At 37.0% G+C, this 72,089-nt stretch overlaps 1 protein-coding gene and 1 long non-coding RNA gene across 4 annotated transcripts; both read left to right on the plus strand.

Moving 5' to 3' along the window:
- The first annotated feature begins 19,316 nt into the window (after positions 1-19,316).
- Positions 19,317-22,737, plus strand: LOC113326652. Of its 3 annotated transcripts, none has more exons than XR_003348451.1 (4): positions 19,317-19,958; positions 20,040-20,127; positions 20,293-20,465; positions 21,860-22,737. It is a non-coding gene; the product is annotated as an uncharacterized LOC113326652 (long non-coding RNA). The 3 variants fall into 3 exon arrangements; XR_003348458.1 differs by having other exon boundaries at positions 20,340-20,465; XR_003348454.1 differs by having other exon boundaries at positions 19,317-20,127; positions 20,275-20,465.
- A 22,921-nt stretch (positions 22,738-45,658) lies between these two features.
- Positions 45,659-48,271, plus strand: LOC113359264. The gene is made up of 4 exons (XM_026602951.1): positions 45,659-45,992; positions 46,165-46,449; positions 46,627-47,310; positions 47,406-48,271. Exons 1-4 carry the CDS (start codon positions 45,659-45,661, stop codon positions 48,269-48,271), a joined length of 2,169 nt encoding a protein of 722 aa, XP_026458736.1.
- Positions 48,272-72,089: the final 23,818 nt, after the last annotated feature.

A 72,089-nucleotide genomic window follows, 5' to 3' on the forward strand; every position in this document is an offset into this window, starting at 1 on the left:
TTATTTCTAGTTTCTCTTTTTTTAGCTAACACTGCCAAGTTCTAAGGGTACTCTCTTTGTATGCTACATTGAGGAGTACTATCAGTAGTTGTATCCTGGAGGTGACTCGCCAACTGCTATAGCATCTCAGCGGAGTAGCAGGCGATATTGCCTTTAGGACAGCGTATCGTATACGTGCCTCTACATTTTCTGTGCATCTCTAGCAACATCGGTTTGAGCTAAGTATCTTCTTCTCAGTTACATTATTAGTTCTATGTCCAATAATCTAAAGGCAATATCCTCTTTGCTATATTTTTTGTAACAACGTGGGAAAGAGTACTGTAGACAAACCCCCAAAGTTTAGTGGCTAAGACTTTAAACGATAGCAGTCCAAAATGTTATTCTTCTTAAAAGACCAAAGGCTAGATGAAGTTGCCTTAGAAAGACCCTCAAGAAGGCTTCATGACCGTGGCTATGAAGATAGACTGGATAGGTGGACTAGGAAGAATTACATGTGCAAAAACCACATTCTTAACTGTCTGGATGACTCCTTGTACGACTTTTATAATGCAAAAGAGAATTTTACTGCTTTTGATTTATGGGAAGCCCTAGAAGAAAAATATCTTGCAGAGGCTGCTGGAAGCAAGAAGTTCCTGGTAGCTAGGTTCCTGGAATATAAGATGACTGATGAAAAGCCTGTTGTAGAACAATTCGTCGAACTCCAGCTACTCATCAACGAAATTCTTGCTGAAGGAATGCACATTGATGAATCTCTACAAGTATCTGCAGTAATTGAAAAGCTACCACCCTCATGGAACGAGTACAAGAGGAGGCTGCGACACAAAAATCGCGAAATCACCATGGTGGAGCTGGGAAAAAAGATCCAGGTGGAGGAACTTCTGTGCTGCAAGGACAAAAGCCTGATGCTGAGCAAAGACATGTCTAACAAAGCTCATGTCCTGGACGACAATGCTGCGTCAAAGAAAAGGCACGGAGAATCCAGCAAAAATGGTAAACGTAACAAACAACGTAACTCCAAAGGTAACCATCTTAAGCCAAAGGGTGGTGTCTCCAAAAACACCATCAAAGGCGACTGCTATAACTGTGGGAAAACTGGTCATATGGCGAAAGACTGTAGGGCACCTAAAAAGACCAAAAATGATCCTAAACAGAAAAATAAAGCAAACGTAGTAGATGATTCTGGATATTTTACTGGCATGGTGTCTGAAGTCAACCTTGTCTCTAATGTGACCAATGTGAGAGACTGGTGGCTTGATTCTGGAGCCACCAGGCATGTCTGTAAGTTCAGAAATGCTTTCTACTCCTATAACAAAGTAGGAGACGATGAGAAATTGTTTATGGGAAACTCTTCTACCTCTAAAGTGGTAGAAAAGGCAAGGTTGAATTGAAGCTCACTTCAGGAAAAACTCTCGCATTGAATGACGTGTATCACGTCCCGGACATATGCAAGAATCTTATCCCAGAAACCATCTTACTTGGGAAAGGTTTTAAATTTGTAGCTGAGTCTAACAAAGTTGTAATCTCTAAGGGTGGTGACTTCGTAAGAAAAGGAACCAAAATAGGACCTAAAACTGTAGACTGTGTTTTCCTAGGATATCCTGAGCACACTAGTGCTTATAGGTTCATGGTAATTGGTGAGAACACCATAATGGAATCCAGAGATGCAGTGTTTTTCGAACACATTTTCCCTTTAGGGTCTGGACCTCATAAAAGGGTCCGCGATGATCTCTCAGATGTTCCTTCGACTAGTCAACCCCCGTCTCTAGATGCTGAAACCGAACCTAGAAGAAGTAAGAGGGTCAGAACCGAGAAAAGTTTCGGTCCAGATTTTGTGACTCTTACGGTAGAGTCTGAACCCCAAACCTATAAGGAAGCTATGACTTCTCCGGAAGCTCCCTTCTGGGAAGAAGCTTCAAATAATGAGTGGGATTCCATTCAACAAAATGAAACTTGGGAGCTTGTAGACTTACCTCCTGGTAGTAAAACCATAGGTTGCAAGTGGGTCTTCAAAAGGAAACTTAGAACAGATGGAACTATAGAAAAACACAAAGCTAGGTTGGTAGCTAAGGGGTACAGACAACATGAAGGTTTAGATTTCTTTGATACCTATTCACCGGTCACTAGAATCACTTCTATCCGGATGCTGATTGTTATTGCTTCTATTTATGATTTGCATATACATCAGATGGATGTTAAAACTGCTTTTTTATATGGTGAATTGAATGAAGAAATTTATATGGACCAACCTGAAGGTTTTGTTGTGAAAGGTTTTGAAGATAAAGTATGCAAACTGAAAAAATCTTTGTATGGTTTAAAACAAGCACCTAAACAGTGGCATGAAAAATTTAATCATGTAATGATATCTAATGGCTTCAAGGTTAATGAATCTGATAAATGTGTTTACATTAAATCTGTGGATGATTCTCATGTTATTGTGTGCCTATATGTTGATGATATGCTCATATTAGGTAGTAACCTTGATAGTATTAATACCACTAAAAGCATGCTTAACGAAAACTTTGACATGAAAGACTTAGACCCTGCTGATGTAATCTTAGGGATGAAAATCAGAAAGATGTCTGATGGATATAGTCTTAGTCAATCTCATTATGTTGAAACTAATCTTAAGAGATTTAATCATGAAAATGCTAAACCTGCAACTACTCCTTATGATCCCAATTGTAAATTGAAAAAGAACAAGGGTGAGGGTATTTATCAACTTGAGTATTCTCGTGTTATTGGCAGTCTTATGTATTTAATGAACTGTACAAGACCTGATATTGCCTACACTGTGAGTAGATTAAGCAGGTACACTTGCAACCCTGGGCAGGATCACTGGAATGCTCTCTACAGAGTTCTAAGGTACCTGAGAGGAACTTCAAACTATTGCTTAAGTTTTGGGAAGTATCCTGCTGTGCTAGAAGGGTACTGTGATGCTAACTGGATATCAGACTCAGATGAGTGCAAATCCACTAGTGGGTACATCTTCACACTTGGTGGTGCGTCTGTGTCATGGAAGTCTTCCAAACAGACATGTATTGCTCGATCCACCATGGAGTCTGAGTTTATAGCCTTGGAGAAAGCTGGGGAGGAAGCTGAATGGATACGAGGTTTCCTGGGAGGAATTCCACTCTGGCCCAAGCCTGTGTCTTCGATCGCAATCCACTGTGACAGTCAAGCTTCTATTGGATGCGCAAAGAATAGTGTATACAACGGAAAATCTATACATCTTCAAAGAAGACACAAGACAGTGAAACAACTACTCTCTACTGGTATCATCTCTATAGACTTTGTGAGGTCTAAAGAGAATATTGCAGATCCTTTGACGAAAGGGTTATCTAGAGAGGTAGTTAGATCCACATCGAAGGGGATGGGACTCAAGCTCATAGAATAAATCGCCATGAAGGACACTCAACCTTGTGAATGGAGATCCAAGAATAAGGTTCAATGAGATAACTAATTTTTGGTGATGTCAAGAGAGCACTATCTTTGTCCCTCCCTATGGTGTAACCGTATGATAGTGCTGCATGCATGTTTTAGGATGATCTGTCAAGATCTTAATGAGTTCCATGACTTTGCTTAAAGCGGAGTGTGGCAGGACACTCTTAATGGACTCACCTATGTGGATGTTGGAAGTGGGGCCGCTTCCTATGAGAATTTGAGCTTTTTCTCTAGAGACATTCATTAAGTCCGGGATTTAGCCCACGACCAAAACGGGCACAACGGCAAGAGCTTGGCAGCTTTCTTTTTCTTTGAGACATCAAAGTGTGGTTGTTATTTCTGAATTGCACTCACTGTTGGCGGTTCAAGACATTGTGTTCACCGTAACAACAAGCAGTTCCGGTAACCTCTCACTAAGTTAAGGTTCAATCTCTGGGACACCTTAGCCTAATATTGATGTATTATGTTTTCTCGTATTTCGTCGATATGTTTTATCATTCATGTGGGGGATTGTTAGAAAAAACGGTTTTGTTATACCAAATTTGCATGGACTATGTTTTGATCTCTAGACCTATTGCCCACTACTTGTTTTTTCATTTGAATAGATAAAACAATAGTCCCACATAGACTAAAATCTAAAGAGTTTTAGACTTAAATACCATAGAATTGGCTAAAAGGGCATGTCCCTTGGGTCATTAGACTTTTGTGTGAGGGGGGAAGGCCTAGACTAGGGCAAGATTTCCTTTCCCGTACGCGCGGTGCTTCGCACAGAAGCATGCACGTCGCCGCCGTCCGGTCGGGTCGGGTGTGGGTGTGGGTTCATTAGATCCTATCTTTTTGCTAAAACTTTTGGTACGTGTTTTACACACATGTAGAAGAATCTTCTTCTTTGTCTGCACATGTTTGTCTTGGCTTTCTTGTCTGTACGTGTTTGTCTTGCCTTCCTTGTCTGCACATGTTTGTCCTGGATTTCTTGCCTGTACGTATTTGTTTTGGCAACACTGTTTTTAACCAACACACTACTCTAAGCCTGACAAAAGCAACACTGTTTTTAACCAAACATTACCAGTATTTCTGTCTTACGCATGGTTTTGTTGCATGCATTTTTCCTCTCGTTTGTAACGTCTTAAACACTATATAAGGGAGGAGTCTTGAGCTCTTTTGACACACAACAGAGAAACATCTCTTCTTCTGCTCTCCCTCTGCTTTCAGAAAATAAGTTTTTATTTCTAGTTTCTCTGTTTTTAGCTTTTGCTAACACTAACAAGTTCTAAGGGTACTCTCTTTGTATGCTACATTGAGGGGTACTATCAGTAATTGTATCCTGGAGGTGACTCGCCAACTGCTATAGCATCTCAGCGGAGTAGCAGGCGATATTGCCTTTAGGACAACGTATCGTATACGTGCCTCTACATTTTCTGTGCATCTCTAGCAACATCGGTTTGAGCTAAGTATCTTCTTCTCAGTTACATTATTAGTTCTATGTCCAATAATCTAAAGGCAATATCCTCTTTGCTATATTTTTTGTAACAACGTGGGAAAGAGTACTGTAGACAAACCCCCAAAGTTTAGTGGCTAAGACTTTAAACGATAGCAGTCCAAAATGTTATTCTTCTTAAAAGACCAAAGGCTAGATGAAGTTGCCTTAGAAAGACCCTCAAGAAGGCTTCATGACCGTGGCTATGAAGATAGACTGGATAGGTGGACTAGGAAGAATTACATGTGCAAAAACCACATTCTTAACTGTCTGGATGACTCCTTGTACGACTTTTATAATGCAAAAGAGAATTTTACTGCTTTTGATTTATGGGAAGCCCTAGAAGAAAAATATCTTGCAGAGGCTGCTGGAAGCAAGAAGTTCCTGGTAGCTAGGTTCCTGGAATATAAGATGACTGATGAAAAGCCTGTTGTAGAACAATTCGTCGAACTCCAGCTACTCATCAACGAAATTCTTGCTGAAGGAATGCACATTGATGAATCTCTACAAGTATCTGCAGTAATTGAAAAGCTACCACCCTCATGGAACGAGTACAAGAGGAGGCTGCGACACAAAAATCGCGAAATCACCATGGTGGAGCTGGGAAAAAAGATCCAGGTGGAGGAACTTCTGTGCTGCAAGGACAAAAGCCTGATGCTGAGCAAAGACATGTCTAACAAAGCTCATGTCCTGGACGACAATGCTGCGTCAAAGAAAAGGCACGAAGAATCCAGCAAAAATGGTAAACGTAACAAACAACGTAACTCCAAAGGTAACCATCTTAAGCCAAAGGGTGGTGTCTCCAAAAACACCATCAAAGGCGACTGCTATAACTGTGGGAAAACTGGTCATATGGCGAAAGACTGTAGGGCACCTAAAAAGACCAAAAATGATCCTAAACAGAAAAATAAAGCAAACATAGTAGATGATTCTTGATATTTTACTGGCATGGTGTCTGAAGTCAACCTTGTCTCTAATGTGACCAATGTGACCAATGTGAGAGACTGGTGGCTTGATTCTGGAGCCACCAGGCATGTCTGTAAGTTCAGAAATGCTTTCTACTCCTATAACAAAGTAGGAGACGATGAGAAATTGTTTATGGGAAACTCTTCTACCTCTAAAGTGGTAGGAAAAGGCAAGGTTGAATTGAAGCTCACTTCAGGAAAAACTCTCGCATTGAATGACGTGTATCACGTCCCGGACATATGCAAGAATCTTATCTCAGAAACCATCTTACTTGGGAAAGGTTTTAAATTTGTAGCTGAGTCTAACAAAGTTGTAATCTCTAAGGGTGGTGACTTCGTAGGAAAAGGATATGTCACTGAAAACATGATTAAGCTTAGTGTACTTTCTTTGAACTTGAATGACAATGCATCTTCTTCTGCTTATGTTTGTGACTCCTCACATGTTTGGCATGATAGACTAGGACATGTTAATTTCAAATCCATTGAAAGACTTGCTAAATTAGGATGCATTCCTAAAATAAACATTGATAGAGGCTATAAATGTGAAATTTGTGTTGAATCTAAATATGCAAGAAAACCCTTCAATAAAAGGGTTGAACGTAGTACAACTCCCCTAGAATTAATCCACTCGGATTTGGGAGATTTGAAATCAACGCCAACTAGAGGAGGTAAAAAATGGTACATCACTTTTATAGATGATCACTCAAGATACTGTCAGGTTTATCTTCTTAGAAGTAAAGATGAAGCCTTAGACGCCTTAAAATTATATAAACTTGAAGTAGAAAACCAAAGAGGTGTTACTATTAAAACTCTTACGTCAGACCGAGGCGGTGAGTATGTGATACCTATAGGAGAATTCTGCAAACTTAATGGCATCATTCATGAAACTACTGCACCTTCTTCACCTGAGTCGAATGGAGTAGCTGAAAGGAAAAACCGAACACTCATAGATATGGTGAACGCTATGTTAGCTAGTTCAGGGCTACCTTCGAACCTGTGGGGGAAGCAATTCTCTCTGCATGCTATATCTTGAACCGAGTTCCATTTAAGAAATCCGACAAAACTCCATATGAGTTATGGAAAGGAAGACAACCGTCCTATGCATACTTTAAAGTGTGGGGGTGTTTGGCCAAGGTGGCCACTCCTCGTTCCAAGAAAACCAAAATAGGACCTAAAACTATAGATTGTTTTTCTAGGATATCCTGAGCACTCTAGTGCTTATAGGTTCATGGTAATTGGTGAGAACACCATAATGGAATCCAGAGATGCAGTGTTTTTCGAACACATTTTCCCTTTAGGGTCTGGACCTCATAAAAGGGTCCGCGATGATCTCTCACATGTTCCTTCGACTAGTCGACCCCCGTCTCTAGATGCTGAAACCGAACCTAGAAGAAGTAAGAGGGTCAGAACCGAGAAAAGTTATGGTCCAGATTTTGTGACTCATACGGTAGAGACTTAAACCCAAACTTATAAGGAAGCTTTGACCTCTCCGGAAGCTCCCTTCTGGGAAGAAGCTTCAATTAATGAGTGGGATTCCATTCAACAAAATGAAACTTGGGACCTTGTGGACTTACCTCCTGGTAGTAAAACCATAGGTTGCAAGTGGGTCTTCAAAAGGAAACTTAGAACAGATGGAACTATAGAAAAACACAAAGCTAGGTTGGTAGCTAAGGGGTACAGAAAACAGGAAGGATTAGATTTCTTTGATACCTATTCACCGGTCACAAGAATCACTTCTATCTGGATGCTGATTGCTATTGCTTCTATTTATGATTTGCATATACATCAGATGGATGTTAAAACTGCTTTTTTATATGGTGAATTGAATGAAGAAATTTATATGGACCAACCTGAAGGTTTTATTGTGAAAGGTTATGAAGACAAAGTATGCAAACTGAAAAAATCTTTGTATGGTTTAAAACAAGCACCTAAACAGTGGCATGAAAAATTTAATCATGTAACGATATCTAATGGCTTCAAGGTTAATGAATCTGATAAATGTGTTTACATTAAATCTGTGGATGATTCTCATGTTATTGTGTGCCTATATGTTGATGATATGCTCATATTAGGTAGTAACCTTGATAGTATTAATACCACTAAAAGCATGCTTAACGAAAACTTTGACATGAAAGACTTAGACCCTGCTGATGTAATCTTAGGGATGAAAATCAGAAAGATGTCTGATGGATATAGTCTTAGTCAATCTCATTATGTTGAAACTAATCTTAAGAGATTTAATCATGAAAATGCTAAACCTGCAACTACTCCTTATGATCCCAATTGTAAATTGAAAAAGAACAAGGGTGAGGGTATTTATCAACTTGAGTATTCTCGTGTTATTGGCAGTCTTATGTATTTAATGAACTGTACAAGACCTGATATTGCCTACACTGTGAGTAGATTAAGCAGGTACACTTGCAACCCTGGGCAGGATCACTGGAATGCTCTCTACAGAGTTCTAAGGTACCTGAGAGGAACTTCAAACTATTGCTTAAGTTTTGGGAAGTATCCTGCTGTGCTAGAAGGGTACTGTGATGCTAACTGGATATCAGACTCAGATGAGTGCAAATCCACTAGTGGGTACATCTTCACACTTGGTGGTGCGTCTGTGTCATGGAAGTCTTCCAAACGGACATGTATTGCTCGATCCACCATGGAGTCTGAGTTTATAGCCTTGGAGAAAGCTGGGGAGGAAGATGAATGGATACGAGGTTTCCTGGGAGGAATTCCACTCTGGCCCAAGCCTGTGTCTTCGATCGCAATCCACTGTGATAGTCAAGCTGCTATTGGATGCGCAAAGAATAGTGTATACAACGGAAAATCTATACATCTTCAAAGAAGACACAAGACAGTGAAACAACTACTCTCTACTGGTATCATCTCTATAGACTTTGTGAGGTCTAAAGAGAATATTGCAGATCCTTTGACGAAAGGGTTATCTAGAGAGGTAGTTAGATCCACATCGAAGGGGATGGGACTCAAGCTCATAGAATAAATCTCCATGAAGGACACTCAACCTTGTGAATGGAGCTCCAAGAATAAGGTTCAATGAGATAACTAATTTTTGGTGATGTCAAGAGAGCACTATCTTTGTCCCTCCCTATGATGTAACCGTATGATAGTGCTGCCTGCATGTTTTAGGATGATTTGTCAAGATCTTAATGAGTTCCATGACTTTGCTTAAAGCGGAGTGTGGAAGGACACTCTTAATGGACTCACCTATGTGGATGTTGGAAGTGGGGACGCTTCCTATGAGAATTTGAGCTTTTTCTCTAGAGACATTCATTAAGTCCGGGATTTAGCCCAGGCCAAAACGGGCACAACGGCAAGAGCTTGGCAGCTTTCTTTTTCTTTGAGACATCAAAGTGTGGTTGTTATTTATGAATTGCACTCACTGTTGGCGGTTCAAGACATTGTGTTCACCGTAACAACAAGCATTTCCGGTAACCTCTCACTAAGTTAAGGTTCAATCTATGGGACACCTTAGCCTAATATTGATGTATTATGTTTTCTCGGATTTCGTCGATATGTTTTATCATTCATGTGGGGGATTGTTAGAAAAAACGGCTTTGTTATACCAAATTCGCATGGACTATGTTTTGATCTCTAGACCTATTGCCCACTACTTTTTTTTTCATTTGAATAGATAAAACAATAGTCCCACATAGACTAAAATATAAAGAGTTTTAGACTTAAATACCATAGAATTGGCTAAAAGGGAATGGCCCTTGGGTCATTAGACTTTTGTGTGAGGGGGGAAGGCCTAGACTAGGGCAAGGTTGCCTTTCCCGTACGCGCGGTGCTTCACACAGAAGCACACACGCCGCCGCCGTCCGTCCGGTCGGTCGGTCGGGTCGGGCTCGGGTTCGGGTGTGGGTTCATTAGATCCTATCTTTTTGCTAAAACTTTTGGTACGTGTTTTACACACATGTAAAAGAATCTTCTTCTTTTTCTGCACATGTTTTGTCCTGGCTTTCTTGTCTGTATATATTTGTTTTGGCTTTCTTGTCCGTACGTGTTTGGCTTGGATTCTTAACAACACACTGCTCTAAGCCTGACAAAGGCAACACTGTATTTCTGTCATATGCATGAAGCCAACACACTGCTCTAAGCCTGACAAAGGAAACACTGTTTTCAACCAAACATTACCAGTATTTCTGTCATACGCATGGTTTTGTTGCATGCATTTTTCCTCTCGTTTGTAACGTCTTAAACACTATATAAGGGAGGAGTCTTGAGCTCATTGAACATACAACAGAGAAACATCTCTTCTTCTGCTCTCCCTTTGCTTTCAGAAAATAAGTTTTTATTTCTAGTTTCTCTTTTTTTAGCTAACACTGCCAAGTTCTAAGGGTACTCTCTTTGTATGCTACATTGAGGAGTACTATCAGTAGTTGTATCCTGGAGGTGACTCGCCAACTGCTATAGCATCTCAGCGGAGTAGCAGGCGATATTGCCTTTAGGACAGCGTATCGTATACGTGCCTCTACATTTTCTGTGCATCTCTAGCAACATCGGTTTGAGCTAAGTATCTTCTTCTCAGTTACATTATTAGTTCTATGTCCAACAATCTAAAGGAAATATCCTCTTTGCTATATTTTTTGTAACAACATGGGAAAGAGTACTGTAGACAAACCCCCAAAGTTTAGTGGCAAAGACTTTAAACGATGGCAGTCCAAAATGTTATTCTTCTTAAAAGGCCAAAGGCTAGATGAAGTTGCCTTAGAAAGACCCTCAAGAAGGCTTCACGACCGTGGCTATGAAGATAGACTGGATAGGTGGACTAGGAAGAATTACATGCGCAAAAACCACATTCTTAACTGTCTGGATGACTCCTTGTACGACTTTTATAATGCAAAAGAGAATTTTACTGCTTTTGATTTATGGGAAGCCCTAGAAGAAAAATATCTTGCAGAGGCTGCTGGAAGCAAGAAGTTCCTGGTAGCTAGGTTCCTGGAATATAAGATGACTGATGAAAAGCCTGTTGTAGAACAATTCGTCGAACTCCAGCTACTCATCAACGAAATTCTTGCTGAAGGAATGCACATTGATGAATCTCTACAAGTATCTGCAGTAATTGAAAAGATACCACCCTCATGGAAGGAGTACAAGAGGAGGCTGCGACATAAAAATCGCGAAATCACCATGGTGGAGCTGGGAAAAAAGATCCAGGTGGAGGAACTTCTGTGCTGCAAGGACAAAAGCCTGATGCTGAGCAAAGACATGTCTAACAAAGCTCATGTCCTGGACGACAATGCTGCGTCAAAGAAAAGGCACGGAGAATCCAGCAAAAATGGTAAACGTAACAAACAACGTAACTCCAAAGGTAACCATCTTAAGCCAAAGGGTGGTGTCTCCAAAAACACCATCAAAGGCGACTGCTATAACTGTGGGAAAACTGGTCATATGGCGAAAGACTGTAGGGCACCTAAAAAGACCAAAAATGATCCTAAACAGAAAAATAAAGCAAACGTAGTAGATGATTCTGGATATTTTACTGGCATGGTGTCTGAAGTCAACCTTGTCTCTAATGTGACCAATGTGAGAGACTGGTGGCTTGATTCTGGAGCCACCAGGCATGTCTGTAAGTTCAGAAATGCTTTCTACTCCTATAACAAAGTAGGAGACGATGAGAAATTGTTTATGGGAAACTCTTCTACCTCTAAAGTGGTAGGAAAAGGCAAGGTTGAATTGAAGCTCACTTCAGGAAAAACTCTCGCATTGAATGACGTGTATCACGTCCCGGACATATGCAAGAATCTTATCTCAGAAACCATCTTACTTGGGAAAGGTTTTAAATTTGTAGCTGAGTCTAACAAAGTTGTAATCTCTAAGGGTGGTGACTTCGTAGGAAAAGGATATGTCACTGAAAACATGATTAAGCTTAGTGTACTTTCTTTGAATTTGAATGACAATGCATCTTCTTCTGCTTATGTTTGTGACTCCTCACATGTTTGGCATGATAGACTAGACATGTTAATATCAAATCCATTGAAAGACTTGCTAAATTAGGATGCATTCCTAAAATAAACATTGATAGAGGCTATAAATGTGAAATTTGTGTTGAATCTAAATATGCAATAAAACCCTTCAATAAAAGGGTTGAACGTAGTACAACTCCCCTAGAATTAATCCACTCGGATTTGGGAGATTTGAAATCAACGCCAACTAGAGGAGGTAAAAAATGGTACATCACTTTTATAGATGATCACTCAAGATACTGTCAGGTTTACCTTCTTAGAAGTAAAGATGAAGCCTTAGACGCTTTCAAATTATATAAACTTGAAGTAGAAAACCAAAGAGGTGTTACTATTAAAACTCTTAGGTCAGTCCGAGGCGGTGAGTATGTGATACCTATAGGAGAATTCTGCAAACTTAATGGCATCATTCATGAAACTACTGCACCTTCTTCACCTGAGTCGAATGGAGTAGCTGAAAGGAAAAACCGAACACTCATAGATATGGTGAACGCTATGTTAGCTAGTTCAGGGCTACCTTCGAACCTGTGGGGGAAGCAATTCTCTCTGCATGCTATATCTTGAACCGAGTTCCATTTAAGAAATCCGACAAAACTCCATATGAGTTATGGAAAGGAAGACAACCGTCCTATGCATACTTTAAAGTATGGGGGTGTTTGGCCAAGGTGGCCACTCCTCGTTCCAAGAAAACCAAAATAGGACCTAAAACTATAGATTGTTTTTCTAGGATATCCTGAGCACTCTAGTGCTTATAGGTTCATGGTAATTGGTGAGAACACCATAATGGAATCCAGAGATGCAGTGTTTTTCGAACACATTTTCCCTTTAGGGTCTGGACCTCATAAAAGGGTCCGCGATGATCTCTCAGATGTTCCTTCGACTAGTCGACCCCCGTCTCTAGATGCTGAAACCGAACCTAGAAGAAGTAAGAGGGTCAGAACCGAGAAAAGTTATGGTCCCTATTTTGTGACTCTTACGGTAGAGACTGAACCCCAAACTTATAAGGAAGCTTTGACCTCTCCGGAAGCTCCCTTCTGGGAAGAAGCTTCAATTAATGAGTGGGATTCCATTCAATAAAATGAAACTTGGGACCTTGTAGACTTACCTCCTGGTAGTAAAACCATAGGTTGAAAGTGGGTCTTCAAAAGGAAACTTAGAACAGATGGAACCATAGAAAAACACAAAGCTAGGTTGGTAGCTAAGGGGTACAGAAAACAGGAAGGATTAGATTTCTTTGATACCTATTCACCGGTCACAAGAATCACTTCTATCTGGATGCTGATTGCTATTGCTTCTATTTATGATTTGCATATACATCAGATAGATGTTAAAACTGCTTTTTTATATGGTGAATTGAATGAAGAAATTTATATGGACCAACCTGAAGGTTTTGTTGTGAAAGGTTATGAAGACAAAGTATGCAAACTGAAAAAATCTTTGTATGGTTTAAAACAAGCACCTAAACAGTGGCATGAAAAATTTAATCATGTAATGATATCTAATGGCTTCAAGGTTAATGAATCTGATAAATGTGTTTACATTAAATCTGTGGATGATTCTCATGTTATTGTGTGTCTATATGTTGATGATAGGCTCATATTAGGTAGTAACCTTGATAGTATTAATACCACTAAAAGCATGTTTAACGAAAACTTTGACATGAAAGACTTAGGCCCTGCTGATGTAATCTTAGGGATGAAAATCAGAAAGATGTCTGATGGATATAGTCTTAGTCAATCTCATTATGTTTAAACTGTTCTTAAGAGATTTAATCATGAAAATGCTAAACCTGCAACTACTCCTTATGATCCCAATTGTAAATTGAAAAAGAACAAGGGTGAGGGTATTTATAAACTTGAGTATTCTCGTGTTATTGGCAGTCTTATGTATTTAATGAACTGTACAAGACCTGATATTGCCTACACTGTGAGTAGATTAAGCAGGTACACTTGCAACCCTGGGCAGGATCACTGGAATGCTCTCTACAGAGTTCTAAGGTACCTGAGAGGAACTTCAAACTATTGCTTAAGTTTTGGGAAGTATCCTGCTGTGCTAGAAGGGTACTGTGATGCTAACTGGATATCAGACTCAGATGAGTGCAAATCCACTAGTGGGTACATCTTCACACTTGGTGGTGCGTCTGTGTCATGGAAGTCTTCCAAACAGACATGTATTGCTCGATCCACCATGGAGTCTGAGTTTATAGCCTTGGAGAAAGCTAGGGAGGAAGCTGAATGGATACGAGGTTTCCTGGGAGGAATTCCACTCTGGCCCAAGCCTGTGTCTTCGATCGCAATCCACTGTGACAGTCAAGCTGCTATTGGATGCGCAAAGAATAGTGTATACAACGGAAAATCTATACATCTTCAAAGAAGACACAAGACAGTGAAACAACTACTCTCTACTGGTATCATCTCTATAGACTTTGTGAGGTCTAAAGAGAATATTGTAGATCCTTTGACGAAAGGGTTATCTAGAGAGGTAGTTAGATCCACATCGAAGGGGATGGGACTCAAGCTCATAGAATAAATCTCCATGAAGGACACTCAACCTTGTGAATGAAGCTCCAAGAATAAGGTTCAATGAGATAACTAATTTTTGGTGATGTCAAGAGAGCACTATCTTTGTCCCTCCCTATGATGTAACCGTATGATAGTGCTGCCTGCATGTTTTAGGATGATTTGTCAAGATCTTAATGAGTTCCATGACTTTGCTTAAAGCGGAGTGTGGAAGGACACTCTTAATGGACTCACCTATGTGGATGTTGGAAGTGGGGCCGCTTCCTATGAGAATATGAGCTTTTTCTCTAGAGACATTCATTAAGTCCGGGATTTAGCCCAGGCCAAAACGGGCACAACGGCAAGAGCTTGGCAGCTTTCTTTTTCTTTGAGACATCAAAGTGTGGTTGTTATTTCTGAATTGCACTCACTGTTGGCGGTTCAAGACATTGTGTTCACCGTAACAACAAGCAGTTCCGGTAACCTCTCACTAAGTTAAGGTTCAATCTATGGGACACCTTAGCCTAATATTGATGTATTATGTTTTCTCGGATTTCGTCGATATGTTTTATCATTCATGTGGGGGATTGTTAGAAAAAACGGCTTTGTTATACCAAATTTGCATGGACTATGTTTTGATCTCTAGACCTATTGCCCACTACTTTTTTTTTCATTTGAATAGATAAAACAATAGTCCCACATAGACTAAAATATAAAGAGTTTTAGACTTAAATACCATAGAATTGGCTAAAAGGGAATGGCCCTTGGGTCATTAGACTTTTGTGTGAGGGGGGAAGGCCTAGACTAGGGCAAGGTTGCCTTTCCCGTACGCGCGGTGCTTCACACAGAAGCACGCACGCCGCTGCCGTCCGTCCGGTCGGTCGGTCGGGTCGGGTTCGGGTGTGGGTTCATTAGATCCTATCTTTTTGCTAAAACTTTTGGTACGTGTTTTACACACATGTAAAAGAATCTTCTTCTTTGTCTGCACATGTTTTGTCCTGGATTTCTTGTCTGTACATATTTGTTTTGGCTTTCTTGTCCGTACGTGTTTGGCTTGGCTTCTTAACAACACACTGCTCTAAGCCTGACAAAGGCAACACTGTATTTCTGTCATACGCATGAAGCCAACACACTGCTCTAAGCCTGACAAAGGCAACACTGTTTTCAACCAAACATTACCAGTATTTCTGTCATACGCATGGTTTTGTTGCATGCATTTTTCCTCTCATTTGTAACGTCTTAAACACTATATAAGGAAGGAGTCTTGAGCTCATTGAACATACAACAGAGAAACATCTCTTCTTCTGCTCTCCCTCTGCTTTCAGAAAATAAGTTTTTATTTCTAGTTTCTCTGTTTTTAGCTAACACTGCCAAGTTCTAAGGGTACTCTCTTTGTATGCTACATTGAGGAGTACTATCAGTAGTTGTATCCTGGAGGTGACTCGCCAACTGCTATAGCATCTCAGCGGAGTTGCAGGCGATATTTCCTTTAGGACAGCGTATCGTATACGTGCCTCTACATTTTCTGTGCATCTCCAGCAACATCGGTTTGAGCTAAGTATCTTCTTCCCAGTTACATTATTAGTTCTATGTCCAACATACATGTCATACCAGTTTTTGCAGATGAAGAAATTAGTGTCGAGGAGGAAAATAGCCATGTTGGTCCGGTGTCTATTTTTTGTGAAATCAATTGCTTTGCCGGCTGCTCTTTGTTGCTACCTTATAAAGATAAAAGTGAAGTAGAACACACAAAGAACAACACCAATCCTTTCAATGCCGAAGGAAACACTGCCTTCTACATTTATCTGGAAACACCAGTTCATTCGGTATGACCTTCTTGCATTGCGCCTGAAGACTCTACAATGGGTTCTCGATATATTTTTCATCTAAATACTTTTGTGTATCGCCGTTCCACACACTTTAATATCAAAAACCTTTTTCTTTTATCATACTATAATTTTTCAATTTTTTTTTTTTAGATCAAAGCCTTTGATTGTGATGCTTCGTGAATATTATATATAGTTTTTGTATTGTTGTTACAATATTACGTCAGGTAATGCTGCTTGCAAGAATGGTATAGCTGTCAAGGAGTAAAGGTATACAGACACATGTACATACATATATTATGCATCCTATCTTCTTCAATTTTGTGAGTTTCTTGGAAAATTTGTAAGCTGGATCGTGGGGGTCAAGGTTTCTATGTTTTTCCACGTATTAAATCTAATTAACTAGATTGCTTTGTATTGCTGTTGCATATCTGTTCTGAGCTCTAATGACGATGTTATTCATTGCCATCTTTTGTCTAATTGAGACTTTAATAACAATTGTGTATTTTCCACTATAGAGGCCTGATGAAGTTATCTGATTCTTGGGCGATCATTTCCAAATATGAATGTAAATATCTCTCATGTAAAGCTAATAACAAACTCTTCTTCGCTAATACTGGTGCAAGTAGTTATACCGAATCTTTCTGATATTAAAATCTAATTCATAAATTTCAGTTTTAGGGGGCAAAGCATGAAAATATATAATGCACTCAATATATTTTCATAGATTTTGCATGTTTATACGAAAGCTCTTTAGCTTTATCTGTATTAGTAGAGTTGACTGAACTGCTTTATACTTTCCATCTAAATATGGACCGATCCTAAGTGAGAGCATGGGACTACGGTTTTAGTCACTATTGCGAAAAATCCCACAAAACTAAGTATGATACAAATTATTTGTCTTAGCTAATATAGTATAGCTAGTGGCCTACAGATTCTTGTGTAAGAACCAACTACATAACTAATCACTTATAACAGTGATTATACTTTCACAGTGCAAAACTTAGAATAACATAACTGGAGGAATAAATGTAATCGGGAAGGGAAATATTATTAGGAGTTCTCTCTGTATCCTTTACAATTGCCCGAGCATTGCTTTATATAGGACTCAATGCATGACTATTAAAACATGAGACTGACACGTTTCAGAAGTATGTGTCATTAGTGTATAAATTATACGTATAAGATAAGGCTAATTATGCTTATCTAGATTTAGTTAGTCGGTGGGTCAGACATTCAATTGAGATGGTGGGACACACGCGTTCACGTAACAATGTATAATTTGTTTGATTGTATACCCTAGTTAGTAATTCGGGATTCGGTAAACGTACGGAACGGTAAACGTACGAGTATTATACGGTTTTGTAAAATTCAGATTCAGACCAAAATTCGGTCAATGGGACGTGATTCGTCAGTAATTCGGAACGGCATACGTACGTGTATGATTCGATTTATAAATGTGAGTTCGGCTCTGAAAATTCGGTATCTATATATAACAAATAATTTGTATTTATAAGGTCATAGACCAATTTTTATGCATATGTGTGAGTTATTTAAAGAAAAAATAAACTTAATATGATGATATTAATAATATATACAACATTAGTTATCCAAGAGGACGTCGTATGGTGGTTTAGATGCTTGGTTAGTGAGTTTGAGATCTCTCTCACCTTCACCTTCAAATCTCTTCAGTCGTTTTTGTTTCATAAAAATCACAACACGTCTAATATTCGGTCGTGTATGCTCGGGAGGCAGTAAAGCCCAAAAAATGGAGTCTTTGAAAAGTAAAAGCTAAAGAATTTATGGCGAATTAAACGGACGTATCATTCGGGATACGTAAAATTCGTGAACGGTTCGCGAATAATTCGGAAATGCCACATAATACGCGACTTGGGTTCGGAGTTGCAAACGTACGCGAATAAGACGGTAAAATTCGTGATACGGAAAAATTCGCGAATGATTCGCGAATCATTCGCGAACTTACTAACTAGGTTGTATACACGAAGGAGGTTCCAAGTGGAATTATTTGAATTTATTAGGTAAGTATGAGCTAATCATAAGACAGAGCCATTTCCGGGAGATGAGAATTAATTAATTCGGTTGATCTGATGAGGCATTTATAGGTGTTCATTCTCTGATTTATTATTAATTATTTGTTCTTATGGGGAAAATTAAGTTCATATTTGTCAGAGCACTTTGGTTAATTCTACGTCAGGTATTGTCGACATGGATACAAAATCAAACTATTAATTTGAGCAATTTGGTTTCAATGTAAGCAATTACAGATGTATGTGAATAGGTACAAGTGGGCTGCCAAAGAGTGCTTAGTTCTGATTAAGCAACTTAAATATGGCCCCAATGGAAATGGTGGTTGTTAGCTGTTGTTGTGTCTGCCGGATGCAATTGCAAGATAAAAAAATACATGTACCAAGGTAACAATATTGCTGCACACATTATATCTGAAAACCAAATTGCATCATTGTTATCGAAAGGTACGAGGTTTGTGTCCATGATGGCCAGGACTATCAGACGGACGACGTTTAATGGGGGCCATCATCCGAAGGTCGGAAATTTCCGGATGAAATTTTTGCATGGACGGCTACGAAAGACTTACCGTATGATACACGAGAATGAATTTGAAAGCTCCAGATTGAGATTGTCATTGGACGGCTCGGAAAGTCCCAGTAATATGAAGTTGGTTGATCAGAAGTTTCGGCGAATTGATTATATTTTTTTAATGAATTTGATACTTTGCTAAGCGAGAGGTAGAGGCAGACGAAGCGAGGAGTCCAAATCTGTTCACACTCCTCTAACGAGTGTATCTTTCACATATTCTTCTGATTGGTTGATTATTTAACTGATGATCCAATTATTTTTCATGTTTAGAATCACGACCCTCGTTACATAACTCCCTAAATTAAATCAAGGACAGAGATTGAAATGTGAAATATACACTTGTCAAGCAATATGCATGAATTCGCACTCCAAAGCGAGAGATGGTTTCTTTTTCGTTTCCTTGACTGAGTTACACGGCGGCAATCCATACTGAGAAGACTATTGTAAGAGATGTGAAGAATAAAGATGAGAAGAAACATGGAGACTTGGTTAGTAATAAATAATTTTTAAAGTTTGCTCTCTTGATCTTTAGCTTATCTCCCATTTTTATTTTGATGTTTTCACCTAATTAATCAAACCCATCTATGGTTCCAGGAGAAAGAAACCCCGATTATTATTCCTCCACTCAAAATCCCAATTTTAGATTTGGTCCCAATTTTCATATTTGTAATGATGCTCAAGGCAATGCACATCTCAATGTAATGCTAATTTTTTTTAGCTGGTATGATTCGAATTCCACAGCAATGTCCTATCTTCTTCCCTCAAACTGAATCAGTTCTGATAATTCAATTTTTCCTAAGCTGTTCTTTGTTTTTAGATCATTCTCCAAAATACCCGAAGTTGATATTTAGGTTTCTTATTTAAAAACGAATAAGAACAAAGACTCGGAAAATGTACTATATTTCCAAATTTATACAAAGGAAAGTACATACACTTCTGATTACACGTACACACTATACAAAGCTAAAAGTATGTAATACATAAGTCATGGTGGATGGTTGTATCTGCACTTCAAAGCCTCTCATATTCTTTGTATTGATGGAGTTCAGTTTCTCATAGGTTCATATTTGGTTTCATCTCCTACAATTCTTCATACCTACATTCAGATGTTCTTAAAGGTCACGAATTGGGGAAGGTTTTTCCAACTGTTGTAGGTAAACAATCTCGTGGGAATAATTTATAATGTTTGTTGGTGTTTTAACAACTAAAAACATCTTTGTCTAAAAAACCCACAGATGTTTCTGAACCTTTGCAAGCTTCAATGGTTTTTCTTTCTGAAGATCAGCTGTTTTAAGTCTACAGATAGTGCAATTTAAATAAAAGGTAAACCATAACTTTTAGGTCCTCTCTTACTTGAAGTACCATAACTTTCAGATTCTCTTGGTATTTGGCATGATTCGATAATTGAAATTGAGAACACTTTACTTCATCATTTTTCTGCAATCTCAAAATCTACTAATCCAGCTTCAGATGTGTCTATTTTGTCAGAATTTCAAAGATGTATTTCGGATTAAGAAAATAGTATCTTGCTACAGCTGCAGCTTCCATCAGAACAAGAATTTAAGGGCGCGGTCTTTCAAATCAAGCCATTGTCTTCACTTAGAAATGGTGGTTTTCAGACAGCTTTTTATCAAGAATGTTGGTCTACAGTTGGTAAAGAGGTAACTTCTTCTTTTTTTCAATAGGATTTTACTCGATTGGTTTCTCGAATTATAGAGTACCAACCATTTTTTTTTCTTTCCAATTGGCGCCTGCTGTTCTTAGCATCCTGTCATGGTTTAAGCAATCATACCCGTAAAACGATACAAGCAGCAGAAACGACGACCTCATTCAGAATAAACGTGTATGGTATAGCTAACTCATGGAGTTTGTCAACTGGATAGATTCTAGGATCCATTGCCCTCCTTGCAGCAGGTTTGACTCCTACTGTAATTGTGTATATCTCATGTTTATAAAACTGGTAAACTGAAGAAGGTATTGAATGAATTTGGATGAGATGATATAAGGTATTCAAAGATGGAAAGTGATACAAGATGCTTGATGCCCAGTAGTAGGAAAGTGGAAGCAACCACTGTTAACTAAATTGTGGTAGTATTTATATCTCTAATCTGTACTTCTCTTGGAAGCAACTGTGATTAGAAATATAAATAATAACCCAGCTTAATTTAAAGACGCCGATGTTACCATGAGCTAAAGCTAATGACAGGTAAAATCATGTGGAATCATGACATAGATTACTCAACTATCTCAGCTACAACCATCTCTTCATGTACTGCGTACCCATTTAAAAACTTAGTAAATGTCATACTCAATATTTATTTTTTATCTAATTTGTGTATATTTAGGAAATTTAGTAATTGCTTAGCAAACATACTTTAAAATTTTAGTTTTCGGATTTTCTTAGCATAAGGTGCGGTTGACATATCTCTATGCATATAGATAGATTTTGGTTGATAACACAGATTGATGATTAGTAAATCTTATTGTCCAAGTGATGATTAGTAAATGTTATTGTTAAGAATCCTTGCAAGCATGAAGCATGTATTGATTTTTCACGTTTTTCTTAAATTACATTCTTGAAAAGTAGTAATTGAACCCTTTTTTTTTAATGTTCATGGGTGGAATCCCTGCAGTGTTTATCAAACAATAGTATTGGATAAAACTCATGGCATCAGCAGGGAAACTTTATGCTCCCAAAGAAACATTGGTTGTCACTCAGGTGTTCCTATTTGCTAGCCACGACTTGCCTTTGGCTCTTCTGATCTTAGTCGTTTTGCTCAACAATAGATATCTTCCCACCTTAAGTTTTCCAATTTTTATTAGCAAGAATATCTAGATGCCGAATATCATATAAGAGTTATTTTGAAATCCAAAGAACAACATGCGTGTGGCTTTAAAGCATTCTCAGTATCTATAATATATAAAACTTATTCTTTAAAGAAAAAAAGTTGAAATTTTTTGTTTATACCGACATTGCGAATTTTGACAGTAAAGCCTATAATACTCAGAAAACGCTTTTTTGTTGTTGATGAACTTTTTAGATGTCTGCTTGCAGGTTAGTATTATTAGGTCATGCCCTATAGTATAAAACTGAAGGTTCCACAGCAGCAGCATGAACTTCATGAGGTTTTATGGAGGTGAGGAAGCTGGAGCTTTGTAAAACTCATAGAATTTTCAACATTAAAAGAAGAAGTTCATGATGGCAACCGGTTCTCAAAATTAAGGTGATCAATGCATTTATATATCTCACATTTTGTTGATCATTTGTTATTCATCTTCTTATTGGTAGGCAGTGTAAAACATGTTGCAGTATTCAATTTGCACTATGCTTCACTTCATGCACTACGTTGGCGAGCTCTCTTTGTGATGCTATTAAATGTTATTAGATATATATATATATATATATATGGGCCCACATATATTAAGAAGATTTGCATAAATAAAGATCATATTATATTGAAGATATTGAAGATATTAAATTGAAGACTGGAAGATATTGAAGATCATGCAATATATTTTGTACATAGCAAGTCTCATATAAATTAGGAGTAGAATTTATAATATTTTATTTTCTCTTAATTTTTCTTTTATTTCTTTATATTTTATATCTTTGTAAATCAAGTAATGTAATTACATATATATATATATATATATATATATATATATATACGTGAATATAATTCTAAGTCTAACAAAGTTGGAAAGACAAGTAAACAAGAGGTGTGTCCATTTCTATGATGGTATACAAGAGCTAGTGAGTAAAAGATCCATAATCCAAGTAAGTTTCTCCACTTTTTTGTTTAGTCAATTGAAATGGTAACTCCTCCTTCTTCTCCAACCAAAAAACCGGATGATTCTCTTTCGGAAACTCCAATTGAACCCACACCAAAAGTGGCGATTAATGATCCGTATGCGATTCACCATTCGGATAATACTAGTCTTGTTTTGTTCACTCCTCTCTTGAATGGCGAAAATTATGGAATTTGGGCACGTGGAATCACCATGGCTCTTTCCGCCAAAGACAAGATGAATTTTATTAATGGGTCAATTTTGGAACCCGAGGATTCAAACTTGTATGCTAGATGGAAAAGATCTACTAATCTTGTTAAGATGTGGATCACCAACTCAATAGAACCAGATATAAAATCTAGTTTTATGTATGTCGATTCAGCATATCAACTATGGAATGAACTCCATGATCATTTTTACCAATCCAATGCTCCCAAAATTTTTAAGTTGAAACATGCAATTTCCACTCTAAAAATTGAAGGGATGTCTGTATCAATGTTTTTCACAAAGATGAAAGCATTATGGGAGGAGCTGGACGCAACTTCCATGGGCACTACCCCATGTATTTGTGCTGCAGGAAAAGAAATTGCCGAACACCGCAACAGAGATAAGGTGATGGAATTTTTGCAAGGTCTTGATGACAGATTTGCGAATGTAAAAAGTTCTGCTTTGTTGATGGATCCTATTCCATCAATCAATAAGGTTTACAACCTTGTTCGTCAGGAAGAAAAACAGTTACATATTTCTACATCCTCCAATGTTCAAGTTGAGAGTGCAACCCTTTTTAATCAAAGAAGTGAATCAAAGTATTCAAAAGGTCCGGAGAATAAGAAACCTAGACCTTTTTGTTACCATTGTAATATGATTGGTCATTCTCGAGAAAAATGTTGGAAGCTGAATGGTTATCCACCAAATTATGTTCCAAAGTCCAAAGAAAGACAAGGGACAATGCTTGCCACATCAAGGAACGAGAAAGAATCTTCGACACCAAAAGAATCGTTCACAGCTGATGATTATCAAGAGTACATGAAGTTCAAATCTTTTATGGCTTCCAAAGGTGGTGATTCTTCTGTTGTTTCATCAGCAAATCTTGCAGGTAAAATTCTAACTACATCTAATTTTTCTTTTTCATTAGTAGATCTAAATCTAGCAGGTAGAGTTTTGAGCGTATCTAACTCAAGTTGGATAGTTGACAGTGGTGCATCAAATCATTTTTGTTATTTACTATCAATGTTTTCATCTTATAAATCTGCACCTGCAAATCTATCTGTTCAATTGCCTGACGGATCTAGTACCTGTGTGAAACACATAGGGACAATTATATTCTCATCTCTTCTCAAAATAGAAGATGTTTATCACATACCTGATTTTAAATTTAATTTATTATCTATTAGTCAACCCACCAGATCACTTGGTTGTTCTGCGAATTTTTCTTCTAACTTGTGTACATTTCAGGACCATACAAAGAAGATGCAGATTGGTCTGGCTAATCAAGTAGGAGGTCTTTATTATCTCCAACAAAGTTCGATAAATTCAGTTAGAAATAATAAGTCATTTGATTTATGGCATTGGCGTCTAGGGCATCCATCCTTGGAACGTCTAAAATTTTTAAGTAGTAATTTTAATTATATTAATTCCAGCTGCACTCACAAGTGTGAGATTTGTCCTTTAGCAAAACAATCAAGGTTACCTTTTAATAAAAGTAGTATTTCTAGTAAATCTCCTTTTGAGTTAATTCATTGTGATTTATGGGGACCGTTTTCGGTTCCATCTTTAAATGGTGCACGATATTTTATTACCATTGTTGATGATTATACACGTTGCACTTGGGTATTCTTAATGAATTCAAAATCTGAAACAAAAAAATATTTAGATTATTTTTTTAATTTTGTGATAAATCAATATAAGTCAAAAATTGGTACTATCTCGTGCGGATCTGGAAAAATCTATATTCCCCAGATTCAAAAATTTCGTTCCGATAATGGAACCGAATTCCTGACAAAGGGCTTACAACAATGGTTTCTCCAAAATGGAATTTTACATCAAAGGAGTTGTGTATACACTCCACAACAAAATGGTGTTGTAGAACGCAAACACCGTCATCTACTTAATGTAGCAAGATCACTCCGTTTTCAAGCAGGTTTACCATTAGAATTTTGGGGAGAATGTATTATGGTAGCAGGGTATTTGATCAATAAGATGCCCACACCAGTACTCAATTATATATCTCCGCATGAAGTCCTTTTCGGATCACCGCCAAATTATTCACATCTTAGAGTATTTGGTTGTTTATGTTTTGCTCGCAACACAAGCCCTTCTCATAAATTTGATGCTCGAGCAAAACCAGGAATTTTTATTGGGTATCCATACAATCAAAAAGGTTATAAGATCTTTGATTTAGAAACAAAGAAAATCTATACTTCAAGAGATGTCATATTTCATGAACGAACATTTCCATATGGCAATGAGATTTTACCATCGCCAGAATTAAACCAATTCAATGATTCTGACCAGTATTCAGAAGAGTTAGAAAACGGTAATGAATATGAATCAGATAAAAACGCCGCAATTCCTACTTCTCCACGAAATACGACTATTACTCCTTTTAATTCGTCTGGAAATTTACCTTCCTCGTCACAAGGATGCACATATAGCCATGATTCGTCGAACGAAGACACTCAATGTGAAACTCCTCCATCCATGAGTGAGTCACATTCATCTTCAATGACATCTCCTGGACCGTCATTATCACCATTAAATGAATCCCAAATGAATGAGTGAATCTCATCACGTCCCATTAGGGATCGTAATCCTCCAGCATATCTAAAAGATTATATATGCAAAGTGATGGAAACTCCTATTTTAGAGGGTCCAAAGTATCCTCTTAATCATTTCCTTTCTTATACTAAAATGTCTGAACAGCATAAGACATTTCTCACAAAAGTTCTCGTCACTGATGTACCCACTAATTATCTCCAAGCCATCAAAATTCCAGTATGGAAAGATGCGATGTTCAAGGAGGTACAGGCTCATAAACAAAATAATACCTGGACAAAACAATCCTTACCTAAAGAAAAAAAAACGATTGGTTGTAAATGGGTATACAAAATTAAATATAATCCAGATGGCTCGATCGAAAGATATAAAGCCCGATTATTCGCCAAAGGTTATACACAAGTGGAAGGTATCGATTTTCATGAAACCTTTGCACCTGTCGCAAAATTAGTAACTGTAAGAGTTTTACTTTCTTTGGCTGCAATTCGTGGATGGCACTTACATCAACTTGATGTGAATAATGCTTTTCTTCAAGGAGATTTGGAAGAAGAAGTATACATGAAACTTCCACCAGGATTTGAAAGTTCAGATGGCACGCAAGTATGTCGCTTAAATAAATCTATATATGGTTTAAAACAAGCATCCCGACAATGGTTTGCTACATTTTCATGTGCACTTATTAGTGAAGGTTTTCAACAATCTAAATCAGATTATTCACTCTTTACCTATAATCGCAGATCTACGTATATATATGTTTTAGTATATGTAGATGATATTATCATTACAGGTAATGATGAAAACTCTATATCAAAATTCAAAGTGTCTCTAGAAAAGCGGTTTTCGCTTAAAAATTTGGGACGCTTACAGTACTTTCTAGGGATTGAAGTTTCCCGTTCAGATCTAGGTATATTTCTTTGTCAAAGAAAATACATTATTGATCTTTTAAAATACATGGGGCTAACCGCATCCAAAGTAGTTTCTTTTCCCATGGAGCAAAATCTTCGCCTCAAACCTACAGATGGTGAACCATTATCTGACCCTACACCATATCGTAGAATTATTGGTCGACTTTTGTATCTAACTCTTACTCGGCCAGACATCACCTATGTAGTGAATATTTTAAGTCAATTTATGCAAAATCCTAGAACTGCTCATCATGATGCAGCTTTACGTGTTTTGCATTATCTCAAAGGGACTATTGGACATGTAATTCTTTTGTCCGCTAAAAGTTCTCTTCATTTACGGGGTTATACCGATTCAGACTGGGCTGGTTGTCCAACCACTCTTCGCTCAACAACGGGATATTTCACCATGTTGGGAGATAGTCCTATTTCATGGAAATCTAAGAAACAACCAACTGTTTCTCGATCTTCCGCCGAAGCCGAATATAGGGCAATGGCCAATTTAACTGCTGAATTACAGTGGTTAAAGTATCTTTTCCGAGACCTTCATATTCCTACTTCAGAACCTTTCACACTTTACTGTGATAGTCAAGCAGCAATTCATATAGCTGAAAATCCTGTCTTCCATGAACGAACCAAACATATCGAAATCGATTGTCATTTCGTTCGTGAGAAGATTCAAAGTAACCTCATTACTCCACGTTATATAAAATCAGCCGATCAAATCGCTGATATTTTTACCAAACCTCTAGGTGCCGAATTATATACTCGATTAACTAGCAAGTTGGGAGTTCTCGATATTTCTCCTCCACCTCCAACTTGAGGGGGGGTATTAAATGTTATTAGATATATATATATATATGGGCCCACATATATTAAGAAGATTTGCATAAATAAAGATCATATTATATTGAAGATATTGAAGATATTAAATTGAAGACTGGAAGATATTGAAGATCATGCAATATATTTTGTACATAGCAAGTCTCATATAAATTAGGAGTAGAATTTATAATATTTTATTTTCTCTTAATTTTTCTTTTATTTCTTTATATTTTATATCTTTGTAAATCAAGTAATGTAATTACATATATATATATATATATATATATATATATATATATATATATATATATATGTGAATATAATTCTAAGTCTAACCAAGTTGGAAAGACAAGTAAACAAGAGGTGTGTCCATTTCTATGAGATGCAGTCGATAAAAGAATAAGCACTTTAATTTTTGCACTAAAAACACTTGATGTATGATGTTGATAAATGATGCTTAGATTCTTCCCATCCCTTCTGCATTTAAGTTGCACATACACACAAACATCCAGTGCTAATTAACATACTTTTAAATTTTGGACTGATTTGTTGAATTAACTTCTCTTACGGAAACGAGGATTAACCTGTTGAGGATGTTATGGTAAGTGGATGAATTAAAAATCTCATTGACACCCACCATGTGTAATCAGCAAAAATAAATAAATTGAATAACCCCAAGGAACATAATGTTGATGAAGTTAGGGATGGGAATGACAAGGGGATGGAATTGAAAAGATTTGAGGGTATCAAAGTTTGATTCTGTCTTGGATTCAATCCCTGTGATTGTGTTGTTGTTGATTCGGTAAAATTAGAATTTAATTTCTTTATTTAATTGTTTTTGCTCTTCGCTAAATATGATTCGTGTAGTGAATGGTGTGTGTACTCAACATGAATTGTAGGTTTCCAAAACTACCTATTCAATAAATGTTGATGAATTCATTTTTGTGACTTACAATTCTTCTCATCTTGTCTATTTTCTAGGTTTTGAATTATGGAGGGTTCTAACAAGATTCATGATATTGTTGCAGGTTTAGGCATAAACAAGGGATCATTCCACATATAATGACGGGATCCTAAGCTTTTTCAAAGTTTCTCTAATGACGGGATATTGGAATCTTTAGATGCAAAACAAGGAATGTATTGATTTTGAGAACAGTTCCTCCCTGATTTTATATTAAGATCCAATTCTCCAGGAAAATGGGTATCCATACAATCAAACGTGGTTTTGATGATCAAGGTTTCAATTACACGCGGCTTTGATAATTAGATTTTACTTACATGTGGTTTTGAGTCTTTTGACAATTACAATTTTCTCAATTATGGATAGGGAAAATTGGGAATTTGTCCCGTTTTCACTAATTGAGTTGGGAATCCGTCCCCAAACGGAAAAAATTAAGAAATCTATCCCATCCATCCAAAAACTCATTTAACGAGTCAATTAGACACACATACGACAACACACGTGCAAATAAAAGACCCAGATGCCCTTATAACATTGTAAACTGATTTCTTCATCACTTTTGAAGATAACACACTTACGTTCTTCAACTGATACAGACGTGGGAGACATATTGGGAAATTGAATCGACGCAGTTATGTACAAATTACCAAAAATGAAATTTTTTGAGTGGGGAAGCATAGTATTATGGTCTGCTGCTTGGTTGTTCCATTAGAATTTCCATTACAAGTTCCTTAAATAATCATCTTTGGTTTCCTAACTGGGTTTGATATAATCAATCAAGCATATACTTCATGTTACAATTAAACGAAATTAAACATTACATCTGCGAAATACAATCAATCACACAGGTGAGTTTGATATACTAACCGATATTTACAATTCATCATCCATATCTCAATTTTGCAAGTAAAGATCCATTTGAAGATTGAAAGAGGAGAAGCAGGAAATCTTGTATTGTTTACGCAGTGATATTCGATCCATATAGGATCAAACTTAGTGCTTCGATCAGTTTATCATCGGAAAACTACTTTGACTGTATACGATTTTTATATACCTTCACTGCATGAATTTCTCCTTTTCTTTTCTTTGTTCAGTCAGTTTCTAATCTTCTCCGTAAACATTTGTTATAAAAATGAGGGTATGTAGGTAAAAATTTTAGAGAGTATGACCAGTCAAAATGAAGTATTGACTATTTAACTGAGTTTTTGGATGGATGGGATAGATTCCTTAATTTTTTCCGTTTGGGGACGGATCTCCAACTCAATTAATGAAAACGGGACATATTTCCAATTTTTCCTTATGGATATTTTACTTATTGTTATGCTTATGTTCCACACGCATACATAATTTAATGGATGTTTCTGATTTCATGTGTGAGCAAGTTCCGAAAGAAAAGATAAGGAACAAGCTCACAAGTAATGCTAAGTTTCTCAGATTGCAACACAAAGGAAGAAAACCACATGTACAACTTATCTGCAACACCGGATAACATTCAATTAAAAAAAAAGGAATCTCTTGGTATGGCATATTCTTTGTGGCTTAGATTTGACAAATTGTAATGACATACCTTAAAGTCATGTTACATTCTTGGTCTTTTACTACAGGTAAGTAACAACTTCCCTTTGGATGACAGTGGGTCCAGAAGAAGATGGAATACACACGGGTGATACTCTACACAGTACATAGAGGTAGACATGGTTGTTAACCAGATCGATTTAGTGTTTGTACGTCTAATTTATCTACACTGCTTTTGGAAGCAATAATATTAGATTTATAATAACTAACCCGATATCAGTTAAAAACATGAACCATTTATCTTTTTGTTGGGGAATGAGTAGGTTGTCGTTAATACTGTGGTACGATTATAAGTAGTGTTTCAAGAAAAGGAAATGATTTGAATCTTCAGTTCTTCAGATGACGCTTGGAATAAAAAAGCTTGCTCAGTTCTCGAAAAAGATACACAACCAGCAGAAGGTCTCTCACGAACGCAAAAATCTCCTTGGAAGAAAATGATTGGTGAGACTTCTAACATGGCATTCAATACCACACATATATGAACCGAGTCTAACTAATTATTTTTGTTTTCATTCTTATATACCAAAGTATTCACTAAGAAAAACACATATCTTTTCCGGGTTTGATAATCTTGCACCTATCATCCAAATGGTGTGAAATGTAAGGGAAAGGGAAAGATACGGTGTATAAATCATAACTTTGAGTTTGTTGAACATGGAGAATCAACCAACCCAAATCTTAGTAGTTACTTGGATCCACTACCAACTAGCCCCACCATCTGATTACAAGACTCTGAACCTTTTACCTCATTCTAGGCTAGAAATAACAAGTTTTTGGTTTGATTATTTCAGGTACAGACCAACAGGGCGATGGAATGAGTAACACCATTCCATAATCAAGGATGGAGACAAATTTTTGTTGGGTTTAGCTCTTAACTCTATGAAGGTAATGCTTCACTTAGCTGCACAACCTTAGCTAGATAATTCACGGATGTGTAAATTGGATTATTTAGACATATGTATTAGAAAATTTGATGGTTTATTCAATCTCCTCAGACAAAAGGCTAAGAGATAAGGAATTGAACACATAGAACGAGATGGTATTGTTAAATGGGGAGGCGTGGGTGAACAGAATAGGGGTTATTAGTAATACCAATTTGTTTTGTACACGGAACCTTATGATTTTTACCATAAAACGAATAACAAATCTCTTTTATTCAGTCTCCCGCAACTTTTAATCTTCTTCGATACGCCCTGCTTTTCTCTATCCTTTTCTTTTAAGTCGAGTACTTTAAGTACCTTCCGAACTTCCTAATTTCAAATCACAAGTTAAACTCAAATTTTTTAAAACTTGCTCTGTGTAGATTGTTCCAATAGTTGGTGTTAGAATCTCAGCAGACGACATGGCTGATTGTAAACCTAGAATGTAAACTAATGCACTCACAAATGAGGTAAGAACATTGCTTTCAGGTGAAAAATTCTACATTGTCAGCTTGGAAATCGATGAATGATGAAAACTATTATTTAGAGGATATAAGACTCTAGAAGTTAAGGGTATACTCATTTGATGTTCACATGCAACAACTGAACTTGATTTAACCTTTCATGATGGTCTATTGTAGGAGGAAAGACAAGGGGCTTTGATGCGATTGTCGCTGCTGCGCAGTGGTTAATTTCCTAGAGACGTTCTTGCATTTGTCCACGGAGAAACACTCCAAGATGACAGGGTCAATAGACGAGCATCTCCGGATATTCAAGGTCCCAGTTCTCTTTCACGCTAATACCTGTAAGTTTCAAGGGGGAGAAAAATCAATAATTACTGCCCATCAATATAAAATGTCGGTGCAAGCAGATCACTCTTTCATCATGAAAAATGAATTTATGTAGGCTTTCGTCTTCAATTATATTATCTATACATGTATATGATTGTGCACATGATATAATTGCTCAATTTCAAAATTTCCAGAATTGCATTGAATCATTACCAGATTGATTGTGCACATGATATAATTGCTCAATTTCAAAATTTCCAGAATTGCATTGAATCATTACCAGATGTAGCTTTTTAGGTTTTTTTTTTGTTTTGTTTCAGTTCTCTCTTATTTTGATTCTTATTGTTAATGGAACAATATAATGACCGGTTCGGCGATGACTGAACTGGGACTAAAAAGTCACGAGTATGCACAGCTTGGCGATCATTCCTCCGTACTGAGGGTATTCTGCGATCTTAATTTTATGATTTTTTAAAAATTTATATTGGTTTAGTACTAAGAGATTGTTGTGGTAATTATTTGCAGGAAAAACTGTCAGCTGGGTAAATTGCTAGACTAAAGTTTCTGATAACAATGTAACATATCTCAAGCATTCCCCGAAAGTAAGCATAAGATTTATTTCTCATGTATTTACCTAATCACATAGTTAAGGCTCTCTCTTTGTGCCCCACTCAGTCTTACCTTAATTTTTGGACATCCCTTGATATATTTGCTGACATATCTTATTAGGGCGATAATGAATCAAGATGATCAATGGAAATAATAACGTCATAACCTTGATATAGTCATTATAGGATTTTTTGGCACTTGATGGAAACATTTTGTTGGATCAAAGGGATTTTGTCCATAGCATTGAATCAACGTTGTGGGAATTATGGATAATATTCTATGAATTGTTACTCCTTGGATTATGGTGTGGTCTTCCTGCTAATTTTGGTAATTTGTTTTGCAGATGTGAGGTGTAAACTACATCGTCTAAAGCTAATTTGGTGGTAATTTTCTATTAATTGTATAGTACTGATTGAACACCATCATCTACCTATATAAAGGTAACCATCCATTCACAAATGCTAAATGCATGTTCCTCTTTGGGTGGTAGAACCACTGCGTTAGTCAAGGACCAGTGGTTGAACAAGGATCAAAAAGAATAGCTTCGTGAAGTGGTGAAGGGTGGGTTTTACTAATCTTAATATAAGTATATAATAATCAGTATTACGTTTGCGTTTTTAGAGTTTACTCCCCTCTGGATTGTGACAGTCTGGCCTGAGGTGATGTTAGGTTTGCCGACAGGTTAATGTAAATAGGTAAAATCAGTCAAGATCATGAGCATTTGTTTGGGAAAGTGTATATACCTAGGTTTAGACTTATATTCTTTGCCGCAATTCCTTTGGACAACAGCAGAATAACAAAATTAAAGTGGTATAAAGCGCAGTTTCAACACCACCAAGGACAGGGTAACTGCTGGGGCAGAATGCGGTCAGAACCAATAAATCTCACCTGAGTTGAGGCACACTGACACCAAACCTGTGTACATCAGATACATTTGTATGCTAATTGAAAAAAGACTTGCAGTACCGAGTCTATATACATCTGCGTACAACCAATGCAAGAATATTGTCAGCTCAATGCATGTCTACTTTCTACACTAAAGATATAGCAAAAATATATTACATTAAACGAATGGTTCATTAATAAAGTATGTACACTAAATTCAAGATTAGTTACATGCATCTTTGTTTGTGGACTGATTAATTGGTGCTCAAGATTTAATAATGGATGGTCTAAATAATATTGGTGTTCCATGAGATAAAGAAAGTGACAGAGATAGACAAAGTGATGCAAATTTATTGTTCAAGACTTATCTTTCTTTCATTATTTTTGAAGAATTCAATTTAAATGCTCCATTAATGGAACCTTGAACTGGATCGATAAAATACTGTTGCATATCCAAAAGAAATCACTCTTCGAGAAATTGCTTGAATCCCTGAAGGCTTTTAGAGATATATACGAGTCCCCAGTAAAGATTATTTCATGAACATATCTGAGAATCTAATGGTTCAAATGCAGTTATCATTCTATGGTTTAATTTGGATAAAAGATCTTTAAAGAGCAAGGATACGAAGGGCTTTTCAATAGATGGGAAACTTCAACATATGAGTGAGGAGCATTGGTACTCGACGAAGGAAAAAATCTGATAAACAATCGCTGACTATTCGGGTGACACATAATTAACAAAGATGTTTTTGAGGTAGTTCAGGATACTGTATCAATATATAATAAATTTTATTCTCATTCAACACATGATATTCTAAGAAGGTTAGTCCTTCCTAGGAGAATGCGAAAGTTATCATGCGTTATAAACAAATTCAAGATGAAAGATGCTGCAACCTACCAGCGACCGAAGAAATTTTGGTAATTATATTAGAAGAAAGTTCTCAGGTACCTAGCCGAAGGAATATTATATTCCAAATTAAGGAAGAAAAGGGTTGTTTTCCAAATTTTGGGTGACATCCTACACACTTGCCCTTAAACTACATGATGTTTCCATATTGTGAGATGAGCTGGAAACCTGGCATGAAAAACATGGATCCTGCTATAGATAAACCACCATTGACTCTCAAATAGTCTTATAATTTTGTTTTTCTAGCTGATCGGCGAGTGTTCTACCATCATAAGAGCAAAAGAACTTTTTAAAGAGTTATTAGTGAATGCTTTGGAATCAACCGAACGGAATCATCTATACTATCTCAAGAAAATACAAGATACGATGCACGCCAATCGTCACGTTGGTGTAAATAAATTGGCATACGATGGGATGAAGCCTAACAAAAGAGGTAAAACCTATCGTGACTTCGACGTTTATTGGTAGTCCCAGCCATATGATTGAGATATATTAAGATTAATGGATATCACACATTTTAATCATCACTTACACATCTTCCGTATAATGACTATGATTCCCAGTTGGGTGGAGATCAAAGACAAGCTCCGACAACATCAATATGCTTATCATCGTTATATGCACGCTCTTTTGTTTTTGAATGGTCCCGAAAAAGTGTTTGGATAACTGATTGCACACGGGTTCAAGATTAAATTTCATAAATGCGCGTTTCCTCATATGCACTTTGTTTTTGAATGGTCCCGAAAAAGATTGAACTATGGATCAAGTTGAACATTTTGATTGTGAAGAATTTCCATATGAAAAAACTGACTCAATTTTGATTAAGCTGTTAGGAAATGTGTGGTACATGGTCCATCTGATAAGTATTTTGTGTGCATGAAAAATGGAAAATGTTGTAGAGCTAGCTTATCCTAAGAAACGTGTTGACAGTACAAGCATGGATGAATATGGATATCCTATTTATTGTCGACGTAATGAAAGAAGGGAGGTAATTGTTCGTAATGGATACATGTCATGATAACGTAGTATCATTTGTCAGTGAATGTTATGGGGAACAATTATACATGATGTAAAATATATTGCACCACCCGAGGCTATGTGGTGTTTATATGGTCATCCATCACATGAAGAAAAACCCAAAGTATCGTTGTTGGATTGTCTAATAAGTTAGTACGGTAACAAAAGACTATAATCAAGTCAACATTTATAGTGTACCCAAAATATTAATCCTACTAATTCCAAATCTTACACTTATAAATAACTTCCGCAACACTTTGTATCCGAAAAAATAAAAATGATGAAAAAGAAGACAACAGGGTTTTACGATTTCAAGAACGTACTTTTCCATCCATAATTCCGGTGAGTTGTACTACTTGCGCCTACTACTGATTATTCTAGAAGGTGCACATTCATATGACTTTCTAAAGACATTTAATGATGGGCTCATAGTGATACTTCACGCTACTTTTAAAGAAGTGCGCATTGCATTTTGAATTCTAGAAGATGATGGGGTTCTAGAATATCAAAGAAGCAAAGATGATGAAAACTGGACTTCAACTGAGAAACCATGGTCAAAGTAATGTGATCAAAGTTCAGATTAAATATATGTGTTGATTACTTATATTTCAAACAACGGGTGAGTACAACATCCGAAGCCAAATGCTGAACAAGTACTTGATTATGGATTGTATCTCTTGGATAAACAACTATATGAATATGGAAAGTCTTTTGATGATTTCAAAGATATTCAAAAACAAATACAAATTCAATAATGTCGATGGTGATAGATACATGTAGAATCATCGGTTGCTCCAACTTGCAGTACAAGATTCTGAAATCAATGAGGATATTATATGATACAGAGATTTGCTCAGTTGTTGGCATCACATGTTTTTACACTATGCATTTTTATAGTATACTTTTGTTATACAAAAAGTACGGATCACATATTCTTACAATCACAACCAATAAATAATGATTTTTTTATAGGGAAAGCCAATTCTTTTGGGGGGAAAACTGACTTTGGTCATAAGCAGTTGATCTTTGGTCAATACGGGGGGAAATGTAAAACTCTATTCATCTTTAGTTTTTTCCCGGTTTTCCAAGATCAGTATTACAAAAGATGAAAAAAATCATCCCAAGTCTTTTGCGCCTTTGATTCTCATGAATTTATTGTAATAAGGGCTATTTTGCGTTTCCTCCCCTCCCAAGATCGTTAATTAGCGTTTCCTCCCCAAAAAGATTAAAATTAGTGTTTCCTCTTATCGTTAGATATTCCGTCCAAGCCTTGGTTAGCTGACTCAGCACCTGTGCACACATGGCATAAACAAAATTTTTTATTAGTAAACTACCCAAAATAACCTCATCCCCAAGATTAAGAAGATTGCTTCATAATTCGTCAACCAAACACGACATTCCTCAACCAACAACACCGGTTCCTCATAATTCGAACTCTACCATTAATCACAATTTCTTTCATCAAACTGACGACAACAAGGTCATCTTCTTGTCTTGATTTCACACAAACCCATAGCAAATACAACCATCGAAGAAAAATCCATTCTTAATCTCACATCCATCGATCACCACAGACTTATCCAATGGTTTGATAGATGCAATATAAATAACCTCCTGCAAATTAAATTCAACCCATCATTAGAAAAACCCATACAGAGAACAAATCTAATCTAATCTGGAAAAACCATTAACATATTGGAATAATGAATCCTAAACAGAGTAGAATCCAGATAATAAAACAAATGAACCCATTATAGAAAATTGAGAACCCATATTGAGAAACAAACCTGAAATATGATTAGAGATTCCAATTCGGATAGAGACCCAGAAAATGGAAACTCTGAAAATAGAGAAAGGCAATAAAGTCGTGGTAATAATGGGAGATTTGTAAAGAAATAACGCAGGCTAAATTTGACTGAGGACTGGAATTGAATATACGCTGGATTTGGATTTGGCAGTAAGATGAGATTTAGGGTTTGAGTCGAATTTGGGGATTATTGTTAGAAACTTCAATTGGGTTCGATTGAGAAGGTTGATGAAGCTATGATGATATGGAGACATGGGATATGTTTGATTTAGTAGACAGATGTAGTCGTGAACAAGGAAGTGAAAATGGGTTGTTAATTGTGGCTGCCTACTGATTTTGGAACAGAACTTAAGGGTTTTCGAGATGATTTGGGGGTGTTTACAACAACAGATGATGTTTGATTGGTGCTAATTCTATGTAATTTGGGTTTGGTGATGATTTAAGGTGTCTGTATGTTGTTTCCGAGCATATGAGAGATGATGAAATGATTTTACAGGTTTTTGAAGATTAGCAGCGATAGGAAAAATTGGGGATGGTGTTGTTGATGTTAAATCACCGCCAATCATCATTTCACTTTATTTACAACCGTTAGATTAAATTAGTATGGGAGGGTATTTTGGGTACTTCAAGTTACATGTGTACAATTTATGCCACGCGTACACAGACGATGACTCATCTAACTGCGCACTGGACGGAATACCTAACGACAGGAGGAAGCACTAATTTTAATCTTTTTGGGGAGGAAACACTAATTAGCGATCTTGGGAGGGAAGGAAACACAAAATAGCCCTTGTAATAAGTTTAAATTGATCTAATACTTAAAGATTACCTTTAGTTTTCCTCTAAATCATCGAAAAAAGAAACCCCAATTTCACGAGACTCACCATTGAGACGATAAACATTGGAAAAAAAAGAAGTCATAAGATTTGATATTGCGTATTGGTTGATGTAAGTAAATTGATTAGAACTTCAATCGTTTGCCACCGTCCATTGTAGAAGTAACAAATTAAGATGGTTATGTTGCTCCCGTACATGAACGAAACATCAAAAATGGTTTTGAAAGTTTAACAGTGTTCTTCGAGTAACAAAATTTTAATTAAATATCGACCGGGTTTATCTACAGAAACAGATTTTAGAATTTAGGTTAATGGTGATGCTATACAATTTTATCGGTAGTCTGGAATGTATGGGAAGTTACAAAAGATAGGAGACGACACTGTATTTTATCTATTTTTCACCCCTCATTGACTCAGGATTAAATTACTCCGACTAAAGTCGGCTTTCCTTCATAATTTTTGGCTTTCCCTATAACAATAATCTAAATAATTGTATATAAATAATTTCCGAGTCAACATGCACCTTTAGTATACAAGAATAAGATACTCGCGATTTTTTTGAAAAATCTATTCAACTCCCTCTTTTCCATCTCCCTATTCACCTCCCTCCGATCTATTTTGCAGACGTAGGGTTTAGATTGGAGGGAGGTGAATATGGAGGTTGAAAAGAGGGAGTTGAATAGCGCTGCCGCTATTATATATTTATTGATTTTAATTGAATAAATCCACATCAAGAAAATACATACATACGTCATTTTTATATGACGTATTCACCTTCGTAGATCCATGTCGTATTTTTCGTCTGAAAAGAAAGGATACATTCATGTCTCTCAAAAATTTATATTTTTCGGAATAGTTTATAACAACACTCAAGGCACATTTTTTTTTGTTTAAAGTCATTATAGTAACATTCAATAGTCAAGAAAAGTTTGTGCAAAGCTAAGGAGTAATGTGGTAGAGCTGTATTTAGCAAGTGAAATCCTTAGTTCAAGTCTTTGAGACGTTATCAAGGTACAAGTATTGTTATTTATACTTCGGTCTCTGTTTTTTCGGTCATCTCGGGCATAAAGTGAACAACATCGTTATAAATTCAATAAGAAAACGACATTCAATAAGAAAAATTACAGACTCCAAGCAATAATGGTCAAATCAAATCATATCATCCACTTCGTCGAAGACATAACAGCCTCAACATCTCTATAATAAAGCTTCAGGGTGGAAAATATTCATTTTCGAAAGATCCGTGGTTTTTCTGAGCAATATTCAAATTAAAAATACTATCTAAACAAAAGTAGTTTAACAATGTCTCCAAGGACGATTTCCAAGCGAATAACCGCTACTCGCTAAATAACCTTGGTCATTTCCGATTCCAAGCTGAATTCGAGTCTGAACGATTAAAGAAGTCTCCAAGGCCGATTTTTGGCGATTTTTTAGCCAATTCCAAGCCAAGTTTTTTTCCTAATGTTTAATGTATGTTATGTTCAAATTATATATAATTTTAATTGTATTGGTGTTGCTAAATCAATAAACAAGTCATGTTAGTAGCAATATATGATCAGCAGGACTCTAAGCCTCTAAAAAATTCATCCGAGTATCAAGCCGAGTTTAGGCGAGTTCCAAGTCCGAACTGATTGATCCAAGCTCCCCGACCGAGTAGTACCCTTGAGCGAGTTAAAATACTTTGATCCAACCACTAGATTGATATTTTTTTTCAAAATACACTTTTGATGGAACTGTGTGACTGAATATTGATTGATTCTATTAATGCCGATGTTATTAGGTGGTTACCTATGTTATAGAAGTATGACTACCTTGAAATGATATAAGTTATTTATATCCTGCAAAAAAAATAAAGTATATAGTCTTTATTTTGTAATTTACTAAGTTGTACGTTTTTTAAAATATTTGAATACATTAACTAAGTATAGTCTTTTTTAATTGTTAAGACTAGAAGGGGTTCACCTATTCATTCCCCGACATTTCTTCCTTGTTGTATATACAAGATCTCCAACAACCCATATAGGCAGGCCATCTTGAATTTAATTATTATTATTTTTTTATTTAGTTGATCATTGGTCTGCTGAAATTCATTGATCTAATGAATTTTAGTTATCTTTGAAGGCCATGTTTGATTCTACCGCAAGCATATTGAGAAGGGCACAACCATGCTAGGACTTTTGTCCCAAAGATTCATCTAGCTACCAGGTTCTCAAGGAACTCTTGCTAATTAGTTACTAGAACTTTCGTTTTATCTCATTCAGGTCCTAAAAAAGAAATTTTCAAACATGAATTTGGAACGAAAAAGTGAATGAAAGATTATGCAAAAAATAACAAAACAAGAGTATGGGCTACAATTTAATTAAACAATATAAAAAAATGAAAAAAGTTTCGAATGGTTTTACATTTTATAAGTTTTTGATGTTGCATGATTTTGATTAGGCTAAGAGCAACGAGAAGTATCATCACAACATTGACATCTTATTATTACATGACAACAAGATACTTGAGGCTTATTTGAACAATGAAAATCACATTGAATATGGGGAAGATAACCGCGATTTAACAATCAAAGAAATTTGAGAAGAACATGATTACATTTTTTGGAGGCCGAGTCATAGAAACAGTGTTTAAAAAACGAGCATGCATCGGTCTTTTTCTACAAGGTGGGTTTGAACAAAAAGTTTACAAAGACATGATCCATGAAAATATGGATAAGTTAAAATCAAACCAGTAACACATGCTACGACGATTCAAAACAATGTTTAGAAACGATATACAATTCCCGTTGAAAATATTTGGACTCGAAAAAGAATACAACTGTACAAGAATAATTGAAATGCCTAAAGAGAGAAGCTTGAAGTTCATGGATGGGTCAAAAACATATTCATTCACTTTTTTGGAGTAGTTTTTAATGGATCTAAATTCTTTTACTATTTTAGCTAATTTACATTCTTGGATGTTATGACTTCAGTTTATACTCCATTGTATCATATTCATGGTGCACCAGTTTTTGGCCGTGTCAAAGACATTAACAACTACCTGAACAACTTTAATAGCTTTTGTATTATTCACCTAATTATTTACCTTATTATTGTTGTGGTAATTTAAGTTCTTATCCATATCAGGTTGTGTTCTCTTCGGAATAGATCTCTTGGAATGCTTTATTAAAATTTATAATTTTTTGCTTAAAAAAAAAAACTCTTCTAGAAAATTTACTAAAACAAATACTGGAATTGTTTATTTGTTCATTTAAAGTAAATAATTCAATTTTTGTTCAAACCACGGTTCAACTTAATTTGGTTAGATAAAAACGCTCAACATCATCCACTTAAAGTCACATGATACTTTGACTTCCATCTTTGACAGGTGATGTTCACGTTTAACCATTTAGTTATCTGGAATCAATGAACCGACAATATGAAGGAAAAATTTTAAGAAATCATCAACGGTGATACCTAGATGACATAAACCAGACAATATCAATGGAAAAACCTGGATAACAGTCATATTATTGATATTTTGAAATATTTTTACGAAACTTATCAAGCTAAAAATTATGAGTCCAACACCGAAGACAACGTGACGCTTGATACTAACCAGAGGTTGATCCGGGACCGATCGTGAGGCCGTTGGAAGGCCGTTGAACAGACTGCGCTACACCTTGAGCGGATCTGTCGTCCTTGTAAACCTCGGTGATACCTAGTTAACTAATGAAATGATCGCGCATGTACAAGCTAGAATGGCGAATAAGGGAGATGAGTCTGGAACCGAAACATTTGCTATTATAGGATTGGTTGCTGACATTTTATTGACAATATGCAGGTGCCTCAACGCTTATGCGAATTAGTGGCCCGACGGAAAAGGTGTATACCAACAATGAAAATACATGATCCATTCATTATTTGAGTACTTAATTACAAAGGTGGTGGCCTGCGACCAAATAAAGACGGCAGCTTAATAAAGTTGGTTTAATCAATTACTACGGCAGCATATAGAGGGAGCTTCTGTTACCTCTTTTTGGAATCTTGATACTGAGAGTCAACTTAAAACACATTCACGGATGAAATACGCTTTCGTAACTTGCATTTTCGTGGAGATGTTTCATCAACTCAACAAGTTTGTCTCTGACCTTCGTTCTCATCTTCTCCAAGCTCTCAAGAAGAAGCGTAAAGTCATGCGATAAGTCAGGCGGAGCTGACTTAGTCAAAATCAAAAAATTTCTTCAATCTTGCTATTGAATCTATTTCTAGTCTAAACTCTTTGATACAAATCCATGTTCTCCTTGTGATTCTATTCAATGTCATATGTTTAATTTACTCTATAGTTAATGTTTTTTAGAAATCTGGTTTTGTTTTTCTGACCTAATTTTTTAGGTTTTCGATTGTTCTTCATCTGTTAGTAGTTTCATACTTTCAATCATGATTTCCGAAATTTTGTTTTGATTGTCATCTCTCTTAGCTATTTGATTTTGCTTATCCTCTGGGTTTTCTCTAATTTCTTCTTTTCTCGTGTTTTTATGCTAGGTCATGAGCTAATGGAGGTGCGGCCTTAGAGTCATCGATTCATCATCATGAGTTATATATTCAACAGTGATTTTTGGTTGTCAGACTTGGCTGTTGTGATTGGACTTGGCTCAAGGATTCGGGTTCTCTCTCAATCTCTCTGGTTATGATATATGAATACTTGAGTCTGTTTATTTTAAGATTCTTGATAAGATGATTTTGATGAAGATGATTCTGATATTTTATGAGATCCTACTAAATGTAGGGATTAGATGTTATTATTGTAAAGTGTTCCTCTTGAGGGTCTGGTAATTGATTCTTCTTTCGAGGTTATGCTTTGGGCCTCGTATTAGTAGTTCAGGAACAAGATTAGTGTAATGGTGACGAGTTTCTCTGCCCAGAAGCTGTTTTCAATACATTAAAAGTTGTGTTTTGTTATTTAATGGTTATTTTAATTATCATTAGAAGGAATCTTAATTTTAATTCTGTAAGCAAGGGATTTATTTATTCTTAGGAACTTGTTCTCTAGGGTGGCTTTCTAAGAAGCTTTGTTATACTTGGAAAATCATTTCTCTTAAATCTGAGTCATCTGATCTTCTGTGATTGAGGATAAAAAATATTGCTCAGTTACTATCCTGTCATTTATTGCTAGTCTCTTTAAAATTGTGTTGTCAATCCATTACTGCAGGCATGCTATCCAATTTCTCTAAGTCCTCAATTGTTTTTCAGGGAGATGTGATGGATTTCTTGAGTTTTCTCATTCTCTCTCCTTTAATTGTCTTGTCTGAGGATTTATTGCAATGTTGCATGCCCAAACTACCTTACTTAGGCTTTCTTTTGCAGTTATGTATCTATTTATACCACTTCATATTTTCCTTTCACTTTACTGTAATTGTCTTCAGCATTCCTACAAGTTTTAGTGTAGCTAAGTGTTACATTCTAGTCAGTATTTCATTAATGACTTTTCCAGCTGATCAAGTGAGAGTCATTGAGTGTGATGAGGATATAGAGGAATTCCCTTTTATATTTGCTGCTTTGTTGTGTGATGATACCCGTAGTTATCTCAAAAATTCTGTCAAAAATCATCTCAATAGGGATTGGCCAATTGAGTCAAATGATTTTCAACTGGCCAAAGCTTATGTTCAGGGTATGGGAATGCGAAATCTGTTTGTGGTGATGTTCAGAAAGAGTCAGGATAGAGACATTTCCTTCAATGCCAGGACAACCTTGGTGTTTGGCCAGCTTTTCGCTGTTCAACCTTTAGGGTATTTGGATTCGATTTTCGATCTTGTTTGGGGAGTCACTCTTATGCCTGTGCAGATTCCTACTCACTCTGATCTTGTCAATGCTGGTAAGGTTCGTGAGGTTTTTGATCAGCTTGGAAAATTCGTGGCAGCAGTCTCCCCAGCTGGTAACTGGTTTGAAGCCAAGATGATGGTCCCATTGAGAACACCTCTTACTAGGAAAGTGGTCTTTAATACTAAAAGAGACCCTACTACATGACAACCTTTTACCCTAAGTTGACGTTTAGATCTTGTAAAAAATGCTTTGTTTTGTATCATAATGAGGAAAGATGCAGGGATCTCAGTCAAGGATCTTTGTTAGAGCTTTTCCTTCGCCTTCTCGTCGTGCTTCTCATGTTTCTGTCATCAAAGTGATGTCTCAGACTGAGACTGGTGAAGGCTCCAAGTATGGTGGTTCGTCATATGGCTCGGCTTTCATGGACCACTCGAAGCCTTCTGGATTCTCGGTTTGTCTTCAGCCATCTGGGAGTATTGGTAACAAAGCTTCAACTTTCTCCCCTCTTGCTCTCTCTAATGCATTGCCTGCTGTATCTGCTTTGACTATTAGAGAGTTGTCGAACTCTCATCCTTGTCCTGTGACCCGTTTGGCTTCTTCGACTCCTTCTGTGACTGCTAAGACTACTTCAGCTTTTGTGTCCCCTTTTGATAACTTTTCCATTGGCAGCAATGAGAATGTTCATGACAGGAAGGGGAAAAGACCTAGGACTATTTTTGAATCAGTATACCTAGAGGCTAGTAATCACTCTCCCCCTTCAGATGGAATGCAGTCACCTTTCGGTCCCTCGCTCTCTTCAGCTCCTCCATTCTCGCCATCTGCTTATGCTTCTTTCAACTTAGAGAGTGTTGGTTTATCTGCTAGCCTAAGTTCCTCTGTGAGCAATGTTTTATGGGCCACGTCTTCCTCATCAATCTCGCATTCTGTGGTGACGACTTCTAGCTTCTCCTGTAACACTGTTGCTGAAGTGAACTTCACCGCTGGTGTATCTCTGCCTCATCCCTTTGAGCAAGAACTGAGTGCTCCTCCTCGTTTTGATGAAACCAAGGACTGCATTATTTTGGAACCATATCCTCTTGCCACTCTGCCATAGGAACCGGTAATCATTGATAAAGAGTTCGAAAACGAGGTTGACCTCATGATGATGGATGATGATTCTCTGGCTGATGATACCTCCTTAGCTCATGACCTTGTAAGTCACTCTTGCTTTTCTTTAAATTTCTCCTCTTTTTAGTTGTATGTCATTTTCCTATACTGCTTGTTCTCCGTCTTTCTAGATGCTGCTGCTTGCTTCTTTTTTTATCTTGCTTCGATCTTGTTTAAGTTATTGTTGTGATCAAAGATGAAGTTTTTATGTTGGAATATGAATGGCTGCTGCTCTGACAAAAAATGGAGACACTTATTTAGTTTAGTTAGAAAGTATAAACTAGATGTTGTTTGCCTGCTTGAAACTATGGTTGATACAGACACTGTTAAAAAATACACTCATCACCTGCCGTTTGATGCTTGGTCTTTCCTTCCGTCGGTTGGTAAATCGGGGGTCTTGCTTTTGGTTACTTTTTTAAGTCGAATATAGAAGTTCTAGGTTCCTCCCTTAATATGATTCATATTCTATGTGACATCACTCCTGCAATCAAAAATTGTGTTATTTCCTTTATTTATGGGTCCTTATCAGTGTGTGGTAAAAAGAATCAATGGAACTTTTTAAATGACATGCTAGAAAATAACAATAACCCCTGGTTGCTAGTTGACGACTTTAATTTCATATTGCATAGTTCTGAAAAACAAGGTGGTAATGCTGATGCTTCATTTCCCCCGAATTTTTGTTAGAGAAAGTTTACTTAAGATGAATATGAATGAAATTTTTTCATATGGCAACCCGTTTACTTGGTGCAATAGAAGATATAAGAACCCAGCTGAATTAATTTTTGAAAAGTTGGATCGTAATTTTATGAATGATAAATGGCTTTCGGTTCTTCCTCAAAATAGGGTCACAAATCTAGGTAGGATTTATTCTGATCACAACCCCTTATTGGTGAAATGCTTCCACTATGAGAGGAATGTTAATATCCCGTACAATTTTTTTAAATGTTGGCAACTTAACCCTGATTTTAAAGAAGTTCTGGCTGATTCTTGGTCTCATGGTGTCAAAGGCTCTCCTTCCTTTGTTGTTGCAAATAAGCTTAGTCATGTGAAAAATGTTTTAATCAAATGGAATGTTAACTCCTTTGGTCACATCAAAACTACAATAGGAAAGTTAAATGCTGAAATAGAAAATTGCAAGCTTTGCCATATTCTCCTCAGATTGGTGGTTATATCTTGAACTATTCAAATCAGCTTGATTACTGGTATGAAATTGAACATTGCTTTTATAAACAAAAGTCTAGAATTAATTACTTCATGCATTATGATAAAAATACTAGCTTCTTTCATAAAACTGTTAGACTGAGGAACATGTACAATACCATTCATACAATTAGAGATCATCAAGGGAACTGGATTGATAATAAAGACCAGGTAGTCGACTTGCTTTCTAGACATTTTAAGAAGATTTATACTTCTTCCAACCCTAGTGTCCAGGAAATTCATGATTCCTTAAGGTTTGTCACTCCTTTGATTAATGAGGATATGAATGAAAATTTGACTGCTATTCCTTCAGTTCAAGAAATTTGGGACACTGTTAACATGATGGCTCCTTGGAGTTCTCCGGGACCGGATGGTTTTCCTCCTGGGTTCTTCAAGGATAATTGGGATACTGTTAAAGAGGATGTTGTCTCTCATGTGCAAAGTTTTTTTAGGAACAAATTCCTTCTTAAACAACTGAATTTTTCCTACATTAATTTGATCCCCAAGATAAAAAAACCCTGCCTCTCCACACGATTTTAGACCGATTAGTCTAGAAAATTATGTGTATAAGATCATATCTAAGATTTTTACTAATAGGTTGAAACCTCTTCTAGATTCTCTGATCTCTCCCTTCCAATCTGCATTTGTTGCTAATAGGCAGATCCATGACAATATTGTAATCACTCATGAAATTCTGCATTCTTTTAAATCAAAAAAGAAGAAATCGAAGAATTATTATATGGCTATCAAGCTTGATCTGTCTAAATCCTTTGACAGGCTTGAGTGGTCTTTTATCATTGCTGTTTTTAAAAAGTTTGGTTTCTCTGATGATTGTTGCCAGTTAGTCTTTCAGTATATCATCACTGTATCTTATTCTGTTTTGGTCAATGGTTCACCAAGTGAGTCTTTTTTTTCTTCTCGGGGAATACGGCAAGGTGACTGTCTTTCTCCGTATATTTTCATTCTTTGTATGGAGGTTTTATCTCAACTTCTCTCTAAAGATGAGGATGAAAATCTGATTCAGGGTTTTAGATTTAGGAAAAATAGTTCCTCTATTTCTCACCTTTTTTTTGCAGACGATTGCATGCTGTTTTGTAAAGCTTCTGTCACTTATGTGAAAAATATCATAAAGGTTATTAATGTGTTTGCAAAGGCGTTAGGTCAGGCAATTAACTTTGATAAATCTGGGTTTATTACTAGTGGGAATATGCATCATAGACACATCAAGATTTTATCTAAGGCCCTTAACATGAAGTTTCTCAGTAGTTCTGAAAAATACTTAGGCACGCCTTTGTTTATTGGTAAGGATAAAACTAAGTCTTTTAGTTTTCTCATTGATAATTTATATACCAGATTAAATTCTACGAAAAAATCCAATTTGAACATAGCTGGTAGAACTGTGGTTACAAAGCATGTACTTTCTAGTTTGTCTGTTTATCACATGGCATGTTTTACCCTTCCTAAAACAGTTACTAGTAAAATTGATTCGATTCAACGCACTTTTTGGTGGGCTAAAAAGAATCCTAAGCATGCTGCATACTTTCGCTCTTGGGGTGATATAGGGAAATCTAAACTTAATGAAGGTCTGGGTCTTAGGAATTCCTTTGCTACTAATAGGGTTTTCATTTGCAAACTGGGCTGGAGAATTTTGAAGAATCAGGATAGTTTACTTTCTAGATTTCTCAAGGATAAATACTTCCCTAACCAGAATCTTCTAGAGATTGATAAGGTTGTTGATTCCGCTTCGTGGATGTGGAAAGGCATTATTAGGGGTTGAGATTTATAAAGGCTAATTCAGTGGTTAAAATAAATAATGGGGTGCTTACTACCATTTGGAATGCTTCATGGATTCCAGGGATTGTTCTTCCTCACTCCCCCATGAATACTGCTTGTAATGAATTTGTTTATGTGTCTGAACTTATTGACTATAATTATAACTATTGGAATGTACCTCTTTTGAACCTCTTATTCTCCCCAGATGAGGTTATTAGAATTAAGTCTATTAGATTAAATTTGTCGCAGTCGGACTCGCTTATGTGGGCTCATACTAGGAATGGTAAGTTCACCATCAAATCTGCTTACAGAATTTATATGAATGATATTCCTTCTCCTGAAAACTCCACTATTTGGAGGAAAGTCTGGGATATTGATTGTCTGCCGAAAGTTAAGTTTTTTATGTGGAAAATGTTTGCTCATATGCTCTCAGTTAATGCCATTATGCAGCTTTACAATCCTCATGTGAATGTTCTCTGCTCTTTTTGTAATTCTCATGATGAAACTGTGATGCATCTTTTTGTTAACCGCCCTGTAGTGTTGCGTATTTGGTTCAGTCTTTCCCTTCAACATTTGATATCTACTGATTTGGATTGGGTTGATGATATTTTCTTATATTGGCATGAATCAAGCCTGGGTGCTTCTCCTTTTAAAGTTGGTTGGCCTAGTGTAGGTGCTATTGTTATGTGGTCTATATGGAAGCTGCGATGTGATGTAGTTTTCAAGAGTGCTTCTCTGTATATGAACAAGATCATTGTTGATATCAAGAGAATGTTAAATTCTTACATTACTCCAAGGATTACTGTTTTGAATCTTGTACACAATGTCAAAATTCCTCAGTCTAAAGTGGAGAACTTTATGTTTGTAGATGGCTCTTTCAAGGATTTTAATTTTGGAATTTGTGTTATTTGGTGTGATACTGCAGGGAATGTAAGAAAGGTGTGCTAGGAATTTGGGTTGATTCAAGATGCAGTGGGAGCTGAAGCCGCTTCTCTTAGTTTTGCCATCTCTTGGGCAGAAGAGATGAATCTTCCCAAAGTGGTGTATGTTAGTGATTGTCTCCAACTGGTGCATTTTGTGAATGGATGCAACATCTCTGTGAGCTGGAGAAGCCAAGACCTCTTGGAGCAATGTCAGAGTTCTATTTCTAGTTCTGTTTCCTTTAATGTTATGTATATAAAGCGGTTAAATAACCCCATAGCAGACCGTCTTGCGCGACGGGATAGGAAAAACAATCTTAAGGGTTAATGGTTTTCTCTTCCAAATTTTCTTGATGGTGTGTTCCGGAAGATAAACCTTAGTGTAATTTGTAAATCTCTTATTTCTTAATGAAGGGTGGTGTTTCTTAGCAAAAAAATAATTACAAAGGTGGTCATCTACGTAACATTCCTGATGCCAATACTTAATAGTGTTGAACAGTAATACCGTTAGTTGTCAACTTGAAAATGCTTACTGAAGGTTAGGAAAAGAAGGCCGATATGATAAAGTTATGCGATCTCTGCATTTTCAACTCATATAATAATCCAATTAACCGGGTAAAATATTCGCCCAGGTTGTTTTAGTTTCGACTACAACTATCTGAGATGCTAATACTCTGTGATCTCTACACAAGTAGATACTACGTTTTGACACAACAAGAGAGGCCCGCCTCTACATTTTCAGCATAACTAATAATTCAACTAGCGTAACCCCGTGCAACGCACGGGAAAAAAAATACTAGTTTACACAACAGGAAAGTCAAGCAGCAAAGCTCCAATATAAATAACAGGAAAGAGGGGGAAAAAATAAAAAGAACAAAGAACAAAAATCATCTTTCTAATCCTGGCGAGATTGGAGTATACCCAGAGTAATTGGGGTATACCCAATTTTAAAGGGACTCATTTGAAAGATCTAGGGGGTATTAAAATGGAAAAAGTTACAAAAATACCTTTATGCATTATAATTCTTATTACCCTAATCTGATTTTATATCTTCATCTCATCTTCTTATCTTCTTCTTCTCCTCCTCCACCATACCATACCGGCTTCTCCATCACACCACCATTGAAAACTCGTCGATTAATTCGTCGTAATCATCGATTCGAAAATACCGATTAATCTTCAAACATGGAGCCGCCTCCGAGGGCTAGTCATAAGAAAAGAACAAATAGAAAACCCAATCAATATAACCCTGGAATTGTAAACTTAGTTCAACAAAAAGAGAGTAAAAAATTCGTTGAAGAGGAAGAAACCAACGCCGCTGAAACCGAAGAAATGGCGCGATTGAGAAAGTAAGGGCCTATTTAAACTCACTCCAGTACTTCAATTTTATGTTTGCATGTCAAATTAAGTCAGAAAAATCAAAATTGTAAATCTGCAGTTATTCAGCCGGCAAGGTCTCGGATTCACGACCCTGCCGACTTTTCGTAATTAGGGTTAGTCGACAAGATCTTAGGTTGAATATCACGCCGATTGTTTAATATCTGTAACTGCTTTTTACAGGGTCGGCAAGGTATTCAACCTTAATACCTTGCCGGCGATATATGTTTTTTTACAGTCGTTGGGTTATATTTTTTACCCTGCCGGCGGTGCGTTTTGAAAAATGTTGGTGTCTCCTGATGCCTAAAGTCATAAGGTCGGCATGGTATTTGAATACTACCCTGCCGGATGCATTTTAGCCGGCATTGTATGGTTTATAGACACTGCCGACTAATTGTGTGGAAAATTCTTGTATATACTGTGTTCAATTATGTTATAAGCCGGCACGTTAGTTGTTATCGACCCTGTCGACTATTGTTTAGTCGGAATGGATAACAGTTATCGACCCTGTCGACTATTGTTTAGCCGGCATAGGTTATAGTTGTTGACCCTGCCGACTATTGATTTTTTTTTATTGTTCTTGTTTAGGTTGCAAAAGGGAAAGAAGAAAAATGTTACTCCTCCTTCAAGACCTCCTCGTGTTGGTGACAAACTCTTGACTGCAACACATCGAGGGGCATTAGTTGAGTCGGGAACGCTCAAGATCTGTGAACGGAATGATTCTGAACCACCGGAACCCAGTGATTCAGATGAAACTCCAGATGAAGACCAATCAAATCCATCTTGTATAATAGGTAATGATCATGATGGTGTTGAAAGAACTCCGACTGCTGGAGGAGATGATGAGCATGATGATGATGATCAAGACATGCCACCTGTTGGAGGAGGTAATGGTGATGGTGATAACAATGATGGAGATAAAGATAATGATAGACAAAATGAAATTTTTGAAGAGGAAGAAGAAGAAGGTGGAGAAGAAACAGGTGTTGATCAACAAGCTGAAGCTGCAACTACAACTACAACCGTTAACGGAAGACCGAAGAGGGTTATCACTAAACCAGCTGATTCCCACATGCTTCCTAGTCACTTGAAGGTCACACTGGATCCAGGTCAGCCTCCACTAGGGGCCCCAGAAGATGGTGGACATGTTCTTTTTGGATACAAAGACACATGGGCATGTGAAATCCATAATACTCTTGTAAGTAATCTCAATCAAAATTTGTTTTTATTTAACTATATCTATCTTAAATTTGCTTCAAGTGTTTGTATTTCTTTTAATTTTGTGTTTTTGGTATTTAAGATCACAAGCGTGCCATCCGACTTTTGAGGCGCCAAGCTTCAAACACTATGATGAATAAATGGCCACTTGAATGAGAATGTTCCGAGGTGCAAGTGATTGTCAAGAACTCCGGGTTGTGGCCTGCAGTGGAGAGTTTGATTGTTGAGTATGATAAAGTTACCGTATCTACATTCTGTGAGAGGTTCTACAGAGAGACTGATACAATGTTATTCCCATTCGGTGAGATGTCGGTAACCCCTGATGATGCTTATCAAATTCTAGGCCTCGAGGTTGAGGGAAAAACACTCAGTGATGGCCACGAAGATGACATTTCTTGGGATAATATATTCAAATTGACCAAGATCTTGTTCGTTTTAGATGAGAAGGGGTCGGAGTCTTTGTTTGTAAAGAATGATGGTTATTTAAGCAAGAAGTTAAGTTTGAAGATGTTGAGGAACACATACTCTGAGACCCAGAAAATCTTTGATATGGAAGGAAGTGTATCCATGGTGCAAATCAATGCCACTGCCTCAGCTTATTTGCTATACATCCCGGGAAACTCTATCTTCCCTGACAGTTCTGGAAGCTTGGTCGACGACAAATATCTTCAACTATTGCATCCCTTTCATGAGATGCATATGTATTCTTGGGGTACAGCAATGGTTGCCTTCTTGAATGCAGAGTTGACAAAGGCTTCAAGGGCACTCACTAAGCAAGTTAACGGAAATCCATGTCTCTTCCAAGTAATTCTATTGTCTAAATCATTTATATTTGCAAAATGCTTATAAGATAAGATTCTTACTAAACTTTGTGTTTGCATAGGTTTGGGTATATGAGCACTTCCGTTCTTTGGTGAAAGGAAACCCCCACGTCAAAGTGAACACTAAGCTTGCGAGTCATCTGCCAAGAGGACAAAAATAAAATTTTAGTGGTGCTCAGTATAAGGATATGCCATAACAGCTTATCAACATGCAAGTCGCCTTGGACAAATTGACCGCGGATGAGGTAATATTTGATATGTATCGAGATGATAGAAATAAAGATATAATCGTAAGGAGAGATGATGTTGCATTGTACTACGATCCCTTGTTTTACTCCCATGGATTTACAATATAAGATCCATATTGGGTAATGCGACAAGTGGGTTACGTACGTCCAAGAAGAACCTCATCCCGATGATAAACCTTACTTTAAAGTGGTAAGGGAGGAGTGCAACACGTCCAAAAAAAGTATTGGCGTCCATTAATCTCCAACGCCAGTGATTTCTCATTGGGACGGAATACGTGACCATAAAATCGATACAAGTCTTTTGGACGAGGTGACCGAAGGTCATGAAGCTCATGAGAATTACATGCCGTGGTACTTTGGTTTTGATCGTCCTATTGTGATTAGGGAAGAAAATATTGAACAACCGGGTCGTAAGAGGAAGATTCCACCGAAAGACCCAGCAACAAGTCTTAAGAACTTTGTAAGTATTTTAGAGTTGCTATTATTGTTTTAATATCACATTATCCAATCATTCTATTAATTGTTTGTTATTTAATTGAAAATAGAAGGAGCATTTGAAGACCCTTGTGAAGATGATGTGTTGCGCGAGAGAAAGAGGAGAGCCTTTTTCGATTGAAGAGCAGACTAAGCACATTACTATGTGATGTAGAACATCTTCACTAGTTATTCTAGAATCTTCTTAACTTGAATATCAAGTTAAGCACTTCATGTTTTTAGTCTTTTGTTGTTTCTTCTTTTAGAGTTTATCTATTTTTAGTCTCTAGTTTACGCCTATATATACAGGCTTGTTTTCGTTTCTTAAGAACACATTATTAATATTATCAGAATATCAATTCAATCTCTATTTCAGAGAAACCTATCTTCTATTTTTCTTTCAACTTATTCAAATTATCTTTGTCCCTTCGCATCCCTTTTCTTCCTTCGCATCCCCTACAACCTCTGAGTTGTATTCTTCCTAACAAGTTCTACATTAGTTGGTACCACAGCCTTAGGTTTTAGATTCTTATCTCAAAACCCGATCCTTAAATTCGCTTCCGCAAACACAACCTTATTTTTCTTTTACAGAAAGTTATACTTCTTTTCTTCAATGGGAGATCAAGTTACTAGAGCTGAAGTTACAAAACTTACAGAAAAGTTGGATAACCATGATACAACCCTTACAAATATAACCGATATTCTGCAAGATATACAAAAAAACATAAAGAAGTTGAATATTAGAATAGATTCTGATGGAATAGAAAAGCTTAAAGGAGAAGATAAATCTGAAGGTGAAAAGAAATCTGAGAGTGGAGAAAAATCTGATGCTGAGAATAAATCACAGGAAGAAGGGAAAAATTCTAGATCATGATATGTTTCCAGAGATCATAAGAAACATAATACTCATACTGCAGAAGGAGTTAAAAAAACAAACAATATGAGAGAAATACCAATCAACATCACAAAAAGTCTGCTAACCCTCAATTTAGCAGTAGTGAAGATGAAGCTGAAGATTTTCTAGATAAGAATTAGACTGAAGAAAGACGACTTCGTTCTAATCAAAACTTCTCTGGATCTCTACCTGAATACAAACTAAAAGCTGATATTCCAACTTTCAGTGGCAGGTTCAAAATTGAAGAATTATTAGACTGGTTTTATGAAGTCGAAGCTTTTTTTGAATTCATGGAAGTACCAGACCGTTCAAAGGTAAACCTTGTAGCCTACAAGCTAAAGGGAGGGGCTGCTGCTTGGTGGACTAAACTTTGTGAAGACCGTAGAAACTATGAAAAACCACCAGTACATACATGGAAAAGAATGAGTGATCTTTTAAGAAACAAGTTTCTGCCTAGAGATTACATACAACAATTATTTGTAAAACTGCAGACTTGCCAGCAAGGTGCAAGGTTAGTGTAGGAGTATGTATCCGAGTTTTACAATCTAACTGCTCGTAATGAACTCAATGAAACTGAAGAACAACTTGTAGCTAGATTCATAGAAGGTTTGAATCGAGTGATTCAAGAAGGTATGACCCAGTCTGTTTATACTATGGAAGAAGTTATACATCAAGCTATCAAGATAGAACGTCGTAAATTCCGTTCTCAAAAGTCCTCAACAAGGCAGTATAATCGATTCCAAGGTAATCTCAAACCATATTCTTCAGTTAGTAGTTTTCATAAAAATTTGTATGCTAAGGAGGACAATACACAATATTATTCTAGGCAGCAATACAGTTCACCAAATTTTACTAATTCACAACATCCTTTGCCAAAGAATAATCCACATATCCTTCTTAGTCCGCTTGAAATTCAGTCCGTACAACCGTCACCAGTTTCTTCTCGTCCAAGCTACAACCAAAATTCACGTATTTTAGCTAAGGGCCAAACATCTTTTCCACCTTTAACTAAACCAAAAAACCCTTACGCTAAGTTTGGGGGAGAAAAGTGTAACAAGTGCCAGCTGCATGGGCATACATCTGCTGAATGTCGTAGGGTTCATAGGTTGATTCAAGATGGTCAAGAGGAATTACACAAGTATAATGGTTTTGTTGATGAGTCTACACGCGAACTAGAAAAATCTGAGACTGATGAGAATATAGAAGAACATGAAATTGGTGAAATGATTGGAGATCATTACGTGGGAATGATACGACCGTTGCTGCTTTCTTAACCTTCTTACTCATAGCGTAACAATATTTTTAGAACTAAATGCTCGCTTGGAGGAAAAATAGTTGATTTAATTATCGATAGTGGCAGTATGGATAACTACATTGCAGCTGATGTAGTTAAGAATTTGGGCTTGTCTGTGACTCCACATCCTCAACCTTATTCTGTTGGATGGGTTAATAGTTCTTCATCTCAAAACATAACACATCAATGTCTTGTGAAGTTTTCATTCATTGAATATGAAGATGAAGTATTATGTGACGTTATCAATATGACTGTAGCACATATACTTTTGGGAAGACCATGGAAATATAATATATGTGTTGTTCACAACTGTTTTGAGAACACCTATACTGTTGCGGTACCAACACCTATTCATATTAGTTTACTTATTTAGTTTCTCTATATTAGTTCCCTTGTTTAGTTTAAACTCTATAGTTAGAATTACTTGTTTCACAAGTATACGTAGCTATAAATACAACTCATGAGCTTTGTAAAAGACATAAGAAATTAATACAATAACTCTTCTTCAATCTTCTTCTAATCTTCTTCTCTTCTTAATCTTCTCAGTTCTCTTAATTCTTGTGGCTAACCCCCAATTCAAAGGGTATTTATCCGGGTTCTATACCTATTAAGTTACTTAGTCTTTGTGTTTTGGTATGGAACCCTAACATCTGGTATCAGAGCCAGGTTTCGATTTTACTCAAATTTCGACCCAATTTTTTTTTCTTACAATGTCTTACACTGAAAATCTCAAACTTGTAAACGATGGTCTTACGGGAATTACTGAGAAGCTTGACAAATTAGTTGATACTATTACCAAAAATCGCGAGATTGATGAAGCTGAAGTTAAGAAAGTTCGCATAGAAGATTAGTTAGCCCGTGAAGATGACAGAGCTAATCGTAAACTTGATCTAGCTGAACATGAAAAATCTCTTACATCAAGTTTGACACAAGCTCTGAGCTCGGAACTAAAAAGCTCTTTACTTATTGTGTTTCGTGAATTTTTTCCTCAGCCTATTGCTCATGGTACTGGTCATCAATAAACCCATCAGTTTACTACTAACCCTAATATTGGTGATGGAATTCTTGAAAACCCTATTCATGCTGGAGCTATTAGTTTGAAATTTCCTACTTTTGATGGAGATGACCCTGATGGTTGGATATTTTAGGCTGACCAATACTTCGATTTGCATACTGCTGCTAACCCCATGAAGATTGCAATATCTACTGCACATCCTAAAGGTGATGCATATGCTTGGTATCGTTGGAAGAAGACCACGACTACAGTTACTACATGGGAAGAATTTTGCTCTTTAGTTCGTGCTCGTTTTGATCCTGGGAGATTTGTTGATGCTAGAATGGCATTAAGTACCATTAAACAGAATGTTTCATCGTCAACTCAAAAAGATTCATCTTCAACTAAAAAAAACATTGATATGATTTTCGCTGAAGAAGAAACCAAAACTACTTCTCAAAAGGAAGAAGTAAATCAACAGGCCGACGTGGATTCATATGTTTTGCAAAAGTTTAATGCATCAATTGATGGAGAATTTATTAAATTTACATCACAAAAAGATGAAGAGAATTTTGTTTCTAACAAAGAAGAAAATCCAGTCGACAAGGTTACGGATAATTCAACAGTTAACGGTAAGTCTTCAATTATTGTTAAACCTCATGATTTTATAATTCCAGATATGATTTATTTTCGTTATCTGCTGTCGAGAGTAGTCAAGTTTTTATTCATGAGAAAGCACATATGATCTCTTATATGAACCCTAGCAAGAATCAACTTGTTGAATCAGCTTATGGGTTTTCTTCTAAATCATTATGTACGCCTAAAAATGTGTATGGTTATGGATTTGAAAAAGTTATGTTTATTGGAAATTACAAAGGTAGAGTTCGTGGTCGAATTTTGATGAGCTCAGAGGGTGTGAAAATAGGAAATATGTCCCAAAATCCAGTGCAATCTTGGGAATATGTCCTGAGATTCCAATTTTGGAATATGCCCTAGCCGTCAAAATTTCCGTCCAAAAATGTTAAGTGGTCAATGTATGTACACATGCGAATGACTCGTGCGTAGAAAGGCATCTATACCCATCCATCACATGTGTAAACCACATGCATAGAAACAGACCATTTACTTCATCGTCTTCCCCAGATGTAATTTTTTTCAAGATAGTTCGAGGAAGCCTGAAAATCTCCATACATCAATTTGAAATCGCGCAAAGGAATTTCAATTAGATTATTAGCTCCACCTCCTTTAGAAATAACGAACCCCATAATCAATATCCATCTTATTTTCCATAAAAATCATCCCCAATTTTATATATGAACCCTAATTACATCTGAAAACCCTGACGTTGAAACTGATGAAATCAAACTTATCAAACTAGAATTCCACATTACTACGAAGTACCCATATCGGTTTTTGAAGCAATCGTCATCAATTACAAGAAATTCGCATTCAATAATGGTGGTATAACTTTGATTCAAGAAATTCATACAGTTTAGGGATTGTGAAAGAAAGGTCATCTTTCTTCTTTTATTAACTTTTAGTCTCAGTCACAAATCAATCGTAAGGTCATCGTTCTACTTTAATCTTCCTTATTTCGATCTTGAGCCTCCAACTTCTCACTGCAGATCTGTTCTAATAGCGAACAAAAGACGTGGAGGGGAGAAGCAGCTACTACTTGTGATATCTCAGATGCCGAGATATTGACCAGTCAAGGTCGAGATATTGACTAGTTAACACTCATGGATGTAAAATATGCCGGTTGGGGCATATTACCGACAACTGGAAATGTGAGGCATAATCCCAAGATTACAATGAGTTTTGGGGCATATCAGTGTTGGCGTTTTGATGGATTTAGATTCAAAAAGAATTTATGCAGCAAGAGCTATACGTACTTCACATTTTTCTTGGTGTCCTCTTTTTCTATCTACTGATAGCTGTGAAATTGTTGAGATACGCGATGTGGAGGTAGATTTTCCACCTGATTCAACTCCAGATTCTGTTGGGGGAAGTAAAGAATTAGTTGGTCATTTTGGGTTAATTAACCTAACTTCACAAACTAGTGGCAATAATTTTTGGAACTGTGACGACAACAACAAGTTTAAGCAAGCTTTTAAAGAGTAGTATACCTCATTCTATTCAAAAGAAAACGAAAATCATCTCTTTCGTTTTTGGTTATGGAAAATCGCCACAGGCTCCGTATGATATAGATATGTTTCATCTCAACCGAATAGAAATTGCAGAGAAGAAATTGGTAGTCACTACGAACTACAGTTCTTTCGCAAAATCAGCACAAACTACACTTAGTACGTGGTACAAAAATAGAAGACTGTTCGTAACCTCGGTTTCTCATTTGCATGTAACCAACGTACATGTTTATCAGAACATCATAGTTCTTTTGCCACATGCCGGATTGACTTCTAAAGTGACAAGAACGACACCCTTTCCTTTCACTTTTAAGGGAGATGCTAACAGAAACTTGGATTTCAGCATTACAGTTGCTACATTGGATTATCTGCACTGCGTAATTATGGAAGACAGTCAACTAAGCATAAATGGTGTTGTGACAGGGGTATTATCCGATCATAGACCTCCAAAATTGAGAGATATGGATGTTTCTAAACATAACACTAAGACTGTCACATTTGTGCCTACAGGGAGTAACACTCAAAAGTCTTTCTATACAACAAACTTTGTCACCAATGTACCGAGTAATGCGAGTAATCTGTTAATGCCGTGGAGGTTCAAATTTTTTGGTACATGGATAAGTGTTCATAATGAATCTACAGGCCAGTACAAATGCCATACAGAGCTCAAGAAAATTGCCATCGTGTTACAGAGGATAAAAGATTTTGCAGAACGGAAAACTGACGGCTTGACCAGCTTGGAAGTAATTATTTATCCAGTTTCTCAGAGTGAGTTTGTGAGCAGTACTACTGAAATATTGGAGCAGCAAATGGTGAACCCTTTGGCTATATCTTCCAGTGCAATGCCATCATGGTGCAGTCAACTAATGGCTCAGTATCCCTTCTTATTTAATTTTGGAACAAGGAACAAGTACTTCTTATGGACCACATTTTGTTCTCGACTAGTTCATTCTCATTCGTCGTTAACATCATCCAGTAAAAACACAAGTCCTAGTACGGATGGGCGCTTATATGGGGATAACTTTCCTCCAAAATGGTTTCGAATTCATCGCTCCGACATCCTCAGCTCTGCTGCGCAAGTAACACCTGTAGCGGAATACAAGGAAGAGGTTGGTACATGTCTGGGTCCAACACTAGAATTCTATACCTGGGTCAGCCAATTTCAGCAACTAGGCATGTATCCTAGTGACGGATTCGATCTATTGCAAAGTCTTTTGACCAATATACGTGTCTCATTGGAGTTAAAGAGTTTAGTTAAGAGAACTGCACACTACAATGATGCTTTGATATATGAAGATCAGAGTGACTATGATTTCTCTTACACGATAGTTCATAAAATTGAACTTGAGAAATGTAAGGAGAAGTCACAGTTTAGTAGTTCTCTGTTTTCGAAGTTTGGAAGTAATCAAGCAGCTCTATTCAATTTCGCAATTCCAGCTAAATTTGACAACTATTAAGAGAGGAAAAAAAGTGATTTTTGGTTTCTTCCTACCATCTAGTATTGCCGATGACGGCGAACACCAAGTTTTGTTATCTTCCGTCATAGCCACTATGGAAATTTTTAAGAGCCTGGGAATTGTTAGTGACCATGACGCAAAAGGCGAGAAAGTATTTCTAGAATTTTTAAACTTAGATAATGGGTATAAAATTTTACAAATAGAGAAAATTCTTGGAGAAACTAATTTTGTTAAGGCGCTGGTTGATGAGTGCTAAAAAGTGCATATTTCTATATATTTTTCTTGGCATTTAACTCATCCTTTGTGCATTAATTCTACATTTTATCCCATATTCTGTATTTTCGTTGTTTTCAAGAATAAATACTTTTCTTAATTAATTTTGCATTTTTAGGTACTAAATAAAGCCTGGTTAACTCACGAAGAGCAAAGGAACGACAAAGACTCTCGCTAGGAGGAAGCGAAGAATGATGTTTGCAAGAGCCGGATCAACTAGAAGTGGGCTTGAAGAGGAAGAATTGTTCTTAAAGAAGATATGGGCTTGGCATACCCAAGGCCCAAAACCCTTACCCAAATCCATTTCCATTATCCATACTCATTTCCATGAGAGCCGTCAGATTGGATCCATCTTGTCATCCAACGGTCGCCTCATCATTGTTCATCAAAATCCGAAGCTCCTGTCAAACACCATAGTACCTAACTCCATCTGAAGCCGTCAATTTTGTTGTATCTCATAATCCAACGGTCGCTACATACCTCTCCATCGTAGCCGTTCGATTCAATCTATATGGGATCATCCAACGCTCTTTACTCGATGTTCATCAAAGTTCGCTATCCCCGCTTCACACCCTAGCAACCGAACACCTACACCCCAAACAAACAGACCCTAATCTCATTATCCATCGAGCTCTCTTCTCCCCAAATTCTCTGCAACAGCCATCCCCCAACAGACCTGCAACTTCTTCCACCTTCATCTCGAACACCACCACTACCACCTTCCCCCGACAAACTCAGTATTCCATCACCACCCTTGTCTCTTCCTTTCTCGTCTGTAGCATCGAGTCCTGATGCTACAAACTCGACAGTGAGAGAAGCTAGGGTTCACAGAAGTCTAGGGCTAGGCCAACAGCGCAACAAGAGCTAGAGGAGGAGCAGAAGAACATCAAGAAGCATGAGTCGAAGCCAATTTACACATGGGTATGTCGAATTTGATTTTCCCCAAAAGTTAGGGTTTGCAAATTTAGGGTTTTGTGAAATTAGGGATTTTGTTGTAAACTATAAATAGGAACTGATGTAGGATGTTAAAAGGGTTCTTGGGTCATCCGAGATACCCCCTAATTGGGTTAATCTCATTTTTCAATCCAATGCATATCTTCTTCTTATCCACTGTTAATGTCTGTTGTGTTAGTGTTCACTGTTTTGTTAATGTTTAAGTTTCAAGTATGTTCTGTCATGTGTAGTTAACTTTCTTGTGCTATTTCATTATGTTCTAAATTACTGGTGCTAAAGTTGAGATGAAATTTAATTCCTATTAGGTGGTAAAATATTAGGAAGGAATTCTTGTAGTGATCAGTTGCCTAGGGAAGTGATGAACTTAGTATGTAATATCACCTGTGATTGAGTGTGCCTTAAACAGACACTCAATGCTAGGGGTGATTGAGTAACTTAGCTCATTAACTTTCCACAAATGCATACCCTGGACTAAGGAAGGCATGAACCTCCCCCTTTTTCCATTAGGGACAAGAATATGAACTAGAATTGCTACTATCTAGCTAGGTATAAGATGGATTCAAGACCTTAGTGTTTTACTTCTTTGTCACTGTTTTACTTAGAGAACTCACTGCTCATTGCTCACTGTTATTCATTGCCTTTGCTTCTTTGGCTCACTGCCACTGTCACTTACTGTCACTGCTTAGCTTAGGAAACTTCATAACACCCCAAGTCCCTGTGGAATGACCCTGTTCTTGCACACAAGCTACAACTGACCCTGTGCACTTGCAGGTATAACATGTAGGCTGCTTCATTGTCTTATTTTCACATCTATATAAGCCTACCACTGGTCGAGAAGATCTCTAAGTTGATGCAAATACGTAAGTCTAGTAATGATTGGCAATGTGTGCCACTTTTCCTAGCTATAACAAATCATTTACTTGGAGTGGAGTATCTTAGGCTACTGATCTTTTTAATGATTAGAGCCCTGAGAGTCAGGGTAGCTTGGATCAATTATTTTGACATGTGTACTGACACAATTCCTTTTGGCGGACAAAATATAAGTGTTGTTGAATCAGTTTATACCGACAAGAGATGGTTAGATGACATCATATTCTTTTCACCACCTACTGCTGCACCGTCGGTTGAGACACTCCTAGATGATGCAATTGACGTTAGACGTTACGACAAAATTAGAAGACTTGTTTGGTCGATTTTATCTCAAGACAGAAATGTAGTGAATGAATCAAAGGAGTTATTCAATTTCTTGGACCAGCAGAGGAAAGAGTCAAGGTTGTGCATTCCATGGTATAGCTCAGAAGTTGGGAGATACCCGTACTCATTGTGGCACTTTTTGGCATGATTTTCATGACCACCACTAATGAAGTGACTTTTGTGTTTGATCGTGGTAAGTTTTTAAGAGAATTATATGGAGAATACAAGATAGCCGCATTCGTTGTGCCGTGATGTATTTCCAGAATTTCAGGCTTGAGGACAAGCCATTTTTCGAGAAGGGTGGGATGTTGCGGTACCAACACCTATTCATATTAGTTTACTTATTTAGATTCTCCATATTAGTTCCCTTGTTTAGTTTAAACTCTATAGTTAGCATTACTTGTTTCACAAGTATACGTAATTATAAATACAACTCATGAGCTTTGTAAAAAACATAAGAAATTAATACAAAAACTCTTCTTCAATCTTCTTCCAATCTTCTTCTCTTCTTAATCTTCTCAGTTCTCTTAATTCTTGTGGCTAACTCCCAATTCAAAGGGTATTTATCCGGGTTCTATACCTATTAAGTAGTTAGTCTTTGTGTTTTGGTCTAGATACCTAACATATACCTTTTGCAAAGATGGGAAGAAGAAGATTTTGATTCCCTCCAAATCTGTTGCAGTCTACAAAGAACACAGTGATGGTAAAACCAGTGCGTTAGTAGCTTCTATTGTTAAGTCTCTACATTCTCATAAACTAAGCTCTCATGAAGTCTCTAAGCCAGATGTAATCATTCCAAGAAAGGTGCAACCATTACTTTGTCAGTACAAAGCTTTGTTTCCAGATGAATTGCCAATCTCATTACCTCCATTAAGAGATTTACAACACTAAATCGATTTCATCCCAGGATCTTCTTTACCCAACGTGGCTCATTATCTTTTAAGTCCTACTGAACATGAAATTCTTCAAGGACAGGTGAATGAATTTCTCCAAAAAGGTCTTATCAGGCTAAGTAAGAGCCCTTGTTCAAGTCCAGCGTTTTTAGTAAGCAAAAACGACGGTGGCTGGAGGATGTGCATCGATTGCAGAGCCATTAATAAGATTACTATTCCTTATAGATTTCCTATTCCTAGGCTTGATGACATGATTGATATGTTAGTTGGTGCAAAGGTTTTCACTAAACTTGACTTGAGAAGCGGATATCATCGGATTCGCATCCGTACTGGAGATGAGTGGAAAACAACTTTTAAGACTCGAGGAGGAGTATATGAATGGGTAGTAATGCTTTTTGGATTGTCAAATGCCTCCAGTACCTTCATGCACTTAATGAATCAGGTTCTACAACCATTTTTTGGACATTTTGTTATTTTCTATTTCGACGATATCTTAATTTACAGCCGTAATGAAGATGAACATCTTATATATCTTTAAAAGGTTCTGGAAGTACTTGCTAGTAATATGCTATATGAAAATCTGAAGAAGTGTACATTTCTTTCTAATAAGGTCACCTTCTTAGGTTATGTTATTTCTGATGCTGGTATTGCAGTTGATGAGACAAAAGTGAAGGCAATTAAAGAATGGCCTACACCAACGTGTCTTAAGGATGTTAGAAGTTTCCATGGTCAGGCATCGTTTTATAGACGTTTTATGAAGAACTTTAGCTCAATTGCTGCTGGTCTCACAGATTTCTTAAAGGGAGAAATTTTTTTCTGGACTGAAGAAGCAGACAATAGTTTCAATACTCTTAAAGAAAAATTGTGCACCACACTTGTTATTGATATTCCTGATTTTAACAAGACTTTTGAGATTGATTGTGATGCTTCAGTGATTGTCATTGGTGTTGTTTTATCTCAAGAGGGACATCCAGTTGCATATCATAGTGAGAAGAATTCTGATACAAGAAAGAAATGGTCTACATATGAACTTGAATTAATTTCTTTAGTTCAAGCTTTGAAGCAGTGACATCCTTATCTTGTTCATAAAGAATTTGTAGTCAATACGGATCATCAAGTTTTAAAATATCTTCAAACATCACCAAAGGTGAATAGAATGCATGATAGGTGGCTATCTAATATCAATCAATACACATTTTCTATTCGACATAAAAGTGAGAAACTAAATATAGTAGTTGATGCTTTAAGTAGACGTACTCATCTACTTGTTACTCTTAATAACGAGAGTGTAGCCTTTGATTTTATCAAGGAAGTCTATCCGTTGATGAAGATTTTAAGCTTATTTGGGAAAGATGTGGAACCACAGGTGGTGATACCAATGGTTTCTTAATTCAAGATGGTTTTGTTTTTAAGGATAATCGACTTTGTATTCCTCAAGGTTCTTTGCGTCTCCATTTAATGCAAGAATTACATGGAAGTGGTCTTGGTGGACATTTTGATAAAGATAAGACAATTGCTTTAGTTAAGGAGAGATTTTTCTGGCCTTCTTTGAAGAGGGATGTGCAAAAGTTTGTTCAGAAATGCATGGTCTGCCAGCGTTTGAAAGGTACGATTCAAAACATTGGTCTCTATACTCCTCCCCCAATTCATGAAGCTCCTTGGGTTGATGTTAGTATGGATTTCATATTAGGATTACCTCGTACAGCTAAGGGCCATGATTCTGTTATGGTTGTTGTGGATAGATATTCCAAAATGGCTCATTTTGTTGTATGTAAAAAAACAACAGATGCGTCTAATGTAGCTTACTTATTCTTCAAGGAAGTAGTACGTCTACATGGTGTGCCTAAGACTATAACTTCTAACAGGGATACTAAATTTTTGAGCTACTTCTGGAAATCTCTTTGGATGAGACTTGGGACTAAGTTGCAGTATAGTACTACTGCTTATCCACAAACTGATGGTCAAACAGAGGTTGTTAATCATTCATTTGGGAACTTGATAAGAGCAAAGATAGCTGACAATAAAGAAAAACAATTGGATATTTTACTACCTCACATGGAATTTGCATTGAATACTTCAGTTAATAGATCCACAGGAAAGACTCCATTTGAGATTGTTTATTCAAAAGTACCAAATCATGTACTTGATTTAGTGGTTCTACCAAAGATTTCGAAAGCTAATGTTCAAGCTGATAAGATGTTAGAAAAAGCTGCTCAAATTCATCAAGAAGTGAAGACCAAACTTGAAGTTTCTAATGCCAAATATAAAGAAACAGCAGATCAACACATGAGACTTAAAATTTTTCAAGAGGGAGATTTGGTTATGATTCATCTTCGAAAAGAACGTTTCCCTACAGCTACATACAACAAAACTAAGATGAAGAAATATGGTCCTTTCAAAATTTGAAAAAGATCAGTGATAATGCTTATATAATTGATCTTCCTTCAAACTGGAACATCTCTAACATTTTCAATGTTCAAGAGATTTTTACTTTTCATGGAGACGTTTGAGCAACACTCGAGGACGAGTTCTTTTAAGAGGGAAGGACAGATGTAGAACATCTTCACTAGTTCTTCTAGAATCTTCTTAACTTGAATATCAAGTTAAGCACTTCCTGTTTTTAGTCTTTTGTTATTTCTTCTTTTAGAGTTTATCTATTTTTAGTCTCTAGTTTACGCCTATATATACATGCTTGTTTTCGTTTCTTAAGAACACATTATTAATATTATCAGAATATCAATTCAAATCTCTGTTTCAGAGAAACCTATCTTCCACTTTTATTTCAACTTATCAAGTTATCTTCGTCCCTTCGCATCCCTTTTCTTCCTTCGCATCCCCTACAACCTCTGAGTTGTATTCTTCCTAACAAGTTCTACATTACTATGCTAGCAATGTTGACAATAAAAATGCCACCGAAATGTTCCAGCAAGCTAATGCTGAACTAAAAAGGAAACACAAGCCAAGAGGGAATCACAAGCCAATAGGAATGTTGAACTAAAGAGGGATCGTACCCATGGTGGTGGTAGTGGTCGTGAAAATGCTAAACAGGGCCGTGCTAGTTTATTTCTTTATGTGTTATACAAATGGTTTTTTAAGATTTCTGGGACACATGTTTTCTTATTTTGGACAAATGTTGGATTTCTAGTTGTTGAATGAATGGTTTGTTTAGCTATGTTAAGTTTCAATCATTCCGCAGGCAGGGTCTTGAGTGAATGTTTTGTTAAGTTACAGTGCCGACTAAACTAGGGCCGGCAAGGTTGTGAACTGGCAGACTGCCGGCCCTGACAGTAGAAATGGTGCAGTTACCAGGGTCGGCAAGGTAAGAAAATTAACACCTTGACGACTAACCTTTAGTCGGTAAACTAATGAACAGATACTTTGTCGACTATATGCTGCATAATATGACCTTCTCCTGTGTTACAAAAATCATAAAGTCAGCAGGGTAAGAAATTACGACCCTCCCGAGTAAAGGTTAGTCGGAAATCTAATGAACATATACTTTGCCGACTAAATGCAGCATAATATGGCCTTCTCCTGTGTTACAAAAATCATAAAGTCGGCAGGGTAAGAAAATGACTACCCTTCCGACTAACACTTATTCGGCATTGTATTAAACAAATACCTTTCCGACCATATACCGCATAATATGACCTCCTGTGTTTGAAAATTGTTATCGCTGGCAGGGTAAGAAAATTAAGACCCTGCCGACGGTGTGTTAGTCAGCATATTGGTGAAACAGAAACCAAGTCAGCGAGTTCAAAATTCATTTTTTTGTAAATACAACTGCATTGATTAACTACCATAACAGCCAAATTTGTGCACCATCCTATAAATACACTAGTTCTCCCTAAAAATCAACACACACCTAGTTCCATACATTCTCCAAAGCTCATATCATCATATACTCTTTCTAACTCTCCCAATACCTCTACATACAAAGCAATGAAATCATTTGATTCAAATGAAGACTTATCCATCGCCAAACCATGGTACACGAAAACTCGAGTTAGACATCAGTCCTCCGTAAGGGTAGATTCTGAAACCTTTTGGGCAAGGGTATACAACAAATATAGGCAAGAGTTTGGGAAACCTAATAGAAGAAGTGTTCAACAAATCCATGATAGGCACCTAGTCATAGAAAATGCGATACTTTCTTATTTAGCTATCCAACAACGAATTTTTAATGCTACCCACTTAACTTGTCCATTGAACAATTTGTAAGTATTTTGTGGTTTATGTTACGTAAAACCTATACTTTTGGTCTATTAAACACCACTAACTAAGTATGTTTGTGTTTTGTTTTTGTAGCATGAAGTCGTGAAAGCGCACTACTTGGAGGAAAAGGGGGAATCATTCGCATTTGATGCAAGCTATCACTTCATGGTATCCAAAATTCTGGAGTATGCCCCGGAGATGATGGAGGGTGAATCGGACTCGGATTCCTCCGACGAAGATTGATGGTTTTAGAAATTTTTGTGTAGGTTTTTGATGGGTCGGATAACCGACTTTGCTTTACCGCAAGTGCACGGTGTCCAAATTGTAGACAACAACAAATGTGGTTCGTTCCCACGAGGAGTGTATACTAATACAACTAATTTTCTAATCAAAATCAATTCAAGACGGAGTTTTATCGATTTTATACAAGAAATCACCATATAAATTGGACGCAAATTAAATTATCAAAGTGACAAACAAGATGAGAAAAAGGTTAAAAATCCAGAAATCAGTCATAGGCTAAGTTTTACTTATGTTCTTTCGCAAGAGTCTCTATTTAACTTATGTAAAGTTGCAACACCTGGCTACTTAAACATGGAAGATATGTCGGTAAGAATTCTTGAATAATCGACTAAAGACCGTTTGATCTCGACCTAAAAATATAATCCCTAATCACTATGTATAGATGGCATACAAAGTAAAAGAGTATTCATAAATCTAATATCAATCAGGTCATAATGGGATTGTCTATAACTTTCCTGTGTAGTATACTTGACATAAAACATGAAAAGATTCATAAAACAACAACCAATATGTGAGATACTCAAACATATAATTAAGCTTTCGATTTAAAGAACCTCTTGTTCATGAACATAAATAATATAGCCCATGATTTCATCCTTTCATCCTAATAATAATTTAGCAAATCATGGAGAAAAGAAAATAGTAAAACACCAAACCCTAGTTTCTCCGGTTGACGGCATCCCTTATATTCTCCGTCTCTGCTATTTATAACTGATGAAGAAAATCCAGTCCGGACCCGACTGTAGTTGTCAGGCCCAATCCAGGCAATAAAGCACAACTCCGTCCATAGCACCTTCCTCCAAACTCAGCTACAACACCAAACTCTTCCCGCTCGAGTTTATTCATGTTAACTGATGTCATTCAAACCATCAACTCCATTTGTTCTCATGTCTGCCACTTCTCACAGACAGCCAACACGAGGTATAGACAGCACCTGCACTCATCTGTTATTGCTGTCGTTCTATCCATCCGCCAAGCCTTCTTTCCATCTTGATCCAAGCCCCTTCATATTTCTTGATACAGAGCCATGAATAAATGGCAGTAACCAAGGCAGTAACATCAGTTCTTCCAACTAGTTTTAATCTCCAAATGAGTCCCTGTTCAGTCCATGCCAAGAACCTGACCCCAGCACCGTTCTTCCAACTCTTGCACCAGTTCACAACCAATCCAACCAATTACCCACAACAATTATCCATCCATTCTCGTGTCTTCTCTCTGTGTTCCTGTAACGAACTCGAGAGAATCACCACTGCCTCAATCGACCACAACCACTGTCAACTGAACTCGAACATCAGTGTTTCATCCTTGTTCTACATTAACCCCAAAACGGAGATAAATAGCCACCATCTCATGCAATTGCTCTTTCCATAATTCAAATTGACCTAATTTCGATTCAAGGCAAACCCCCAAACACAAGAGATTGCATCATGGATATGAATGAAATGAAGTATAAATGGTTGGGTTTCAATCTACATCTCCATGGAACTCCATTCACCTTCAATGATGTCTCAAGATCGGAACCACCCAATTTCAATTGCTGTTGCTGTCTGTAATTCTCAGTCAAGAACCTCCAATTTCAGACTACATCAAACCCCAAAAATCTGTTGCTTAATCTTCTTGTACACAGCCATGAATCGATGGAAGCAACACTAATTTGAATCACCAAATACTACCAGCAACTTCCCATCTCAATCCCCAAGAACAGATACACTTGGATTCAATCTTCAGATCACATGAAATAACCCCAAAATTTGTTGACGTTGCTGTTGTAGAAGCCTCTGTGTCGATCCATGGACTCACACTGAAATCCTCCATTTTCAGGCCACGACAACCATCACTGAAATCCTCCATTTTCACACTAAGATACAACAACGAATGGCAGCTACTAGTTTCACCATTCCATCGAATCACAGTAAACTCCCATCTATTCGCTTCTCTCATCAGCTGATTCTGTGCAGTCACAAGAAGATGAGATCTCAACTGATTCGGCTGAAATGTAACCCACAACAACCCCAATTCGATCCCTAAACATCCTTTGACTTTCACCATCTCTTCCCATATCGTTTGATTCTTATCGTAGGCCGCCCACTGCCAACTTCCGCAACAACCACCCACATGGTCGATCTCCTGGAACTGGTCGTGGACAAGCATACCTTGCTCCTACAATTGAGTTACTGCAACCCGCGGACACAGCTGGAGTGTATAGCTCCATGCATTTACACCAACCTGATGATGCCTTCTATACGACACCGGTGCTACTTCACATCTTATTGCTGATTCAGGTACTTTACATAACGTTTCCAATTCTAGCATTGTATGATCTATCTTAGTTGGCAATGACAATAGCATTCCGGTTACTGCTACTGATACCAAGTTCATAACCCTTCCTTCTCGTACTCTTCAACTCAAAAATACTCTTGTTGTTCCCGATATCATCAAAAACTTAGTTTCCATTCGTAAGTTCACCGCTGATAATCGTGTATTTGTTGAGTTTGATCCGTCTGGTTTTTATGTGAAGGATCTGAGTTTGAGGAAGACTATCCTTCGATGTGATAGTTCTGTAAAGCTCTACCCTATCACCAACTCTGTCGTGCCACCTCCCATACCTCCCAGTCTTCCCCCATTTCTCTTGCTATCTTTTCGCCTGATATTTGGAAGATGTTGTTCGAGAGCCATCTCTTTAGATAAGAAACCAAACACGGAATTGTTGTGGTAGGAGAAATGACACGTCTCACTTTCTTTACCCAATGGGCTTTCAGTGAACTAGGCAGTCCATGAACTCGCTCCTTTGGTGACAGAAGTGACTTAAGTGGTGCTGATATATAGAGAGATACCAGGCCGGCCATTTTGGTCACTTTCTGGTCCGGTGATCAGATTTCCTTGGTATTCCTGTAAATGTCTTAAAACAATATTATTAGCTAAAATATCGAGACCTAGATAGTATAAATGTGGATATAGAAGTGTCGCACTTGCGTGCTTATCAGATTCTCCCATAATTACATTTTGCTAGTCCCGAGCAAAACAGAAATTAGACCCGTTCAACAACTGATCATATACAAAACTTCAAGACCCGCTCAATAGTTGGTCATCATGATTTTTTTTCTTTTATAGACCCGCTCCACAGCTGGTCATAATATGATAAAAAAATAGACCCGCTCTACAACTGGTCATAAGATGCAAGAAAACAAAAAATAGACCCGCTCCACAGATGGTCATGAAATGCAATAGCTCAAATAAACCTTTTTTTTTTAACAGACCCGCTCCACAACTGGTCATAATATGATAAAAAAACAAAAAATAGACCCGCTCCACAGCTGGTCATAACATGCAAGTGAATAACCTACAAAAATCTAAAGTGTTAACCAGTCCCCCACACTTAATCATTACATTGTCCTCAATGTAATCGAGTCATCCAACGTAGAGTTAAGGAGGGAAATTTCAAAATGCAATAGGCAAACGAAAATAGAAGATAGAGTAAATGGAACAAAACTGATGGGTTGACTCCCACGAAGCAAATGAAATTTGTTCTCTGCTTGCGCACAACAAGTGATCTCAAACAAAGTGAAGGTGATACACAACAACAACCTTCCAAGCATATATGTAAAGTCTGAAAAGTTGGGGATCAACCCAACTTACAAGTTCGGCTGCAACTAAGAACCTGTGAAGACTATAATCAGCCAAACACATGTGAAAATCCATTCCTTGTACCAAACAGCCTGTAGTAATCATATCATACTTTGTCGAGACAAGTAAATTCACACAAAAAAGTACACATTGTTCAGCAATGTTTATTCGAAGTGTAGACCCTATATCGGGTACAAGATCAGCTGAAATTTCAATGGACAAACTATTTTCACTAGATATCGGAGGAAGCAATGCACTAGCACTTACAATAGGCATCAGAGCATCACACTTAGCAAAATGATCTAAGCATAGATCTAGTGGTCCACGTTCATCAAAAGCAACAACCCCTAAATCTGGTGTTAGGTCAGCAGAAATAACATATGTTGTTAAGTTACCTAAATCAGCCATCAAAGGACGCAATGCATTCACAATATCAATTAGCATAGGGTCATTGGAAACTGGAAAATGGGCCAAACAAACTGAGATTGGTTCAAAGTCGGCAGTCCAAGTTAACTGCCCTGTATCAAATGACTCCACATTCATACATGCATCTTGAGAACTATTAGATGGATCAACGAAAAATGGACCTACTGCAGCAATAGTTTCATGCATAATGGGATCTTTAGAATTAGCAAAATGCAATACCTGACCGGCATCAATCTGTTCAACATTCACAAAAACATTCGTAGAATCACAAGATGAATCAGCAAAAGTTACGCATAGTGCAACAACAATATCATGAGTAGAAGGTTTCTCATTATGAACATTTATCGCCTTTGAGTCATTACACTCAACGGTAGCATCCTCTAAATATGCAGGTTCTTCTACATCATAATTATCTAACTTTTGAGAATCTTGGGTATTCTCACTTCCACTCAAAACTTCTACAAATAGATCATCATCAGTTTCTTCCTCGGAAGAATAACCAATATACTCTGAGGTACAATTAGATTGGGATTGAGACTGGTTTGGGAACCAACTTTGTTCCTCCTCCAACTGTCTAGTCATTTGACCTACTTGATATTCAATATTTTCTAAGGCTTATTGAGTGGTCTCTTGAAGTTGAGAAGTTGCCTGACTGAATTTCAATGTATACAACCTTAAGTTATCTTCCAAGCTCAAATTTCTATAGTCTAAAACCTCATTGTGCTGCCAGTTCACAGATTGTTCACCTACCTCATGCAAATAATTATCCCCATGGTATTGGGTTTGGTACTGTTAGAGCATAGCTCGGTCGACCTCGCATGCGTTGTTATATCAAGCATGTTTGTAAATGTTAGTGATCAAAACTATGAGTCTTGATTTCTAGTCTACATAGCTAAGTCTCGGACTAGGATAGAAAAGTGTAGTTGAGCTCAAGGACTTCATGGCGATTCATCATACAACGACGAAGATCTACTCAAGGAACCGTGGAGCTTCATCAACAAAAAGGTATGTGGAGACTTGAACTTATCTATCACTCAAAAGT

This window comes from Papaver somniferum, chromosome 1, assembly GCF_003573695.1.
Source record: "Papaver somniferum cultivar HN1 chromosome 1, ASM357369v1, whole genome shotgun sequence".
Lineage (NCBI taxonomy): Eukaryota > Viridiplantae > Streptophyta > Magnoliopsida > Ranunculales > Papaveraceae > Papaver > Papaver somniferum.

Coding starts and splice junctions, on each gene's coding strand:
- LOC113359264 (XM_026602951.1), top strand. CDS start 45,659: ATGTACAATACCATTCATACAATTAGAGATCATCAAGGGAACTGGATT. Junction 46,450..46,626: donor TTTGGTCAATGGTTCACCAA/GTGAGTCTTTTT, acceptor TTTTTTTTGCAG/ACGATTGCATGCTGTTTTGT. Junction 47,311..47,405: donor CGCTTCGTGGATGTGGAAAG/GCATTATTAGGG, acceptor CATGGATTCCAG/GGATTGTTCTTCCTCACTCC.